The 67118-nt window shown below is 40.2% G+C and overlaps 1 protein-coding gene and 1 long non-coding RNA gene across 2 annotated transcripts in view; one reads left to right on the top strand and one right to left on the bottom strand.

The window, feature by feature from the left end:
* LOC141574869 (uncharacterized) overlaps positions 1–3655 on the bottom strand; it is a 7368-nt gene extending 3713 nt beyond the window's left edge. The window contains exon 1 of the long non-coding RNA XR_012501997.1: positions 3449–3655. This is a non-coding gene — a long non-coding RNA (uncharacterized LOC141574869). The remainder of the gene's footprint in view (positions 1–3448) is intronic.
* A 4342-nt stretch (positions 3656–7997) lies between these two features.
* LOC141574827 (uncharacterized) lies at positions 7998–36087 on the top strand. Its single transcript, XM_074352099.1, has 13 exons — positions 7998–8029; positions 14457–15544; positions 17019–17104; positions 17389–17504; positions 17610–17691; positions 18992–19057; positions 19863–19926; positions 21297–21364; positions 23328–23459; positions 24804–24911; positions 26794–26897; positions 27278–27340; positions 29570–36087. The coding sequence occupies exons 1-3, from the start codon at positions 7998–8000 to the stop codon at positions 17072–17074; spliced, it is 1176 nt and encodes a 391-aa protein (XP_074208200.1). The 3' UTR covers positions 17075–17104; positions 17389–17504; positions 17610–17691; positions 18992–19057; positions 19863–19926; positions 21297–21364; positions 23328–23459; positions 24804–24911; positions 26794–26897; positions 27278–27340; positions 29570–36087.
* Positions 36088–67118: the final 31031 nt, after the last annotated feature.

The raw sequence follows: 67118 nt of genomic DNA, 5'->3' as shown, positions 1-67118 counted from the left end.
TGGATCAAACATCTACCTTCTTTAAGTGATTTAAAGGACTTTTCAAATATTTCTTCTTCAATGATTTGATGAACTTAACAACCACAAAACAAGTTTTCAGTAATTCCTGTTAATCCACTGAAGAACTTCATTCTAACTCAACTATCCACATATATATGAGTTTTATGTTGTTATTAGCTTGTACTAGCAACCATCACCCATAGCTCAATAAATAATTGTACAACTATTTTGATGTCACAATTTACAATATTCTCACTCTTACATTTGAACCTCAATATAATGTGAGTTAAGGAGGACATGGTATATATTTTTTCAATTTTGCAGATGAGAAAAATGAGCATGGCATCTTGAATCAGATATACTTGATTTCAAATTCTGGCTTTATAACTTACCATCAATTTGCATTCCCATGCATTCTTCAGTATTTTTTAAATAAAATTGTTTTGAACAGTTAAATTAAATAGGGGAGGTAAAGCTGTTAGTACAGTCTAACAGATTAAGAAATGGTAGTTATTTTGTTTTAATTTAAAGCGAACATTTTCTCACTCTGTCAAGTTGAATGCTAAATCTCAATCATTGAGGTATTTTAGAATTTTTGTATACTAGACAGTGTATTCATAAATATTCATGCAATTTAACTTTTAAACCCTGAGCTGTATGTTTTGGCACATATTCTATTCCCTATGTAATGACAAAGACATGCGAGTCCCAGTCATTAAGTGGAGTTAGGTGAGGCAGAAAGGAGAAATGACACTGATAAATAATTCCAGGCCATTTCTGTGAACCACAGATGTTTACATCAAGCTGATTAATATTTTCATAATTCACAATAGATTAATTTATTGTGGGTTGCCACCTCCAGCTCTTTTATAAATCAAATTATTAAAATTGTATTTAATAAATCATTTTCATTTTCTAAAAATATGTAAAAAATTTAGCTGTCATATTAACATATATTGTGAGTCCACAAAGGAAGATTTTTTGAACTCTAACTCTCATAATACAGAAAGAGATTTAATATATTGAAATACAGACAGCCTTTGAAAACACTTGAACATCATTAATAGATAATAAGTTTAAGGCAGGTGTCATCTTTTCATCTTTATCAATCGGATCAAGTTTGTCCAAATATTGGTCAAAAGAAGAATCTGAGTCTATAATCTTATTCCTGTCTCCTGCCCTGACAAAGGTTTAGTTTAGTTTCTTTAGAGACCTCTGTTGGAGGTACATATTTCTTGTTAACAACCTTCTTTCATCTCTCTATATATTTTCTTCTCTCACATTTTATGATTATAGTTTTCATATTATCTTTAAATTATAAGCAGATTATTCAGAATGATTTTTTAATCAAGTATGTTAATTATTCATACTTGACCCTAACTAGAAGCAAATCTATAAACTAAAAATGCTATTAAATAATTGATTTCCTGTCTTGTTTTAAGTGCCCTGTTCAAACTGTGATTGTTAATTTTGCTGGAAATTTCAATTTAATCTCTAAGATAGCATGAAGTTATTTTACTAGTTTCTTCTCTCCCCATCATATTTTTAAAACAATTTTCTAAATGTATTATTGATGAACTTTACCTACCTATCTATCCATCTATCCCTTCCCTTCCTCAGGATTTAACTCATTTCTCATCTCCACCCTTCTGCTTATCTGTTGTGGACTGAATTGTGTCTTTCTAAAATTCATATGATGTCATATGATGTCCTAACCTCCAATGTGATTGTGGCCATACATAGGACACTTATGAGGTAATTAGTTAAATTAAGTCATTAGGGTAGGACCCTAATCCCACAGGACTTCTGTCTTTATCAAAAGAGGAAAAGATACAGGTTCTCTCTCCATGTACATACAAAAAAGGGGACATATGAAGACACAGAGAGCAGATCATCATCTACAAGGCAGAGAGGTCTCCCAGAGACCAACCTGTTGGCAACTATATATCAGACTGCCAGCCTCCAGAATGGTATGGAAATAAGTGTGCCTGTTGTTTAATCCACCCAGTCTGTGGTATCTTGTTATAGCAGCCTGAGCAGTCTCAAACTAAGCAACCAATTTCTAACACACTTTCAGATTTCTGTGTAAATATTACCTTTTCCAAAGCCCTTTCTATCACATCCATTTTCATCAACACCACATTACTAGACTTGCTGCATTTTTATATGTTCTAGCTAATACTGTTTTGGATTTCTGTCACCTGTGACTGATTTAGAAGCTTCTTCAGTTTAGAGACTGTTTCCCACCAATTTAACATCCTTAAGACCTATCACAGTGAGTGGTGAATGTTAGGCTACAAGAAATATTTGTTGAAGTGCATTTTTGGAGACATATCAGTACCTGGAAGGCTACCTATCATAAAGTTGTCAAACAATTGCACATGTTCAATTTAACTTGAATTGAAATTCTAAAGACCTTTTTTATGTGATAAAATCATGGGTTTCTTCCCTCCACTGAAGTAAAATAGCTACCAACGAGAGTATTAATTATATTATGCTATATCAACTCAATATACATTTAAGTGGCCTCTAAAAATAATGATTATGAACTCTGTGTAGCATTGTGGAAACATTATAATAAAATGTATGTGAATTGCATGTAATATAATAGAAACATTACAATAAAATGGAAAAGACAGGAGGTGAAATTGCTCATGAACTATGATTCCAAGTGTTAACAGATTGAAACATGAGAATATTTAGAGAATAATAGTTATAACATTGTTTCAATATGAATATTTTCTCCATTTTCCAAATTTCTGTGTTGTTTTCTATTTTCACCATTAAAATATTAAATTTACTTAAAAACGCAAGGAAACATGTGAGTAGCATAGATAATACGTATTAGAAGAATATGTGTTAAAAAGGTGAATTAGCATGGCAGCTGTACTCGTGGGCATGGGCAAACTGGATGGGGTTAAATCTCATATTTAATGCTTACTAGCTTGATGATCTTGAAGAAGTGATTTGCATGCTCTGAGACTTCATCTCCTTGTCCTTTGAATGAGAAATGATATTAACATAATGCCCACCAAAGAACTAAGACTGCTGGAATATCAGGAGTGCTCTTAAACGCCAGCTAATAATTTCCAATACAGTGTAAACTCTGTGAGGCTAGGGACCTGTGAATTCACTACTATAGATTAGTGCCTGGCATTTGGTAATTTTATAATACAACTTTACTTATAGATAAATGAATAAAAGGGTGAATGTAATGAAGCTAATAGAAAAGACTTCATAGAAAGTCTAGGAATTTTGAAGAAAAGAAGAGCAGGACTTTATATACATATACGTGCATATATATCTATAATTTCATTATATGCCTGATGTCTAAGCAGATAACTAAATAAACAAACACTTTTTGCTTCCTGAAGAGAATTAATCCAATTTTCCTTTAAGTTGTTTCCTGAGTAAGATAGTTTTTTTCATAAACTGCTTTAACCCATACCTTGTGATAATTTACTGTGTCTCTGTTCAGAATGATTTTCTTGTGATAGGTTAACTCAGGTTCTAGTAGAATCAGCCATGGTAAATATGTAAAATAAAATTACTGTAAGAAAGATGAATAACATTGGTAAGATCATTTAATATTTTTGGAAGAGAAAAAAAGCAGAAACTGCCTAAAACTTAGAATGCCCCTAGGAACAAGCTGCATTCCCTGCTTTCAAAATCCTTCTTGCTACTTCTGCTCAGTGAGGCACTGAAATTCACTGATGCCTCTGCACACAGTTTTCTTTTTTCAACTTCAGGTCATATCACATTTACAGTTTACTGTCTTAAAAACACATCTGGAATGCACCCAGTGTATTGATTATCTCTCATATTTAAATTGAAAAATATAATGGACTTGGAAGGGAATAAACCAAGTGGTGGCCAGCTTTCTCTATCACTTTTTCTGTGTGTAGCACAGCAGATATATCTAAACATTTTCAGGATAAAAGGAGATTCAAGTGAGCCACTCAGTGTTGTCATAATAAACTTCCTCCCCACGCACACATAGGAGTGTAACACTGACTTACATGTGTTCCAGGAGATAAACCACTCACCCATTCTTTAGGAAATAATTATGAATGGAGTAAGTCAAAGTGTGTCTCCCTGTCCCCTCTTCAGCCCTTATTAATATATTCATACATCTATTGATTCAAAAGGTTAGTCATTCAAATATATATACTATGTATTCATCACACATTTTCTCTATACTAAAGGCTTGTGGAATTTTTGCATTCCAAGAACTTACATTCTAACTGGGAGAGAGACACTGTAAATGAAAAAAAAATAAGTAAAGTAATTTCAGAATGCAAAAAATAAAAATGTAAAGAAGAAATAAGGGGGCAGAGGTATAGAGTGAGGATGTTTTCATGGCTATTTTAGAGCTAGTGTTCTGAATGTCTTCTCTTAGGGAGTTACATTTCAAGCTGGGGTGTGACAAGTGGACACTCAGCCACAACATGATATTGGGAGAAGAGAATGTCAGGCTTAATTTCCAAGGAGGATAGTGGCTTGAGGTTTCCAAAGAATTGAAGAAGAAAGGGAAGTTAGGAAGAGGGAGAGAGAGAGAGAAAGAGAGAAAAAGATGAGAAAATGTTAGTGGGATTGAAGAAAACCATGACAAGTTTTATGGGGTGGATGTGAAGCAATAATATGGGCTCAATTTGGCCATGAAAAAGTCTTAGGTATTCTTCTAATTTCAATTGATCTTCAGTGGAGCATTTTCTCTAAGGCAGTGATATTATCTATTAGATAATTTCTTAAAAAATTTACACACACACACACACACACACACACAAACTCACTAGTCCAACATCTTTTGTCTTATGAAAAAGTTGTCTAGACACAGAGATAGGACACCATGTACTGAAAGATGTCCAAAGGAATCAATGTGAGAACTGAATTGTGAAAGCTTTGAGTTCCAGTCCAGATGAACAAGAGGAAAAAAGCACTTTTTAAGTATTTAAGTATTGGTGAATCAACTTTACACTAACATTTTTTAAACCCTTGATTTTGTCAAAAAACATAAATATCAGCAAGATGCAACTGAAATTTTTTGACATCCCTAAAATTTTAAACAGTCTAGACGTGTTTGCTTAAAGGTTGAGCAAAGGTTGAGAGGTTGACTTCTCAAGTATCTGCATATATTTTATTTACTACAAATATAAAAATTTCTTGTATAACAGAAACAGAATAGAAAGTGGTTCCTCAAAAATATGTTGGTGTATATTTGTAAAATATCTACCATTTATTGGACTATTACACTGTTCTGCACATATTTTAATTTTTCAAGAATTCAGATTTGAGGAGGAAGTTAGAGTTCAGTGGTAGAGTGCATGCCTAGCATGCACGAGGTCCTACGTTCAATCCCGGACCTCCACTATACAAACAAACAAACAGACCAAATTACCTTGGCCCCCACTCACCTCAAAAAAAGATTGTGTTAAAAAAAATTCAAAATTTACATTGACACTAACAGGGAACTATTATCATGTTCAATTTCCTGTTGAAGAAAATGAGTTTCAGGGAGGCTTCCCCAGCTCATTTCAGATGGCAAATGTCAGGGTAGGACTAGATCTGAGCTCAGGTCCACCGAATTATTCTGCTGTCCCACACAGTTTAAACCATGGCTTCTTTCAAAGCATGCTTGAGTATTCAGCAGTAGAATGTGGGTTTCTTTTACTGTGTGGCTTACTCTGAAAACAGTAAAAGCACATAAAATTATGAAAAAGAGGAAAGAAAACATATACATTGCTTTTTTGTAATTTTTTTAAACTACTCTATATCATTCTCCTCCTCATCCTCTTTTCTATTGTCCTTTCTTACTTAATGGCTTCAAACTTTCTTATGTCCCTTCTTCATGTCCTTCTTTGTACTGTGCTTTCTTTGTGGCATAAGCCTTTATTCTTAGATCTACAGTCTTATAGTACATTTGTGAATATATCTTATCTTTTTAAGAGAAAAATATTTAATATATATATGATCATAGAATAGCAAACTTTATAGGACTCCTAAATCTATAATTTTATACAAATATTTTTGTCATTTTTAAGCTTATAAGCAAAATCTCCATGTGAATAGTATGTTTGCAAATACACAGACACCAAATATAAAATGATATAATTTGGAATTTTTATATATTAAAAGCTATGGAAATAAGCCAGAAGCAAAGTGCTTATAATTGTTGTCATGGCAGAGAGAAAGTTACGTAGTTTACATAGCCTCAGAGCATCTGTTATCTGAATATGAACCAAAAACACCCTTTAAAAGATCCTGGGCACATTAATTGAATCATGATTTCCCCTAAAAGTAAATAAACCTATAGATTAATATTACAGGAAACTGTGTAAGAGGATATAGTAAAATATTTATTCAATGTTATTTAAAAAAATACTACTTCTGTTCTACCACGTGAGGACATCCAAGTATCAAGAATTTGAGTGGAAAGAACAAAGTAAGAAAAAGAAATAAGTAGAAAAAAGGCTTGCAGTCAATTTTCCTAGAAGCAGTATCTTTTTCCTGGGCTTGGCACTTTATAAAATACAATTGTCTATGCCTGCTCTTCAAATAGAATCATTTATAAACATTGTGCAAATCTATATTATAAATTTCATAGCTCCTGCCAAAATTAAGGATATTTTCTTACTTTGAAAAACACCTCATTTAATTGTTTTAACTGCAAAATTAATGAAATTCAGAACATCTAAGAAAAATTACAAAACAAATGACTAACATATTTTATAGCACCTCCTATTCAAGAGATGGAATCTGCATTTCAGTTCTGTGAATCTGGGCTTGTCTATGACTTGCTTTGACCCAGAGAACCTGACAGAAGTAATGGTTATCTTTTTAAGTTGTTAAGTTTCCAGGTGTTTCTTTCATTCAACACAAAATAACTGATACAACACTGACCAACAGGAATTGGACAAAATTATTTCAATAAATTTTCCCTGACAAATTAAATATCAAGTGATATCTAGATATTAAGTTCACTATTCATGCCCCCTGCCAGAATGTGGCTTTCTTCACCTGTCTAGAAATTCTAGAGACCCTGAGCTGTGGTTGCTTCTTTCTTAGAAAGGATGGATGAGAGTGGACTAGCCTGCTTATTGGCCTTGTCCTCTGTCAGCCACATCTGAAGGTAGCTGCTCATCTAAAGGTGGGATTCTGCACTGTTCCTATTTATTATTTTCTCCAGAGCAGAAACTGTGGACCTATGGTTACATGTGATCACAATCCATGGAAGGACACATCACCATGGTCTTTTAAATAGATATAAAATGTCAACAGCCCTGGCTTATTAACACATACATGTCCTTAATAAAGGCTTAGGTAAAGATTGATCTTTGAGCTTCAAAAATGAAACAAAGAGCTATTGGAGGTCATCAATGAGAGGATGTGACTTCAGCTGACTCATGAGCTGGACCCACCAATCAGAGGCTCCTCAACCCCTCCCCTGCCCTTGCCATGTACCTTCTGACCACCTTTCCCACAGCTGGAGCTGTTTTCAAGGACACAGCCTTGAGAGAGCAATGTTTGATGCAGACCATCTGGAAAGTACATGTGACTGAATCCAGTAAAGGCCTCCAAATAAACTTTTAAGATTCTGGTGGGCAGGTTCAGAAGTCTATTTGTCTCACAGCCACCCAAGACAAACCTCATATGTAACTTCCCATGCTTATTAAACCTGCCACATACCAGTCTGGAGTGGTTTGCCTCTTTCTTCAGTCTCTCTTTGCACTCTATGTATGGGGTCTGTTTTTGAACCAACAAGAGCAGCTTCATTTCTCTAATGTGGCTATTGGCAGAAACCATAGATTGAATAAAGCACATCTGGTTACTACCTCCATCTACCTTAGAGGGTGGAGGAAGAGGGTAAAGGATAAAGGGCTCCTGACTTGAGTCCATGATGTTTGTAGAGAGGAGATTGCTCACTGCTTGGTAGTGAGTTCTTGAGTGCAGTATCTCAGCTTTACTACTTCAGACAAAGGCAGTGATTTTCGTAGGGAATGGCTGACAGCTGCGGCAATGATTCCACCAGGTATTCAAAGAAGAGAGGCTGAAGGATTATGCTTTTTAGTGGCCAGGTGGGTTGCTCAGAGTTTTTTATTTATTTATTTATTTTTTTAAGCAGTAGGTCTCCACCTGGAGTAATTCTTCCCTGGGACATTTGGTAAGATCTGCAAAGATTTTTGATTGTCATACTAGGAGTGCAATGCTATTGCGATCTCATCTAAGATGCTGCTAAATGTCATAAAATGTACAAGTCAGCATCCCTCCTCACTCCCCCCACCACAGACACACACACAAGCACAATCCCGTCCAAAATGGCAATAATGCCAAAGTCCAGAAACCCTGGTCTAGAGGAGCCAGGCCTTCCTTCCCAGATCAGGAGCACACAGGTAGTTTTTGCTCTCAGTATTTCAAATTGTGTAATTAAATCCCAATGACACTTCTGTAATTGAAACCGAATGGTTGTGCTTAAATTTAAACTACTCTATTATAACGAAATAATGTTATCCTATTTAAAACTTACAGGGAAGAGATTTCAAATGATTTAGGGAAGAATCTGTTATTCAAAGGGAAACAATAGGCCCAGGTCCCCAGTGTGGGATTCCATGAAACAATTTACATAATACATTTACCATTTACTAAATGGTATTATTTATTATTATTATACAATTTTAGTTTTATAAAGAAGCTTTCATGTACCTTGTTATTAACAATAGCCCCAAATCACTGCTTAAAAAACTCATCTGTTACCGAAGTTGTAAATGAATCATTTCCTTGTGATGTCAGGGATCTTGGGGCCCATAAAAGGAATTTTTTTAGTGTCTATCAGAGTACACTACAAAACAGATATCATTAAGCATATGAAAAGCAATATAATGCCCTTGCTTTTTGAGAAGACTTAGAAGAAAACACTTATTTAATGAGATCCTCACACTGAACATTATACAAAGAAATGTGCAGCTTAATTAGGATTAAATTTAAGCCTTGTTTAAGTTGTAATTTAAATTATGCTTTTATGTTAACTTTTTTAAAAATCTGTTTATGTGTATTTCTGAAATTTATTTGGATGGATATTAAGTTATATCATATTTACTCCTCTCATTCTTTCTAAAATAGAATCTAAAATAGATTGAGGGTCGTTTATCATCTGAAAGTTAACACTCAAACTATAGATGATTTTTAGCTCCTTACGCCGTTCATTTTTCCCTCCATTGTGAACTGGCCAAATGCTGTAGTTATTTAGAAGTCTTTTCCATTGTCTCCTGGAGAGAGTGAAAAGAAACAGAAATGGGATAGGAGAAATTAGCCTAATGCATTGACTTTAGAAGAAATAAATGTGAAAGCTGTTATTGTACTGTTTTGCAGTTGGATAACTATTGTATAAAGTGAGAGAAAACCAATTTTTATACAAGTTTTATACCATTAAATGTATACTTAATTTTTTTTGAAATTCTTGTTTTTCCCTTTGTTACTTACAGATCAAAATTTATAATGAGTGCTTTTTGTTATTTTTTCTTCTCCATGAAAGTCATTTTGATAATTAGTCAGTTTATTACTGTGTTCCTTGATTTTAAGTTATTTCTGCTTCTTCATTACCTTGATTACATTATCTTATACAGTGACCCAAAAAACTGCTGTTACCCCTTATATTTACTGATTGATAAGGCAGTGAATATAGTTAGCAGAAATTATGTAAAAACTGAAGTGTGTCATGCGTGTGGAAGAATTTAAATTTATTTTTCTTGAATCTATATCCTGACATTGATGTTGTCATTCAAAACTGCTTTAAGCATTGCTTTCTAAATTCTTACATTTATTCAACAAATATTGAATACATATAACACATCAGAATGTCCTTAGACAAAGGGATATAATGATTAAAACAAAATATGCCTGCCTCCACGAAGCTTGCATTATAGCATCCTCTATCCTTCTGATTATGGTGTTTCTCTTGATTCTTTCTCAATCTATGCATTCATCTTTTTAACAAATATTTTTGGTGTTCTTATGTGCTTGGCTTTGTTCTACATGTTTGGTACATAATGGTGAGATGATTACTATCTTCGTGGTATTTAAATTAGAATGGGGAAATGAATTTTATATAATAAAGGCAGACATGAATACAAAATAATGACATTTTAAGTACTAAGAAAGAGACAAGTGCTTTGTAAGAAAACAATCTGGGTAGCAGATTCTTGTATAGAATATGCAGCCCAATATTGTCCTTAAAGAAGTAAATCAACCTGAGAGCTGAGTGAAGAGAAGGAAATAGCCATGCCCAAGAATTCAAATTCATGTTTTTCTGATAGAATATCATCACATTTAAGTACTGAGATGGGTAAAAGTCACAGTCTTCAGTACACCAGAGTCCAGTGCAACTGAAATTCAGTGAATAAAAGGAGAGAAAGATATTAGAAGATGCTGGGTGGTGGCCCTGATGCTGAAGATCAAGAAGGTGTTTTTTGGAAATATAATTATCAGGAATTGGTGATTTTTTGTATGTGAGGACTAAGGAATACAGAAGTATCAAGGATGGCCCCTAAAATCTGAGCTGAAGCAGCAAAATAGGGGACATAGTTTATGAAAGGAGGGAGATGAGTTTGCAAAATGTGTTAGAGACACCCTTTCTGGCACTAAAGCAGAGATGTCAGGTGGAAAGCTGAGTATAGGTCAAACTTCAGAGGAGGTGATCAGATTGAAGTTAGAAGTATAATGAGAGATATCTTGGGCTGCAATTATAAGTCATAAAAACAGGTTCCCCAAAGAGTGTCTAGAGAAGATACTTCCAGTATAGATTCAATAGTAAGGTTTGAGTAGAGGAATAAAATCTGGGAGCATGCACTAGGAAATGGAGATACAGAAAAAATAGAACAAAGCTTTGACTTCTAGGGGATTAAGGTCAAGCTGAAGAGATATACAAGTATCTGAATAGTTATATGATAAAGGTATGTAATAGGTACTAATGGAGCACAATGGAGGAAACATTTAATTCTACTGAGGTTAGTTCAGAGGAGTTACAGAAGGATAATATGAAGCAATTCTGAAAAATCTTCAAAATAAATAACAAGCTAATAGGACACAGGGAAGAACATTCTGAGCAAAGGATTAGAGATTAAAAAATTCAAAGCATTTGAACAATTGTAAATAGTTCAGCTTAATTACACGGTTATAGCTTGTTTCACAATTCAAGATTTAGGTTAACCTTCACTGATGTACCTTTCCACCTGCATTTTACATGCCTGTAGTAATTAACAAATCATATTGCTTTTGCCCTCTCATTGTCTCCTTTAATATTTTCTCTCCTGGCTTGTCTTTAATCTGCACACTAAAAAGAGGAGCATAATTCCTTTTTATAAGCAAATGCTCATGCAGTTCTATGCAAAGAGCAGATGGTCTACAAATGTATCATTTTCTAAACAACTGTATTCTTGTCCCTTTGTCCTTGGTGGAGATGGAGGTAAAACTTTTAATTAGTGTGAAAACCAAAATAACTGTATCCAAAGTATTACAACATATCATTCTATCCTATCTGTGATGCCCTGATGTAAATAAAACAATTCAGTGATCTGAAATTAACCTGTAATTAAAGTGTTGAGAATCAATCAGTACAATTTAAGTTTCATTAAATTCAAACACACTCAAAATTGAATCAATTTATTAAGCTTACTTATTTCCCAGCCCCCAACAGACACAATAATACCAACATGTAACAAGTTCACATATAAACAGCTTCACTATTCCACTTACAGAAATGAGACTACAACTTCCCAACTAGAATAAGGTACACTCTAAATGCAAATTAAAAGCAAGACAAGACACTCTAAATTGGAGATCTGCTTGCTGTTGGTGAGAATGCCTTGAAGTATTGTTTTTGATCTATATGCAAAAGTATAGGGACACACACTTGTCAAAAGAGAATACAAAGTTCAATGTAACTGATCCATATTGTGTAGATTTTCCCTTCATTCAGTGCAAATTTAAAATGTATAAATTATTTTGATCAGAATTCAGCAATAAAATCTTAACTCAAAAACAGAAACAACAGAAGTTTCTTGTTCACACAATGCCTGTGTGTCTTTGAAAAAAGAAAACTACCTGGAAGCAATCGTCTCTGTACCTCTCTGCCAATTTTGATTAACAGATTCCCTCTTCTTGACTTGGAGCAACTCTCTTAGAATCATAAATTGTGAAAATGAATTGCACATTAAAGGTTCTGGCACCCGAGGACCTTGAGTTTTCCAAATTATGTTTTTCAAGACATTTAACTAAATGCAACTATTGTGTAAGGAGACGGTAGTTGTCAATATGAACACTTCAATAGAGTAGAAGTAGTCATGTTGAATTTTTTGCATTCAATTATTCATTCTATTTTATGTGATAACACATAATCTATGAATTATTTGTTAACTATCACAATTAAATTTGTCAGTTTTTTTTTTTTGGTAAAACCACTACCAAAAACAGCAATGACTAAACATGCTTTTATAAGGATCAATCAACCAATGCAGTTTAACACATGATCCATTAGAACCTCTCTTTTCAAAGCCTGGAGTTCTTTGACAGGTGGAAAAAATGTACATACTGTATACATTACAGAAGAGATCTTACAAAATTCTATCAATAAATATCCACAAAACTATTGCATGTCACTGCTAAAATTCAGTTTCACTATTCTGTTGAAAAAATTCCATTGGTTACATATCTCATTTAAGTGTTGGAAAGAATACTCCATGACTTCTAAGAAATGATGGACAATCTGAATTAAATAGCTAACTAACTTAAAATCAAAACTATAAGTTACATATTTGTTAAAAGTAATATATATGTGTGCTTATCACACTAATATAATGTAGAATAAGATGGCTATAATTGTGGAAGACTAGATCTACAGAGGTAGTAAAATGGTCCTGCTAGCTAGTAAATCTGATTATTAAAATCAGGAAGGAATAAGAAGAAAGTAGGGAAGAGAGGGAGAGAGGAAGATGAGAGGGAGTGAAAGAGAAAAAGGAGGGAAGGAAGGAAGGAAGGATTTGTAGTCAAACTGTTACATATCAGGCCCTAAAATAAATTCTTTCCTTAATTCCATGAATTCACTTATTATACAATATTAACAAATTACTTAAAGAATGAATCAAAACCATATAAGATATTATTTCTCATGTAATGGAAAAAATAATACGATGAAGCAAATTAAGTCTAATAGTGTTAAAATATTCAAAGCCTTTCTAATGTTAAAAACTTTAAATATAAAGTATTCTACTTCAAAAATGCTTTCAGAGATGTTATCAATGGTGAGAGGATGTATATATCATATATAGTTTTCTGTTTATGAATTTGATTATATTATAGCAATGGAACAGTGTAATATTAAATTTAAAAAATGCATATCAATTGAAGATATAAATTAACCTCAAATTTGGGTTGTAAATAATTTTATATTTAGCTTTCAGTTTTCTTTATGTTTTTATATAATTTTAGGAAAATAATTATCATACATAAATGTACAGATCTGAGTCTTTATCTAATATGTCTCAATCTCAAGAGTTCTAAAACCCCTCAATTTCCTTCTTTCCTTTCTTCTTTTCTCCCTTCTTTCCTATTCCTTTATTGGTAATTTGGGGTATAAAAGTTAATTGTTGGCAATATTTTATCAGAACTTATAATGTGAATGAAGGATGAAAAATATATACATATATACACACACACATATAGTGATGATCCAACTTGGAATAAATATTTCCATATTTCTATGAAAAATTGTGAATGAATTTAACGATAGTATGTTATTCCTTAACATTTTTCATAATATACAGTATATGTACTTACAACTTTATACTGTGAACTTAATTGTTTAATATCTACCTTCATGCATGGAAGAGTTTTATGTTATTATAAAGCATACTTTAATAATGTGATAAAGGAGAATGACATGGTGTTAAGAAATTATGTTAATGTAATGGGCTTTATGAATTCACAAATTAGCTGAGCACTGAGAGTGATTGGAATTAGATAGGCAAATCTCTTCAGGGGAGTAGGGCATTGATGTGTAAAAGATTATTTCTGAGAGTGAGAATAGCATGTGTATGGCCCTGTAGCATGAGGGAACATAGTAAGTACGAGGATTGTAAGACATATATCTATGGTAATGATCATGAAGGTGAACAAGGAGTGATTTGAGGCAACTAACAAGGGTAAGGCCAAATATATAACAGTCAGCATATTACAGCAGGCTGTCCGGCGAGCCGGCCCTCCGCCCGCGCTGCGGGGTGGGCTAGCGCCCCGCGGGGGTCTCGGGCTCCCAGCCCACTGCCCCGCCTCCCCGCCACCCGCTAGGCTTCGTCCGGGGACGCCCCTCGCCGAGAGAGACCCTCAATCACAAGTCACACCGCCCTCCCCACCCTCCTCGCCGTGCCACGCAACCCCGCCCCCGAACCGCCCTCCCGATCTCCCTGCAGTACCCCTCGCCCCTCGCCGGGAAGAAGTGACTCCAGCAGCCGTGGCGGCTCTTTGGGCCCAAGGGGCGGGCGCGGCAGCCATTGGCGGAGGCCGCTGCCTCCGGCTGTCAATCCCGCGGCCCGGCCCCGCCCCACCGGCGGAGCGCGGCAGGACGCAGGGCCGCGGGGGCTGTCGGGACGGCTCCAAGATGGCCGCGCGCTTGGGGTCCGCACCTGCTGGCGGCCTCGAGCCCCGTTAACTGCCACCGCTGCTGACCGCAGCCGCCGCCGCCGCCGTCGCCTCAGCCGGTACCGCCGCCGCCTCAGCCCCTTCAGCCGGTACCGCCGCCGCCTCAGCCCCCTCAGCCGGTATCGCAGCCACCGCCGCCTCAGCCGGTACCGACGCGGCCTCAGCCTCCTCATCCGGCACCGCAGCCGCCGCCGCCGCCGCCGCCTCAGCCAGCACCGCAGCCGCCGTCGCCTCAGCCGGCACCGCCGCCGCCGCCGCTTCAGCCCCCTCAGCTGGCATCGCAGCCGCCGCCGCCGCCGCCGCCTCAGCCAGCACCGCAGCCGCCATCGCCTCAGGCGGCACCGCAGCCGCCGCCGCTTCAGCCCCCTCAGCCGGTACCGCCGCCGCTTCAGCCCCCTCAGCCAGCACCGCAGCCGCCGCCGCCGCCGCCGCCTCAGCCGGCACCGCAGCCTCAACTGCCGCCGCCGCCGCCGCCTTAGCCCCCTCAGCCGGCACCGCAGCCGCCGCCGCCTCAGCCGGCACCGCAGCCTCAATCACCGCCGCCGCCGCCGCCTTAGCCCCTCAGCCGGCACCGCAGCCGCCGCCGCCTCAGCCGGCACCGCAGCCTCAACTGCCGCCGCCGCCGCCGCCTTAGCCCCCTCAGCCGGCACCGCAGCCGCCGCCGCCTCAGCCGGCACCGCAGCCTCAACTGCCGCCGCCGCCGCCGCCTTAGCCCCCTCAGCCGGCACCGCAGCCGCCGTCGCCTCAGCCCCCTCAGCCGGTACCGCCGCCGCCGCCGCCTCAGCCCCCTCAGCCGGCACCGCAGCCTCAACCGCCACCGCCGCCCGTCCACCGTGGGTCAGGAGCCGCTGCACAGACGGTGAGTCCCTGCGGGTCCCTCCCCAGCCCTGCGCGGGTCTCCGTCCCTCCCTCGGCCTCCCCCGAAGGCCCCGAGGCGGTCCGGGCCCCAGGCCTCTGCTTTCCCGGCTGCGAAACTCGGGAAGGAACGGGGCTGTGTTGTGATCCGAGGCCGCGCGTCCCGTTCGGCTTCCTCTGGGCCACTCCCCACCCCTCTCCTTCTCCGGGCCAGGTGTAACATTTTGTCTTCCCTTTTCAACTGAGGGTTTAAAACAGTGTTTCAGATAACTGTCAAAATGCTATGCATGCAAAACCCTAGGTTAACTTAAGGGAAGGAGTAGGAGAGAAGAGGGGAAGGAGCGAAGTTCACTGGTCACTTCTGTGGGGGTGGGTTAGATGGTCACAGTGGTGAACGCTTAACTGCTACATGGCCCCATGCGCTTACCAGCATAGTCGTTACTGTTACTAACCACGGACAGCACTGGTGTTAAGGAGGCATGACCACGGACCGTGTGCTCATTGAGCTTAATTTTACACAAACTAAGATTTCCACAGAATCAAGACAGGCAGTAAATGCCAGCTGCAGAGGACAGCTTGTGCAGGGTTGGGGAACAGCATGGCATGATCAGAACTTTAGTTTGACTGGCTTGAAATGTAGAGGGAAAGGGAAACTTCACACTGATGAATCAGAGAGGAGATAGCTGTTTTTATTAAACTAAAATGGTTAAATGAGCCTTGTTGGTTAATGATTTGCCTTAGCAATGTGAATTTGGATTCTGCAAGTATTTTATAAGTTCTGTAAGAAGCTTGTTTTAAAATTTCAAAACTCTTAAGATATTAGAAGTTCAGTTTTATTTTATAAGAATTTTTTAAAAAGTGTTTATTTAACTCAATTAGAACTGAGTTCCTTTAACATAGATTTTATTATCTCATGTATTAATACCCTCTAGAGGTACACAATGAAAAATGTGATTTATAAACAGGCACATACAGACACAAGGAAAACAGAGTATTTAGCTTCAGTAACAGTTTAAGAGAAAAGTCAGAAACAAATTTTCCCTGGTCAAAATATCAAAAAAAGCACCTGGGGCTTATATCCTTTAATTGATTTGAGCTCTAAATGGACAAATACACAATTTTTTTTTTAAATTGCTAAGAACAAGATTCTTTTTCACGTTGAATAATGATTTTGAAGTTTAAATAAATACCAACAATAGAGTTATGAGGGAGGAAAAATATAAAATACTGATTTTTTTTTTTAATCTCACCGTAAGGTGCATTCTTAAACACATAGGAGAGAACTGTCATGATTTGCGCAACTCGCTTGCAAATAGTTCAACAGTATTAACGATTGAATTTAGATGGTGGGCATATGGGAATTTATCATCCTATTAAACAGTTTTTTGTACTTCTGAGACTTAGAATAAAACATTGGAAGGAACCTGTTAGACATAATGCTCTATGTGAAGTAATTTGTTCCCTTTGTGAAATTCTAGGAAGGTTAAAATGCATGTTCATAACATCAAGAAAATCACAAGCATTTACGATGTAATCAGAACTACCTGAGGATCTGTGAAACTTGGTGATTTGGTGGATTTTTTAAAATGTCTTAAAACATTTTGTTTTTACAAAGATTACAGGAGTAAGAGAAGATAAATTTTAATCAACTCTTAATATTTTTTTCCTGGTTGATGTGATATAATTAAATGTGGAGAAAAAAGGTAAATTCTAAAAGGAGACACTACCTTGATGGTTTTCTATGGAGGAAACTCAAGCAGGAGGAAGTTTAATTTAAAAACATGAATTACTGCTCTTTATAATACATTCTAAGTTGTCATTCTTTTGAATGCCTTCCTTTCCAAACAGGTGTGTTATTCTGGGAGATCATCAGGACTTCTGGGTATTTGGAGGTACTGACCTAACCAGTGGAACTGCTGATTTATAAGAAGTTGTCCAGAATTTTGGAAAACTGATTAGTAGAGGTAAATAATGTTTCCTTGGCAAGTGATGACAGAAAGTGACTTGAGTGAATTTTCCTTTGTTTTTAGGCAGATGTACCTAACCATGTATGTTAACAATGATTACAGGCTGGAGACCGAGAAGAACTACCATTTTTGCCAGCTGGGATGCAGAAAAAATTGGACTTCTGGGTTCCACAAATGGGCTGAGGTAACTAAGACAGAAAACGTATCTTCTTGGTCAACATGTATCTCAGGGTAATCACAGATGTGTTCCATTACCTGATATTGTTTTAATTTGGATAAATACTCAAGAAAATTTAAGAAATAGAGTTTGCTTTTGCTTTTACATCAGTTTGGTAAAACAGAACAACCTCTTAATTACTAAGTACAAATCAAGTTTTTCATTATTTTTAAAATATTTTAGTTTCTATTTGTATTTGTTTTGTGATAAGTAAGTAAAATCTGTAAGCTCAGAAAATAGTCAAACCTAGGAAGCTGCTTCTGACAAGTGAATTAGCTTATTGAAAATCTGATATAGATCCTTGGCATTAATTTTCAAGTCTTTACAGTTTCCTTGGATTTCTTCTATCTAGGAAAACAACATGCTCTTTTAAGATGACTATACTCTGATTATAGTCTCTCCTTTATGGATTCCGTACTAAATTGTAACCATAGGTATATTTTACCATTTACAAAAGTGCCTGAATGGGAAGTATAATACAATGATTTTGTAAATTGAATTACTCTAAAATTTCAAGGATTTATTTTTAATTCAATTTTGATTAATTTTCATTTGTCACTGGCTCTTAATGCTTTATTTTAAAGTGTCTTTCATAGGCCCCCTTCTTTCATCTTCTTCCCTTAGGCTCTCTGTCCAGTAACTCTAAGTTCTTACATGTTCATGGTAGGCTTGTGTGTTTTTTTTAAAGGCAGGTGCACCAAAAAGCACTTTCCTGTGACTATCCTCTCTTTTGTTCATCATTTATGAGTCCAAATTTTATAGAATTGATTTGAAGAATGTCATATCTTTCTTATCATTGTGTCTGGTTTTTAAAATGCTTTCCTTCTGACTCATTTCTGCATACTTTAAAATAATAATATGAATCAAATAAGTATGGGAATAAAATCACAGTTACTTGTATCACATTTGATTCCATGTATATTGCAAAGTCTTATTATTATTTTGGTGTTATGAACATGCATTTCATAATACACTTATTTAGATGAATCAGATCTTATTCATTAAGGTCATTTACTTTTAGAAATATGTAATTTCTTGTGAATACATGTATATAGAAATACATGTGTCTTTTTATAATTTAAGCAGCTTAGAATACAGATAAAATAAATCCAAGATACAAGATAATATGCCTTACATTAATTTAAATTCATGTGAGTTAAAAGACAATTTGAATATTGTTTCCCATTTTCTACTAGCTTCTTGATCATATTCAGCAGCACATTTACCTTTACATATATTTAAGGAATCTTTTTTATTTCTACTGTAGCTCTGTCATAATGGAAACTCTGCAGCAGAATCAGCTGTCATCTATCCCGTGTGGCCAAGTGCAGAGGTGAGAATTCTCATTTGTGGGATGACCACACACAGCTTTAAATGTTTTTACTGTAACTGCTCTTATAAGGTAGCAAGCTAGAGAGAGAGAGAGAGAGAAACAGAGAGAAGAAAAGAGTTCTCTCTGCATATTCCCATGTGTGTGATGGCATTAGTCTTCTTCTGCTGTATTTTTCTAGAATGTGTGTGCGTGTGTGCATGTATGTGTGAGAGAGAAATGTCTTGTCTTTGTCCTAATAGCCACTCTTCTCTCCCTCTAGTTTTTTCTCTATCCTCCCCTCCTTTCTTTTTCTTTTTCATCAATATCTTCTCTTTCAGAAAATTCTTGATAAATAAAATTTCCAACTTCCTCACTTTTAATATGGTAAAGTTACTTGGATCCCCAACGTCAAGGGATCTCATACTTTAATGTCTGTAAGGATTGCCAGGGACACCTTTTAAAAGTACAGATTTCCAGGCCTTACTTTGAGCAGTTCTCTTCCAGTAGATCCAGGGTGAGGCTGAGCATCTCTGAGCCTTCCCCCTTCATATTATGGTGCAGGGGATCAGGGGCAGCTTTCCTCTGGGTCTCCGTGCTGTTGCTATGAAAAGTGGCTACAGCATCACTAGTATTTTTCTTTCTTGTTTTAATTGCATTAATATTATCAAGCAGTTAATAGCATTTTCTTAAAATTATGGTCAAAGGCATAGGCATTTGATTTATAATGGTATCTGCAAACCACTCTTTTACTGAATTAATTTGTTTTGCTTGTATTTCCACAATTGTAAATGCCGTGAGTTAAGTGACTGCTTTGCTTCAACTACAGGAGAATGTGAAAACACTCCAGGAGAGAGAGGTTGCATATATCAATGCAGACTCATACACAGAAGGTAAATTTTATTTCAGATTGTCATTAAATAGTATACCAGTATTTAAGTCTGTCAACTCCAACTCATAAACTAGGATTATCCTCTTTCTATGAGATGCCTCAATAATACCTCCATTTCTCCATTTTACCAGAGAGAACATTATTATGATTCAAATGAATCAATATGATTCATAATTAAGCTATTGATCCTAATTTCTTTAGTATATTTACCATTGGCCTATCTTGGATTACTACTTAAAACTTTAGTACTTTTGACATTCTTCCTGTGGAGCTATTTTTAAAAGTTGGGCTAAAGTATTTCATACAGAAATAGTTCCTGTATGTATTGGAACAACTCTGAAATAAGCACCCACTACAGACTTCCTTTTGACCCTGACATGTGGCATGTGCATCTGTAGGCTTTCATCGTGTTATGGTTATTTCTAGGTAAGTGTCAAAGGACACATGTTAGTTACTGACACGCTCTAGTCTAACGTCTTGATATTGAATTGAATGAATGAATAAAAACGTGAACATTATGGCCTTACCACTTCCTTTGCCAAAGACCCCTAGGTACTGCTGCCATAATGAGCAATGGCCCTTACTGTTACTGCAGGAGCTGCAGCCTTAGCAGCAGAGTCTGCCTCTGCAGTCTCCTATCCTGAGTGTGTGCTGCAGCCTCTCTGGCTCTTGAAGAGTTATTTCCACCTTGTGTTTTAGTTTTAGCCAGACTGTCTGTCTGTCTATTTATCTACCTACCTATCTATCTATTCTAAAATTTTATTTATTTGTTTTTACTGAAGTACATTTGATTTGTAATATTAGTTTCAGGTGTACAGCGAAGTTACACAGTTATATACATATACATATACATATACATATACATATACATATACATATACATATACATATACATATACATTGTTTTTAGATTCTTTTCCATTATAGGTTATTAAAATATACTGAATATAATTCCCTGTGCTATACAGTAGGTCCTTGTTGTTTATCTGTTTCATATATAATAGTGTATATCTGTTAGTCCTGAACTCCTAACATCTCTCTTCCCTTCCCCCTTTCCCCTTGGGTAACCATAGTTTCTTTTCTATGTCGTGAATGTATTTCTGGTTTGTAAATAAGTTCATTTGTATCATTTTTTTGTTTGTTTACATTCCACATATAAGTGATATAATTTGATATTTGCCTTTCTCTGTCTGACATACTTCACTGAATATAATAATCTGTAGGGTCCACCCTATTTTTAATTCTCCAGGAATGATGACTTCAATTTGAAATCTGTTATATCTTGTTTATAATTAGAAAATAATGTTAGAATTAAATACAGGTTTGAAGTCCATTTGGAGGTATTAAAATACTCTCTATTTTATTTTGCAGGCAATTATACTCTCAGAGTTGACTGTACACCCCTTCTTTTCCAGTTGGTATATAAACTGACAAAAGAGGTATGTAAGTAGATCTGTCATAATGTTTTTTGATGAGTGGATAAATCAATAACTTTTGTTTTCTAAATTACTAATATTTAAACTGGTGACAGACATAGCTGATTTGTATAAATAACAAATCAGAATGAGCTTTAATACACTACTTATGTGACATAACTATGAGAACAGTAGTGCTAGTCTCTGTTCTAATAATAGTTCCTAATAATTGTATACATTTGTTAAAATGTGCAGGGTCTATTGTTTCATGGGGCAGAGTCTCTTTGATATAACAGAAAGAATACTGAGCTGGGATGGGGAAGCCTTGGCTGTGAAGATTGCCTTGGCTATTCATTCATTCATTCATTCATTCATTCAGCAAGTATTTATTGTGTGGTTACTATGTATCAGGTCCTATGAAATGAATTCTAGCAGCTACAGTGATAAAAGCACAAGGTTTCTGAATCCAAATACTTTATAATCTAGAGAGGTCACAGACCTGTAAATGAGGACTCATACTTCACTTGAATATTGGATACTATATACAGTGGAGGACAGTTGTGGAAGAGAGAAGTTAAAACCCTGGGGTAGCTGGTGAGGTTGGAAAGCACTAGAAGGTGTTCACAGAAGGATTAGTGGTTAGGCTGTAAAATGGAAGGATGTGAAAGTGGGGAGAAGGTTTCTCCTCAGAGGACACAGGACCTAATAAAGACATGGATGTGTGAAAGAACATTTCCCGACCTCTGGGTAATGCAATATAACCTAAATGTAAGGTGTTGGTGAAAAAGCTGGCAAGAAACGGGGCCTGACACATAGGCCTAAGTGTTCATAAATCTGGTGATGGAGAAATTAAAGAATCTTTAACAAGGTTGTATATTATCATTTTTATTCATTAGAAAAATTACTCTGTATCAGTGCATTGAATAGGTTAAGCTGTAGTAAGTCTAAAAGCAAAATGGAAATAATTCCACATAATCATTTAGCGCACAGGAATTTATAAATACTAGTTATTGATGTAAAAAGTACACTGAAAATGCTAATGCACTCTGAATCTCTAAAAATTATGTGATCTACTCATTGAGTATATGTGTGCTTCATTTAAATAACCCCCCATTATAGAATTTAACTGTAAAAATATTTCTTTCAAGTAGGTATCACTTAGATGACAGTGGGAAGTAGATGTCACATCTCTGTGGTCCTGTTTCCCAATCGCCCTTCATCTTGCCCTGTCCTTTTCACTGTTAGTGTCTTTAACATCTCATCCTCCCAAGTGAGCATCCTCCCATGCCCATCACAACTCCCACCATACTGGGAAGCTTAGGTCCTTGATCCTTTTATTGAAATGTCCCATAAAAACATCTTATCTAAAAGCACGCTGTAAAGACAGCCCTTGTTGGGGAATCCTTCTCAGGAGATACATTTACACTCTGTCCTACAGAGGAGGCTCCTGCCTTTATAGGAGGGGTAGTAAGAATTTTAGGGCCAAGAAGGAGAAGCTTAGGTCTATCCCCTTTGTACATTTATTTAATAAGTATTAAATGTGTAAATGGTTACCATAGTGACAGGATAACTCAAACATAGATTCTGCTATTAGTGTGTTACCTGTGTAGCCAGGAGAGACTATGATCAGGAATTTTCAAATCCAAGATAGAGATTAAAATCACCAAAGTGAATACAGATAAAAGTGTGGGAAGCAAAAAATAAATATCTTAGTTTATTATTTTACATGTTGGAATTAAACAGCCTGCTTAAAGGGAAATTGCAAGTTTTTTTCCCATTTTAAAGCCTCTTTTATGTTAATTTGAATTTAATTTTCATGCCACTTTATATACAATATATTTGTCTTTCAGAGTTTTTGTTTTAGGTAGTTTTTTAACAGTGTAACTGGGAAATTAAAATGTATCTTTAGAAGTTACATTATCAGGATGAACTAATTAATTGTCCAGAAGAGAAGAGTGAGATTTTATAATCTTGTTTGATTTGTTAGTGGAAGAATCAGACATCATTCATCTGGAGAAATGCTATTGGTTGCTGAGGGCTCAATCCTGAACTGGATGACTTGATTTAGAGACATTTGGCCCATTGGCTTCACCACCAATTTGTCCATCTCTGAGTGAAGGTGGGAATCCTATTTTCTACAAATGTTCTTTGCTAAAAACGTGAGCCTTGTTCCACCTTTGGAGCCTTGTGTAAGTCGGTTTACCTTTCTGCACCTGAATATTCTCATATATAAAATCGGTTTGACCAAGAAAATCATTATGAAACTGTGCTCCAGTGCGGTGCCTGAGCATCTGGTGCAAGGTCAGGGTGGTGGACACTGAATAGGCAAAGCTCTAGCTTCCACACATGACCCCACCTCTTCCTCAGCTGAGTAATGTCTATTGTATTTCTTTTATATAGAAGAAGGTTCCACTGCTGTATCCTTCCCCCACCCTTAAAAAATTAAGGAACCACTGGACTAGACCATCTCTAAGGTCCCCACTTAGCTCTAAACTTTTCACTACTATATATATATATAATTAAATGAGGTTTACAAGGAGTAGTTGTGGGTGATAATCACAAAAACTGTATTTGAAATCTGAAAGCTTGGGTTCTGCTTCTGATTCAGACCTTTTTAAAAAAAATTTCTTACTTTCAGCAAGTCATTTAACTACTTCTTAGCTTCAATTTTCTGCTCTTTGAGGGCACAGAATTAGATTCTTGAAATAGTCTGTATTCTTCAGGTTTCTAGTGTGTTTTAGAAATACTTGTTAGGGGAGCTAGAACAGACAGGGCTTCCACTTCAGCAGTGCTGTTATGTTTTTACCTTTTTAGAATTAGAGATTGAGAAATCATTTCATTTGAAAACAAAATGATTCCATTTATTTTTTATGAAAAGTTTAAAATCCACAGGATTAGATTATAAATTGCCCTTTATTTCTGAAATTTAATATATTTATGTATACAGATTAAGTGGTACAATGAAGACTGCAGTACAGAATTTCTTTCTCTTATAATATAGTGTGTTAGTTTTCTTTGCTTCATGAAGGAGCTGTATGAAGCTTGTTAATAACAACATAGTATATCTTTTATAGAGTTCAACTTTTCTTCTTCTTTTTTCCTTTTTCTTCTTAGTCTTTCCAAATTAGGATAATTGTGGTCTCTGACTTTTTTCCAGTTACATTTTTAAAATATACTTTTATTTTTTACATTCTACAATCACTTTAGACTTTTGGAATTAATATAAGATAGAGACAGGTAGGCAGACAAAACCAAACACTAAATGATAGTATTTTCTTCTAGGAAGTTAAATTTTGGTTATAATTATGCCAGGGGGGAAAAAAAAACTTCCTAAGGCAGTGGAAACTACTGATAACTTTTAAAAACTAAGTCAGTTTGTGCGAGTCATGCCTCCTTTCATAAGCATGTCATTATTAACAGGAAGTTTGTTGGCTGTGATTTATTCTGTGTTCCTATTTTACAGGTTTATTTAACGCTTTTGGTGAAAATCATGACAGCCACATAGATTTTAAGGAGATATCCTGTGGGTTATCAGCTTGTTGCAGAGGACCTCTGGCTGAAAGACAGAAATGTAAGTGTGTTAAACATCAAAAAATTTGGAAGCTATACAGAGAAAAAAATTAGCATCCATTCATGTAAAAAATCATCTGATTAAAGCTTGAATTTTCATCCCTTTGGCAAATAGCAATCTCTTGCTGAGGTTTTACTGAGGTCAGTGTAAAGGTTCAATCATCTGTTCTTCTTTACTGTGGAGTAATTTAAGATCTTTGTTATTAATAATGGTTGATTTTCCAGATGAATGTACAATTCATGGTAAATGAACTACATCATGATGTGTTTGAAAATGTTAAGCATATAGAAAATATTTTCTGGTAGTCTATATAGAAAATTTGTCTTGCTTAACTTGAATTCCAACTTATTTTCTAGCACTGTGTATATTGATATTTTATTAGCAAAATTAAATTTATGATAAAACAATTTTATTAAATACTAAATTTATCTTTTAAACCTAGCTAAAATATTATAGCGTAATTTATAAGCATATTACATTAATAAATCTTAACCATATTTGGTTAGGAAAATGCAGCAGTTTACATTTAATTGGAACCTAATTCTTATATATTCACTAGGGTCATTATCTCTGCATATTTCTAAAATACAGCTTCACAAATACTGCGTATTTTGGGTATGATACTTATTAGTTCAATATTCTTTAGTAATGTTGTACTGTGATGTACTCAGTTAATTTCATAGCATAATTAATACATAATTATTACACACAAGGGTGTGTGAAGTAGATAATTATTTAATCTTAAAAATTTAGATTTCTTTTATCTTCCCTGATAGTATACCATTACTCTAACCTGGCTTTGTGATAGATTATTTGTTCACATTAAAGTTCTGGTATTAAAGAGGCTGAAGTCTTTGTTTCTCAATTGAGGTTAATTATTGTCTTAAATTTTTTTTTTAATTTATTTTTTGCCAGTGGACTAGTGGAAGTTAACCAACTAGACTAACTAGCAATTTTGCTGATATTGATGTTAATTAGCAAAGTGCTGATATTTCGGATTTTTAGCTTGTTGTATATAAACTTCATTGAAGATTTGAGATTGTTCTTAGGCAAAAATATTGGGTGCACATTAATTACACTGGAGAGGCAAAATCTTTATACAGTCATCTCTCATTATCTGCTGAGGATTGGTTCTGAGACCCTCTCAGGTACCAAATCCATGGATGCTCAAGTCCTTATGTAAAATGGCATAGTATTTGCATATAACCTATGCACATCCTCCTGTATACTTTCAATCATTTCTAGGTTACTTGTAATACATAATACAATGTAATTATTTGTAAATACAATGTAAATGATATGTAAATAGTTGTCAGTGAATAGCAAATTCAAGTTTTGCTTTTGAGAACTTTCTGGGAAAATTTATATATATATATATATATAATTTTTGATCTATTGTTTATACCTGTGAATGCAGAACCAATGGATACAGGGGGCTGACTGTACCAGCTTTTTGTTGATTCTTAATGTAGATGGAATATTTTGAACATTGTAAGAATCAACTCTGAAGTGATCAGTTTTAAATATTAGAAATTAATTTAAAAGCTTGAATTACCTTCTCAAAATCTGTGAGATATTGTATAGTAACTTGGCCCTTCTTTTTCAGTTTACAAGAAATTTAACTTTAGATTTAGGTGAAGGATAGAGTTCTCTAAGCTGGCTAATGATATAAGGAGAGAGACTTGTGAAGTGTACAGGAATTCCTACAAGTTCAAAGGACTTTAATGACACAATCTCCTCCAAATAAGAACTTAATCCAGAATGTAATTGTTTGAGGAACTAAGTAATTTTACTAGGGCAGCTTGTAATAAAATGTATTATACTTCAGAATATGAAAGTAATTTCCCTCCATAAGAGTTTCTTTCCTTTAATTTGCTTCAAGGTATTTGATGTTGATGGTGATGGAGTTCTCTCTAGGGTTGAACTGAGAGACACGTGGTTGCACATTTAGAGGCCTGGAAGGACAACTGCACCGATCATACCCTGGTAAAGTCTGATTGTATACATCTTCTTGAATGTAAACTTCCAACAGGAACATAGAGTGAAGAATTTTTTAAAACAGGTTGAGAAAAAGATTTCTTACTACTTCTAGGTTCTATATTATGCTACTCAAAATATTCATAGCCAAAGATGCAAAATTGGGAAGAGAATTTGCCTTAGAAAATTTAATAAGCTGAATGTATTATATTAAAAAAATGAAACCACTGGAAAATTGTCATAAATTTTTAAGGCAAACAAACAATCTATTTCTGTAATTAAAAAAAGAAAAAAAAAGTTGACCGAAAATACTTTATACTTCAGCTACTGGCTAATAAAAATGATACCTTCTCTATCCTAACTACTGATTTGGGTTTCTGGTTTTAAAGGAATTACATGTGGATGTATCCAACATTGTAGAAGACACATAGAATGCACATGACACCACAAAGGTGAGTCTAGCAGAGACTAATTTATTCTTTTCTAAAAATACATTATATTCTGAATTGGTATACATACCTTACGTATACATACTTGAATCTCTTCTACATCATCCCTGCTAAATGCTTATTTGGACCTGTCGTTACAATACCTCCGAGTTGTCCCTAAGGAAAGCCCATTCCACCTTTAAACAACTCCATTAAGTGTTATTTACATAAAAACATTATATTTTATAAGCTAGGCATTTTATAAAAATTAAGTAGAGACAGCCCTTGACATCTGTAGTTTATAATCTTTACTTCTCCCATTTTAATACATTATGGTAAGACAAAGCTTATATTGAGCAAAAGAAGCCACAGAATAAAAGAACACATTGTACAATTCAATTTATATGAAGTTCTAGAACAGAGACAACTCATGTTAATAATTGTTACAATAGTGATTTTGGAGATGGGTCATTTAACTGGGAAGGACCATAGGATATCTGGGATGATGGAAATTATTTTTTGTCTCAATCTGGGTGGTGTATATAGTTTTAAAAATTTTTTTTTCAATAATATTGGTGAGGGTCTGTTCTAAGTTTTTTAATAGCAGCCAGAATAAGTGTATAATAGCAGAAACAAGCATGTACTTTACAAAGAATAAAGCCTTGAATTTTTTTAGTTTCACAACATTTATTAAAGATATTATAATAGGTTTGCCTTAATGTCTATGTATCCCTGTGAAACTGAAGATAATCCATATATGTGAGACACATATGAGTTAATTTGACCCTTTCTATTCAAATGTTGACATGTACCAAGTAGCAGATGGTAGGATGTAGACCATAGTGGTCTTCTACAGGCTTAGAAAAATAAGTAACTTTTTTTTTCAATCACAAATCCAGAAGAAATCATCATAGTCTTATTAACTGACACTCAATAGAAATAAATAATAGAAATGAATTTTTCAGGGCTTGATCTTTGTTTGGCAACTCAGATAACAGTCTTCATTTACTTTTCTGCCCAAAACTAAGGTAGCCATTTCTATTTGGTATATATGAAAACAGAAACATAGGAAAGTTTCTGTTAGGAAATACCTTATGTAGAGATACAATTTCCATTGCCTTTTTTCTGGGTGTTTGATAAGTATGGAGGTTATCATCGCTGTCTATTTTTATGTAAGACCGTGTTTCTTCTTATGGCTGTACTTTTGAACATTAAAAAAAAAAGATCATTTAGCTGCTCCATCTCCGTGTAACCATAATAATGAAATGGTAAAAATTTAGAATAGAATTTGGACCTTTCAACCAAACCTATTACCCATATTCACTGGTGACTAGACTGTGACAATATTACCCATTATTTTGTACCATTACATTGGTATTAATATACTTTTATGGAAGTTGCATCATGAAAGCCAATAATTACCATCATAGTGCTTTAAAATCTTTTCTTATAATACATGGTATTATATATTGAATGAATACATGAATATCATTAATAATAAATATTAAATATCATTAAATAATAAATCATTAGATAATAAAAATATAATTAAGTAATAAAAGCTAAGAACATTATTATTCATCTAGGATTGTTAAGGTGATTGTTCAAAACATGAAGTAAGAAGCATTTGGTTATATTTTTGCCTGCCAAGAAATATTGTCTACTGTATATAAATGTAATTTTTGGTACACTTTGACACCAAAAAAAAAAATACTGCTTTATTCAACTTGTGAAAGTAATGTTAAATTTTATTTTGAGGAAATGTTAATATAGATACTCATTTATTATATATATTTAGTTTTTTTAAATCTCTTAAGAAGTCTAATAATATTGCCAGATGTTTTAAAGAAGATCTTAGAAAATTGTTAGGGTCAAAGGGCATAATCCAGAGAGTTTGGAAAGATGCTTTCAAAGTTAGTAAATAGTCCTTTTTCTCTAACCAGAACCTTTTGTGGGTTCTGTTAGTAAACTTCACCTTGAACCAGAAGATACTGTGAGTTATTTCCCAGGTCTTACTGGAGGAAGAAGATTTTTGGTGATAAATTGCCCACGTTGTGACTGACTACTTCAGAGTTTGGTTACTTTTGAACTTATTCTTGCTGGCCTACTTTCAGATGAACACATAGCATCTACGTTAAATCATTAGTTTTCTTTCAGACAAATGACCGTTGCAAGTTTAATAAAACAGATTTTATTCAAATAATATAAGAACATGAAGATTTAAGATATTCTTAAATATTGTTTCTCTTTCAGAATGGCCATCTTAACTCTAGAGAAATATCATATCTGGAGTGTGAAAAATGTTCTTGCCAATGAGTTTTTGAATCTACTTTTCCAGGTATGTTTAAGGTAAATGACAGAGACCGAGGGCAGTGGTACCAGTAGTTCTACATCTTTTCCATTATGTAGTAGTTAGACAACTAGACTACAAAACCATATATTGTCAAAAGAACTGCATTAACCTGTACACCACCTGCAGATGGTAAGTTAGAGCGTGAGTGCTTCTCAGAGTCACAATGTGCATGATAGGAAAGTAGAGTATAGCTGATAATGTTTATCTTAATAACTCATGATAGAGCAGATTGTAGACACATAGAAAAGAATTTAAAATGTAAAAGCCATTATAATTTGCTATTTTTCTTTACCTTTTTTTTTTTTTAAGACCCTTCTTAACAAGTAAGGCAGTGTGGACAGAGACATAGATCATAAGTCGGCAGCTGTAAATTTTTCACAAAGTATACAATCTTTCCAGTTAGGAGGTTATTTTAGATGCAAATCTGTTTCTTAATTTTCTTTTATTCTTTCTTTCTTTCTTTTTTTTTTTTTAATTTAATTCTTTAGAAGGTCCAAAAAAGATTGAAGGAGAAAGGAGGAAAAAAAGCTGCCAGGGGTGAACATGAAATCATAAAACTTGCCAGATTTTAACTATTTTCCAGTTAAAGTAGTTCTCTTTGCTCCAATTTAAAGAAACAACTTATAGTTTCCCATTTTTCATAGTTCTTCATAAATATATATTGATTTAATAGTATTTTACAGGGTGTGAGTAGGGACAGACTGGAAGTTCAAGATTTGTAAATACTGACAGGTATCTATAGAATAGATAAACAAGTTTATACTGTATAGCACAGGGAAATATATTCAAAATTTTGTAGTAGCTCATGGGGAAAAAATATGAAAACAAATATACGTATATTCGTAAAGTACTGAAAAATTGTGCTGTACACCAGAAATTGACACAACATTTTAAACGGACTATAACTCAGTAAAAAAATAAAAATAAGATAAAACTGTTAGAACACTATAAAAAAGTAGTATTTTAGATTTTTCTTATTTTATTCTCCTTTTCTTATAAAAGCACCCCTATGAAGATCAGTAAGACTTGATATCTTTATATCTATCATGATTCTCCATTGTAAATACAGAGTAACCTGCCTGTGACACAGCTATTTTAGAATAAATGAAAATTGAACTCTTCCTGACAGCTAATAATTAATGTATATTTAAAGCATATGAAATCTGATAAGTCTATGATACCCATTTAAATCAATCAGTTGCTCCACTGTCAGTTATCAGCCAGGATCTAAGTTGATGTCTTTATAAAATATAAATACATATAAAAATAATATAAACCTACTATAAACAGAAATGACTTGCTTAGTAATATGAAAATTGAGCAGCTATTTTTATCTCATTTAAAATGATGTCCTCAGTTACTTTAAGTTATCATTAATTATATAAACATTTTGACCACTTAAGTTTGTGTCTGAGTCACCTTGCAGCTCTTACATAGCAAAGCATTTTGAACTTTTATATTGCCTTTCCTATTTTCTCATGTTTATCAGGGACTTGCATAGGCACTATTTTTTCTAGGACTCTATAAACAGATGTATGCCTGAGATTTTCTTTTGTGTCTGTGTTTCTAGCATTATATTACTGACAGATTTTTTTGTTGGTTATCAATCTAATTTTTTTTCTTGGTATATATAGTCCTTTCAGCCCTTTCAAATATATATATATGTAGTCAGTTTACAATGTGTCAATTTCTGGTGTACAGCACAATGCTTCAGTCATACATGAACATACATATATTACTTTTCATACTCTTTTTCACCATAAGTTACTACAAAACAGTATTGGATATAGTTCCTTGTGCTATACAGTATGAACTTGTTTATAAATTGGGAGTTTGAGATTTGCAGGTACTAAATATTAACATTACATTTTATGATGCTTACTTTATCCCATATTCAGACATGCTTTTAAAACTTAATTTTCACTTAATATATAAGTAATCAGACTTACTCTAAATTGTTTTATTTTCTGTCTGTTTCTAAAATAGAATTAGCTAGTAAATTCAGTGATAAAAGCTTGAATTATACTTTTATTTTATTTGCCAAGATCCCACTCCTGGCTGACCATTTTGGGTATTTAAGTATAAAGTAAGTAAATGTCAGTAGAATTAGGAAACCATTCCTGTGGTAATATTATTTTCAGTCCTTTCAAATAAACTCAGTGCCCAATATTTTGCAGAGGAAGCATTCTAAACATGATCAGGATCTTCTATCTTGTATGTTTGTCAGAAAGCGTCAAATGTTAAACAGTTTGATAAACAGAATAGTGCACCACACTGACCCCTACCTATATCCATGCTCTAATCCTGAAATCTGTGAATATGTTATTTTACATGGCAAAGGGGATTTTGCAGATGTATCAGGTTAAGGACTCTGAGACAGGGAGATTAGCCTGGATTATCTACATGGGCCTAGTCTAACAATAGGAGTCCTTAAAAATTGAAAATCTTTCCCAGCTGTGGTCAGAAAGATATGACTTTGGAAGAAGGATTAGAAAGCTGTAAAGCTGTTAGCTTTGAAGATAGATGAAGGGCCATGGGTAAAGAAATGTGGGTGAACTCTAGAAGCTGGAAAAGACAAGGAAATATATTCTTCCTTTGACCTACAGAAGGGCATACAGCCCTGCTGACATCTTGATTTTTAGCCAAATGATACCTGTTCCTGACTTGACCTACAGAACCATAAAATAGTAAGTTTGTGTTGCTTTAAGCTACAAAATTTGTGATAATTTGTTACAGCAGTGATAAAAATAAATATAGGGGAGGTAATCCAACTTTATGGATTGGAGGGCTCAGCATTTTAAAGATGTCAGTTCCCCTTCAACTGATTCAAAGATTTATATGTGCACATCAAAATCCCCAGCAGTTAATTGTTGTTACTGTTTTTTTGTAGAACTTGACAAGCTGATACTAAATACATAGAGAAGCGTGAAGGGCCAACAATAGCCAAGATGATATTAAAGAACAATGTTAAAGGACTTATAAAACAATATTAAGTCTATGTGATAACTACCTAAAGTTAGACATATAGACCAATGGAACAGCATTGAATTAAACCCTGTACCATACATGAACAGTAACTTTAGATAGATTATAAATCTAATATATTTGAAACATAAAGCAAAGCATCTGGGGGAGGGTAAAGCTTAGGTGGAATGTGTGCTTAGCATGCATAAGGTCTTGGGTTCAACTCCCAGTACCTCCATTAAAATAAATAACCTAATCCCCCACCAAAATAAAGCATCTAGAAAATAGTGTAGGAGATATTTTAATGACTTTGAAGTGGCAAAAAGTTCTTAAACCAGACAAAGCATGAAACATAAGAGTTTTAAGTTGGACTTCAGTAAAATTAAGAATTATTTTTATCAAGAGATACCATTAAGAAAGTGAAAAGCTAAGCCACACGGTGGGAAAATATATTTGCTATACCTATATCCAACAAAAGACTTGTATCTAGGGCATATAAAGAACAAAAACCAGTGGAGAAAAAGGCAGAACCTCAATATTAAAATATGCAAAATAACTGAACAGGTGCTTCACACACACACAAAAAAATCCACATAAGCTATGAAAAGGGGCTGACCTCTTTAGTAATAATGGAAATACGTACTAAAACCACACTTGGAACACCATTAGACATCCACTAGGATAGTTAGTTGTTAAGTGATATGAAGCATTGGTGAGGGCAACAAGCAATGGGGACTCTTACACATGGCCAGTGGGAATATAAATTCTTACAAATACTTTGGAAATAGGCTTTTTGAATGAAAGTTATATATGTGTGTGTGTGTGTGTATATATGTACACACACACACATACACATACACACACACCCACACCCTATTACCAAGGGTAAGCCATGTGTGTACCCTTCTACATCTGAGCACCAAAGGACATCCAGAAAATTCTCATAATCACTATTTGTTATACCCCCAAATAGAAAATGACCCAAACACTTGTCAACAATAAATACATAACCATAATTGGTGGCACATGCATACAAGTTGTATACTTTAAAGCAATAAAAAATATACTAGTTTACAGAAAACACTAGTGGATGAATCTTACATAATGTTGAGTGGAAAGTACGGGACCAAAAATTTCAAAAGCAAAAAAACCAATCCATGGTGGCTGAATTTAGGATGGTGAGTCCATCAAAGGGGTGCCGTAGTAACTGGGAAGAAACCCAAAGTGGAACAGCAATGTCCTGTTTCTTGACTGGATGAAGGTTACATAGATGTGTTTACTTTGTGAAAAATCACTGAGCTGTATACTTAAGATGTGTTCACATTTAAGCATGTATACTATATTTGCATTTTTAAAAAAAAAGTTTGCTTGCAAAAAAAGATATCCAAAGCCCAAGTATTTATCAGTAGGAGAATGGATAAAACAAATGATAGTATATTCAAACAATGGAATACTACTCAACAATAAAAAAGAACCAACTACTGATACAAGGATGAACCTCAAAAGACTAATTTATACATTTCATTGTCAGGTAAATTTTAACTCAGAAGGTAAACAAAACTGTAAACAGGCATGTGCCCTGGGGGGAGGGGTGCTGTAGCCTTTGTCTCCTCAGACCTGTGCCATTACTGGCACATCTCGCAAGAAGAGAGGCAGGGCTCAGCCACAGCTACCATCTCCTCCTGTGCATAGTGCCTGGGTGGGGGCGGGGCTGAGGCCTGAATCTGCACGTGGGGGCTCCACAACCTCCTAGGCAGGACTGAGACTTGTTTATAGCCCGAGGCAGAGAGGATCTTTCTACCCTGACACCTCAGAGAACTTGTGCTGCCAAGAGAAACAAGGAGCTCAGATTTGGCACAGAGCATAGGTGGGGCTGTTCCGCAGTCTTCCCCGAGCCCACCTACAGACCGCCTACCCGAGGCAGAGCAGGCAGCTGCACAGAGCAGCAGAGTGACCAGCACGAGGAGAGAGCAGGTGGGCAGCCACCCACCTTCTTAGCAGGAACACAGCACCTGACCACGGTGCTGGGACGGGGTGTGATCTGCCCACCTGCCTCCCCCTGATCACAGCATCTGACTGTGGCATCAGGAGGGGGAGTGACCTGCCCGCCCACCTGGTAAGAGCTCAGCTCCTGACCTAGTGTTAGGAGGGGACACAATCTGCTAGCTAACAGCCACTGAGAGCAGCACAGATGAGGGCGCCAACAGAAGGCCTATGAAACAGCAAGCTGAGTTCGCGAAGCAGGGTGAAGATACAAAGACCTCTTGATCAAATCATTAAGGGCACACCATCTCCAGGTTAAGTAGGTAACTGATACTCCTTAAGCCACGGTGCCAGAGAGATAGGAGCAATGTGAAGAAGCAGAGAAACCACTCCCAATTAAAAGATCAAGAGAAATCCCCTGAAAGCATGATCAAGGAAAAAGACATTGATGGCCTACTAGATCAAGGTTTCAAAAAAAAAGTGATCAAAGTACTGAAGGAACTAAAAAAAATAGTGTTTAGGTATATAAAATATGTCAAAAATGAAATAGAAACTATAAAGAAGAACCAAGTAGAATTAGTAAACTCATTGTCTGAGATGAGAGCTGACCTAAAGGCTGTGCAAAGCAGACTAGAAAATACAGAAGAACAAATATGTGATCTAGAAGACAGGACAACAGGAAGCACCCAATCAGAACAGCTGAGAGAAAAACAAATAAAAAACAATGAAAACAATATACGGGACCTATGGGGTAATATAAAGTGTGCCAATCTATGCATAATAGGAGTTCCAGAAGGGGAAAAAGAACAAAGGGGATTGAAAAGGTTTGGGAAGGACTCATGACTGAAAACTTCCCAGACCTATAGAAGGAATCATATCCAAGCACAGGAGGCTCAGAGGGTCCCAAACAGGAAGAACCCAAACATACCCACACCAAGGCATATCCTAATCAAGATAGCCAGAGTCAAGGATAAAGAAATGATCCTAAAGGAAGTGAGAGAAAAACAAAGAGTGAGTTACAAGGGAACCCCCATAAGGTTTTCAGCTGATTTCTCTACACTATTTACAACAGCTAAGACATGGAAGCAGCCTAAAATGTCCATCAACAGATGACTGGATAAAGATGTGGGGTATTTATATGATGGGATAGTATTAGCCACAAAAAAAGACAACATAACGCCATTTGCAGAGACATGGATGCTCCTGGAGAATATTATTCTAGGTGGAGCAGAACATAAGAAAGAGGAATACCATATGAGATCACTCATGTGTGGAATCTTAAATATATGCAAGATCTTGTGGTAACTCACAGCAAAAAAATAAAGTGACAATGAATGTATGTACGTTCATGTATAACTGAAAAATTGTGCTCTACACTGGAATTTGTCATAACATTGTAAAATGACTATTACTCAATAAAAAATGTTTAAAAATAAGTAAAATAAAATATAACCTTTAAAATACTGTATAATGAGAGGTGTGATGTTCTAGTATCTGTTCTAAGAAGTACGTTAGACACACATAAGAATAACCAATGGTCAGAAAGATCACATGTTACCAGCTACCACCCCATGCAAATTAATGGCATTTAGGAGATATTCATATATGTGTGTACATATGTAAAATATGTATTAGTATATATGTAAATCAAATAAAATATTATAATCTAATGTAAAATCATATCAGCAAAAGCACTGTGCTGACATAAGTATCTTGGTGTAAATAGATTACAATTTTTTATTGAGTTGTCATAATGGGAATATTGTGAACCAAGTGGAAGTTGTAAAAAAAAGTCATCCAAAAAAAAAAAAAAATCCTGACTACATGAAAAGATGCACAGTTACTATAAGGCCTCTCCCCTTATTTACTACCAGTGTGAGAAAGTCTCTTGGAATAAGTTAGGAGAATTAAAAACTCTTAACAAGACACAAAAATGCACTCTCTGTTAAAGAAAATAAACCAAAAGAAAAAAACAAATGAATGGACAATTAAGATCCTACAGATAAAAATACCAATTTTTATGGGAAATATAGCCTTAAAATAAAAAATGAGATTATATTCTAATTTCACCTTTTGAATAAAGATATAAAAAATTTAGCTGAATACCTTCGTATTTTGCACTTACGAAGAAAAAATATATTTGCAAATTATCCTGCCTTTTGAGTATTCTAAAGTTTTAGGTTTGAATATATTTCATCTTAAATGGTCTTAAGCACTATGCAGTGGTTGGTGTTTTAAAAATACCACTGTGTGTGGAAATTCTAAAAGTGATTCAAAAAATTTATATTTTTGTAATAATTTAGTAATGGCCTGGATATTATTTTTAACAAGACTACTCACCATGGAATGGTGCAAGATTTTTTCGATGAGTTTATATTCACACATGTTGAAGATTGTCACTATATTATGAGAAAATGTCAACCATGGCAGTATTTTGACTTGAAAACGAGATAAGCTGAGAAGCATATTTTAAGTATAAAATAAATGATTGCATGCCTTTAAAGACAAGAAAGTAAAAGCACGATAAACTCTGACTTTGACACACTTAAAATATAAAAATTAACATAATGTGATTTACACACTTCTCTTTAACTCTTTCAGTACTTTCTCAGCCCCTTTCCCATTACACCTGCGTCCCCGCTCCTGACCCGCGGTGTACACACCCCCGATCACACGGGGGAGCGGGGACCCGGGCAGTGAGGACCAGGGACGCGGACACTCACCCGCTCCCTGCGGGCGAGGAGAATAGTCGAAGCGGGCCCGCCAGCGCACCCGTCCCCTCCTGCCCATCCGACCGGGGCCCCAGCTCGGTCAGGTCCACACACACCCCGGCAGGAAGCGGGCGCAGGCAGTGGGAAACCGGCGTAACTTCAGACAGCGGGCGGGGAGCGTCCTCCTCCCGCGGACACGCAGGCAGCGCTGTCCTGGAGCCTCCATGGCGCCGCCCGCTCAGTCCTGAGGAAAACAAGCTCCGCCCCCAGGGAAGATGCTGGCTGCTGACGCGGACTGCGCATGCGCACCGCCACCTAAGACACGCTGGCTTCGAGCGCCCCCTGCAGGTCCTCGAGGGCGGTGAAGTATGCTCAGAACTCACTGTAGAACACATGACCCCTCCCAGCCAGGATGCTAAATCACTGGAAATCTCAGTGCCCTGGCCTCTTTGTTGATGGCACTGGCGATGCGCTCATCCAGCCATGCCTGCTCTCTTGCCTGGCACATGCCTCAGTCTTTGGAATCCCGCCTGAATCAGATTCTGTTCTGGAGGAAGGACAGGTGCAGAAGAATCTCAAAATTCTAGACTTAGAAGATGATCAGGAACCCAAACTCCACTCTGTCAATTCCCTGGGGTCCCCTGAGGAGTGTGGTTTTCTCAGAACCATCTGCCCTGTGTCAGGAGCAGACCAAGCCTCAGGTAGCTTAGAGAGGCTATCATGCAGCACATGCTTTGGACGGTTCTCAGTTCTGACCTGCATGATCTTGAGACCCTTTTGTAACTCCTAACACTGTTTTCTCATACCTACAGTGAGGGTTATTGACGACTGAGTTAATCCTCTTACAATGCTGAGGTGCTATTGTTACTTGGAAAACAATATTTTGAAGGGACCAACTGTTTATCACTTCCCCCTAATTAAGTATGTTTTTAAAATTAGAAATGTTTCAGGGGGCACTCAGGTCCTCCTCTTGCACCAGTTCCTGGTGTTGGCAGTTTCTGCTCTGAGTTCCAGATCCTGATCCAGCCGGTGGTCAATGGTGATGCCAGTGTGTGCACGCTCTTCCTTGTGCACCGGTGTGGAAAGGAGACAGCCCTTCCCCTACATGAGGCTGCAACATTCTGACACTCAAAGCAGGCACAATGAAGAATCAGCTAGAGCCCCCGGTACCAGCTGTCCCAAGTAGAAACATCACCTTCACCACAGTGTTCCTGTGCTCCTATCAGGCCTTCACTACTCCCAGCAGGCCATGCATGAGCAGTGTGACAGATGACTGCCTGTCCCAGCACAGCATGGTGGTGATGATCCCACCTTATCTGTTTGTCTTTGGAGTGTCCCCACACCTCTCTGAGCTTCACTTTGCTCTTCTCACAGGCAGGGTTGTACAGGCATGAACCTCACAGTGTTATGATAGGTAGTCATGGTAGCTGCTCACCCAGTGGCAGGCTTTGCAGAGAGGGCTGCTGGGAGTGCTGTGTGTCTTCACACTTGTCCTTCACTCTCCCCAATGAAAACACTCTTGGCCTTATCCTTCCCTGGCCTGTGACCTTTCTGTGTTTGCAAAAGAACATGGAAACAATCTGTTTGCAAAGAAGTTTTGAGGTTCTGTCCATCTGGTCCAGGAAATGCTGACTCTGCTAGATGTGCTGTTGGGTGGGCTCTCATGGGAGAGGCTTGGGCAGGACTTCCCTTGGCAATAAGCTGCCCCACCCAGGCCTTTCCATGATCCAGACTCCTGGGACCAGGGTGCAAATCCCCAGCTCCCCACTTGTCAACAATGTGACCTGGGCAACTTTCTCAAACCCAAGCTTTGTCCACCCAAGGTCATCAGAGATGGGGGATAACAGGATGTCCTGCACAGAATGTCTGTGCAGATTAAGTGAGGTAGAACAGACAGAACAGTGGTGGGGCCTGGCCCATTGGTTGGCAGAAGGGAGCTCACCATGTGCAGCAATTTCCGCGGGTCACCCAGCAATCTGCCCAGAGGCTTAGCCACTCCATCACTATCATGTGTCTGAAGTCCACTTAACCACATGGGAGAGAAACAAACACATATTCTGAGTGTTGCTGCCACAGGGAAAAGTGTATCTGAGCGGGGAGTAATACCAGAGGGTGATCAGGATGGTGGAAGATGCCCCCTGAGGTTGAGCAGAGTGGAGCTGCCCTCCAGAGCCTGGGGTTAGTGAGGATGGGCTTGCAGAAATGCCTCTCTCCTTTAACCATCAATGCTAGGTCCTGCGGGTACTGAGTCCCACAATCGGTGTGCTGCTAGTGCCCTCAGCACAGAGAAAACCCCAGGGGTTCCCACAAGGCTTCTGCCATGTCCTCTGCTTCCTGAACTCCCATTCTGGTGACCCCACCTGGGATGCAGAGATGAGGTGAGGCAGGGGCTTGCGCTGTCAACACCACTGCTCTACCCTGGGAATCTGACACACAGTAGGTGCTCGGTAAGTCATTGTTGAATGAACAGTAATACTGGGCCAAGTTTCTGTGGGTGTCTGTGCCCCCAGATCAGGGACCCCTCAGGGCCCACCTCACAAGTGACATGAAAATAATAATGCCACCAGGAGCAATAACAGTTCCTCAGAATAAGTGGGCTTTTCCAAGCACTCTCCACCTGTTGCAAAGGCCTCCCAGCAGGGAAGGGGGCTGTCAGGGGCAACACTGCACTCTCCACTGTAACAAGGAGAAAGCCAAGGGCCACAGAGAGGAGTGCCTTTCCAGTGTCACTGCTCACTTTCCCACCTTTTGGGATACTGGGAGGCTTTTCTACTACATTCTGGCTCTGAAGCCCCAATACTGTTTGGACATGCCTCCCTCCCTGGAGCAGGGAACCACTAAGTGACCTGTCACTTGTCACCAAGCAGACAGGCTCATTTCAGCTCATTGTGCCACCTGCAGGTTGTACTAGTAGCAGGATCCTCTGGGAGACATCACACTCTCCCAACCTGAAAACAGGTGAACAGCACACAGGTTTCCTGGAGAGGATGGTCACATGGCCTTGATCTGGCCAATCAGCATTTTCCATCCTCCCTGGCCACTGTGATTGGCTCAGGGCTGGGCACCAGCCTAATCAGGCTCCACGGAGGTCAGGCCTAGTTACTGGAATCCTGGGAGCAGAGAAGTTCTATTTCAGTTGGGAGTTGAGGGGTGATGATGTCAGCCTGTGGCAGTTGGTGACTATCTTGCTCTCATAAAGGCAGAGCCATGTGAAGATGACACCAGTGGCAGAGCCCAGAGGTGGGGAAGGATGACTTCTGCTGATGTCACTGAGCACCAGGTACAGCCCTGCATGAAGCTATCTCCCTGTGGATGTCTCAGTTAGGTAAGTCATTCTCTCCTGCCCTGTTTGCTTCTTTAAGCCACTTTGGTTTTCTGTCACTGGTTTTAAGAAAAAGTTTGACTATTCCTTCAAGCTGGCTAAATGGAGACCCTGGAACTGCAACAGTGTGGTGACAGGCAACAATGTGGCTAATAGACTTCAGAGGCCTCTGTTCAAACAGGGGATTGTGAATGACAAGGGAGAGTACACATGGCCTCAGTGAACAGATTTGCTAGTGGTAGCTCGCAGTTCCTGGATATTAGAGTGCATGCACTCAGCCAAGTCTCAGCTCTGCTCTCACACCTGCTAACTCATACATCTCCTCTCCCACCTGCCAGGCCTAGGGGGGCTGGACACCCCCGGGCACCTGAAACAGCCCAGGGCTTTGTGTTGTAATTTACACAGGCTGCCCCCACTTCTGAGGGTGAGGGTGACTGGGTTCCAGTTTACAGAGAAAACAGACTAGACGGTCTCACTGGTGAGCTGTGGGGGTGGGACCCCAATCTACCATCTGACCTATGACTTCAGAGTGGACAGCCTCCCCACCCTCAGCCAGGATGCTTGCTAAGCCTAGGGGCTCAGGAGTCCTGCTCCCTCCAGCACCCCTCCTGGAGGTGAGAGTGTGTGGTGGCTCTTCCCTATACAACATTCACCACTGCAGGGGCACACGTGTGACCTCACAGTCTGTCATCCCTTCCTTATGACCTGGACCTCCTTGGCAGGGCATGAGAGGTGCCTTGATGTGTGAGAACTGCAGTTCATGGGTGCATACGTGGGCAGGTGCACCATGACTGAGAGGACAGCACCCCAATTTAAGCCCCCTCCATGCTCAGATGATTACATCCTGGAATTGAGGGGTTCCCAGGGGTCAGGTGGCCAATTCTGGCCTTCGGGGCAAATTCTTATCATCCAGGGGGCTAATTTTTAAATTAAATTACACATTTACAATTCAATAGTCAAGCCCCTTTCTCAGCAGCCTTGTAGCCTCTCAGCTTTTACCCCTCGCTGTGACCATGTTCTTAGCTTCAAATTGAGTGCCATTATGGACATGAACATGTCCCTGTCATGTGTCACCTTCAGAGTAAGGGGCCACCCAAAACTCCCCTCCCTTCCCCTTGTCGATACCTCCACACAGGGAGTAGGGACCTTTTGATGCAGTTGCGCAAATGTGTGAGCTAAGGGTTTAGAATGACCAGGCTAGGAGGGGTCTGCCCCACATAGCAGGGCAGGTGGGCTGGCAGGGGGTAATGGTTCACTTGTAAAACTCAGCTGGTGTCAGGCAGCGACAACAGACTTGCAGCCAAGGGCTCAGCTGGTGCAGAGTAAGCGGATTAAATGTGTTCACCCAGACGCCTCGGGGATGGCAGCCCTAGAGTAAGACTACAAGTGGGGAAGGTGGAGGGTCCCCAGTGCCTGGACCTACACCTTCTAAAAATCAGGACTGAGATGTGGCTTTGAAATCAGAACACTGGAGTTCAAAGCTTCCCCCACCACTTGGTCAATAATTCAAAGCAAATGAGCCTCAGTTTTCTCATGTGTAAAATCGGAACATTGAAGCCTCTCCCTCTGAGGGTGTGGAGGGAAGTAAATGCGGTGACAGCAGAGCACAGGAGCTGTCTGGGCTGAGCCTGCACACAGGCAGGCCGTTGTTGCTGCCATGACCACCGTCTTCCAGGGCAGGGTCTGCACACTCTCCCTGTGAAGGTCCAGACAGTAAACATTCTAGGCTTTGAGGGACCTACAGTCCCTGTCACAACTACCACCCTCTGCTGTTGGAGGGCAAAGGCAGCTCCTGCAGTAGGTAATCCAGGCTCGCACCCCCGCTTCCTGGGATAAATATTCCTGAGATACAATTGTCACATAACATTGTTGGCTTTAGGTATGCAGCATAATGACTTGTTACATGTGCATATTGTGAAATGATCACTGCATTAAGTTTACTTGACGTCTGTCATCACCCATAGTCACACACTATTTTCCTTGTGATCAGAAATTTTAAGAGGTACTCTCTTAACAACTATCAAATGCACAGCGCAGTGTTGTTAACTACAGTCACCTTGCAGTACATTATGTCCCCAGGACTTGTTTATCTTCTAACTGGAAGTTTGTACATTTTGATTATCTTCCCGAATTTCAATCACCCCCTGACTCACCTCTGGCAACCACCAACCTGATCTCTGTTTCTATGGGTTTCGGTTTATTTTGTAGATTCCACATATAAATGAGATCATAGGTATTTGTCTTTCTCTGTCTTATTTATTTCACTTAGCATAATACCCTGAAGGTCCATCCAAGTTGTCACAAATGGCAGGATTTCATTTTTTTAATGTCTGAATAAGATTCCATTATATATACATATATATGCGTCACGTTTTCTGTATCCATTCATCTGTTGATGGACACAGGTTGTTTACATATCTTGGTTATTGTAAATAATGATACAGTGAACGTGAGGGTGCAGTTGTCTCATTGACATAGTGATTTCATTTCCTTTGGATATATTCCCAGCAGTGGACTTGCTGGATCATACGGAAGTTCTAATTTTAAATTTTGGGGGAGTCTTCTTACTCTTTTCCAGAGTGATGGCACCAATTTACATTCCCACCAACATTGCAGAAGTTTCCCTTTTCTTCACACCACCACCATCACTTGTTATCTCTTGTATTTTGATGACACCCACCCTGACAGGTGTGAGGGGATATCTCATTGTGGTTTTGATTTGCATTTCCCTGATGGTGAGTGATGTTGAGCACCTTTTCATGTACCTGTTAGACATCTGTGTGCCTTCTTTGGAAAAATGTCTATTCAGTTCCTCTGCCCACTTTTTAAATCAGATTGCTTGTTTTTTTGCTGTTGAATTGTAAGAGTTATTATATGTTTTGGGTGTTAACCCCTTATCAGATACATAGTATGAAAGTACTTTCTCCCCTTCTGTCTGTTACCCTAACCTCTGCTTTCTGGATGACAGGGGTCCAGGCACTTGGGAATCTCTGCTTCTCACATGTTTCCAATGGTGGGTGGGTGAGGGCTGTGTTCTGATAAAACTGTGCACAACCGTGGGTCACTACCCCTTCTTTTAGAAGGTGGGCTCTGAAGAGTGCAGTGTGGGCAGGGATGTTTCCCTGAAGTCATCATTTGGATGGTCATGTGCCCTGGAACTCACATCTTCTAGCCCGGATGTGATGGGGGAATTTGCAAAGGGAGGACCTTGCAGCTAAGAGACTGACCAGGTGTTTTTGTGTCTTGTTGGAAGCACCTGGAAAAAAAGTTGTGTGGAACAGGGACTCCTCCAGGTCACAAGGCTCAGTTCAAGCTTCTGGGATGCAGAGGCCTGCTCTGAGCCACTCACTGAGGAGGGAAGGGCCTCAGGCAGGAGGGAGGGGTTGCTAGATTTCACTTGCCCTGTTTGTCAAGTATCAGCTCTGGTGATGTGTGGCACATGGGCTTAGCTTTGGGCATGTAAGAGGAGAGGTTCCTGGGGAAGGGCTGCCTTTTTCCTCTGACTGAGGTCCTACTGTGTGCCAAGCACAGCAGTCCTCTGAGTCAGAGCTGGAAAGCCAGGCACAGAGAGGTCAGGGAGTTTCCAGGTCACACAACATTAGGGGCATCATTAGGGTCTGATGCAGACCTGACGCCCAGCCTACATTCTCTCTCCTTTCCCAGGACCATCATGATCCCACATGTCAGCATCACCCAGAGAGGCCCAGGTATGGGCACTGGGACCTTTCCTGCCTAACATGCCAGGAGCCTTAAGAGGGAGGACAAGACACTTCCTGAGTCCATGATGCCCAGAAGCTGCTCTCAGCAAGAGGCCCAGCACACACTCTTGGATGAATGCTAGCTCTGTCCTGAGTCACTCTGTCCTCCCTGCCTCAGTCCTTCTGCCCACATGGTGCTGGAATTAGCAGCCACTTCACAAAGGTCTAAGGAAACTCCAGGATCCTGGAAGCAGCGCCCTCACACAGGGAGCATGGTGGGGTCAGCCTCCATTGTCTCCTTAACTTTTCCTCACCTCTTTGCTGGATGAGGAGTCCTAGCGGGGCCCTGGCTTGTCCCAATTCTCACCCCAGATCAGGGTCCAGCAGGGGGTGGTTTCCAGGCTGGACTCTGTCCTCTGCCCCTTCTGGGCACCCTCATTCCCTACACCTTGGCTGCCTGGACACTGTCTTCCAGGGGCCACTCTGTGCCTCCCACACCTACCTAGCATCCACCCACCCTGGGTTACTTCACCGCCCTCTGGCGCGTGGACACACACCTACTCCGTGTTGAGTGGAAATGAGGTGACAGACATGCTGGGCCTCCTGGACAGTCTGGGGGAGCCCGATATCCCCATCCTGCCCACCGCCCCAAGAGCCAAATTTGGGGAGAGGGTGTGCCTCCATTCATACTCTGATTTGCTCAGATTCTCAGCACCTACTTTGCTGGGTGGATATGGGGGCAGAGGGATGATGTAAAAGCAGGAGACCTGGACAGCAGAGCATGAGAAGGGGGCTAGCCCAGGCTGGTCTCATAACCCCCTTAGCCTTGGCTTTCTCATCTTTAAAGTGGGACAGACTATTGTGAGGTGAGCAGGATCCTGACCCATAGACAGGCACTGTCCTACACGCATAAGAGATCACTGACTCCTCATGAAAATCTGTGGGGCAGGGACAAGCGTTATCAACCATTTCTGCAGAAGAAGTAACTGAGGCACAGAGAGAACAGGGGAGGTGACCACCCCAGATTACAGAGCCCAGGACATCTGGTTCCAGTGTCCAGGCTCATGGTCAGTGCCCACTCTGGGTTTCCTTCCTCCCTTCACCCTCCACTAGGACCCATGGCTGCAGCCTCATCTCAGTGTGATTGTTCATGGGGAGCAGGATGGGGGCACTGAGGGCCCGTTTCTCTGAGCACTGCTTTCCCAGAAGGCTCAAGGGGTTGACTGTATTCACTATTGGACACCCAGGCCTGGGCCCAGGCCAGCCACACTGCAAGGCCTGAATCAATGATTGTTGAGTGAATACCTGGACCTCTGCATATACCTGCATGTTGCTCCCATTTCCTCATCTCCACAGCTGGCTACCCGGCCAACACCTTATGTCATCAGGCCTCTGCCAGGGACAGTCAAGGGGACCAGAGCTGCTCATCTGGGGACAGGGAGCCTCAGGGGCCCTGTGTCTGTCCCAAGCATCTCCTGGGCCAATTCACAGGAAGCCCATCCAGCTTCCAGGAACAGCAATCAGGTCCCAATCCCAGGGGTGTAGAGTAGGTTTTGAGGGGTGTTTCCTGAGACTGACTTTGTGTATGAAGGGGTCCTGGGGGTCAGGCTGCTTTCAACCTCCATTCCAGGCCCATACCCCTGCTGGCAGCATGGAGCTAGTCATAAAGGACACAGGCTGTGGGGTCAAGACTATAGCAGGGCTCTGCTCCCTCTCTGTGGCATAGTGTCCTCATTTGTAACAGAGAACTAGTAACAGGGCAATGGGAGGGCTCACTGAGACCCTCCTCTGTGGCTTTGGTTGGACACTGCCCTCACTCTGCTCAGTGCCCTTCTCTGTAATAGAGAACTAGTAACATTTTTCTTAGCCCCTTTTGGCCCCATTTTTCTGAGTCTCTTTCCACATTGAGCCCAGGGCTTTCACAGAGATCACAGACTTGGGAGGTAATCAGAGTGTGGTCTCAGCCCTAGTGGTCCCAACTGAGGCCAGAGGAACTTCAGGAGGGGTGAGAATCCAGAAGTGCTTCATGGAGGAGGTGAGATCTGAGCTGTGTCCCCAAGGATGAGCTGTCATCCAGCTGAGGCCTGGCACTGAGCAGGACCCATGTACATGGTGAATGAGGGTGTGAATGAATGAATGGGCACCCCTCTAACAGAGAGTGAGGGGGGAAGTCCCCCAGGCCAAAGCAGGAAACACAGGGCACCCTGGGGGAACAGAGGGCGGGGCTGCAGTGTGATGCATGCCTCACCCTTTATGGGTGTCTTGCCCCCACTTTAGCCTGTGTTCTGGTGGATTGGGAGCCCTTGCCTCTCCTCTGCTCCAGGATCCTGCTCTTCATTCCCAGCAACACCCACCTGTGTCAACTCAGTGTCCCCAAGTGGACCTGGACCTGTCTTGTGGGAGATTGTGAAGAGGGATTTGGTGTGCAGCCCGACTGAAGTGGGAGGGAGAGGATAATAGGGACCTCCAGAGGGGATCATGGGCTGGGGGAAATCAGAGGGGTGGGGAAGGCAGAGAATCAGGGCTGAAGGATCCTGCTAGTGGTGGCTCCTTCTCAAGGGGCTTCACAGGGAGGAAGCATTCATGGGGTAAAGGCAGAGCTCAGTTTGGGGCTCGCTGACATGGAACATCTCATCACAGAGACGTCCAGAGGAGCTGGATATGGGGAACAAAGGTGCCACTGATGTCAGTGTCAGAGGCTGAGACCCAGATGAGGTGGGGCGGTGGTGCAGGGTAAGGGGCTTGAGGATGTCAAGATGTTAATTCATTGGGGTCCTCAGGGTGGGGACCTTCATGTTCATTTCACATGGTGCCTGACAGAGCTAGACTTAGGTAGCTCACTGAGTAGACACGTGCTGACAACCTAGAGTCTCCTGTTTCCACATAAAGTCCCTGGTGTGAAACCAGCTGGCACTCTTTAGAGTCATACACCCTCACACCTGGGCTCTCTGTGTGCCTAGAGCCCAGTGACACCTTACCTCCCACTCCCCACTGCAGGACCCTTTGCACACCTGCATTTCCACAAGCTATAAAACATCTTCTCTTGCTGTGTGTTTACCCTATGAAAACTCATTGCCCTAGGAAGAGAGGCCTCATAACCTGCCCTTATTAAAGTGGTAAAGACTGTTGTTCAGAGAAGCCCCTGTCAGATCTCACAACCAACCAGGTACCTGTGCAAGAATTGATCATGCATCCCCCTCCTCCTTGTGTGCACAGCACCCCCCCAATAACAGACCCCACAAACTCAACCTTGGCCCTCGTGTAGGCACCTCTTGCCTGTGTGGCCTGATGTTGCCTATAGCAGTGTCCCTATTAAACTTTCCTAAACCCTTCTCAGATGCTGGTAATTCTTTACCAACCCAAGTAAATAGCCCGCCACTGTGCCCACAACACTTTAAACAGAATTGGCTAAATTATGCAGATTGATGATGCAGGTTAATTTGCTATAAAGGTGAAATCAATTGTTTACAAATAAAAGCAACATACATACTCACGGCAGGACTAAGAACTCACACGGATAACTAAGACCCTCCACGCGCATCCCACTGTGGCCTCAGGGCCTTTGCGCTGGCTGCTCTTTCAGCCAGGATCTCTCTCTGCCTGCTTCTTAAACACCTCCAAGAATCTGCTCAATTTTCCTCCCTGACCTTATTTTTCTCCATGGAACATATCACCTCCGGACACTGTGCATATTTTACTTAATTTTCTCTGTGTCCCCCACCAGGCTGTCTGCTGCATGAGAATGGAGACCTGCCTGCTTCACTACCTGCTGTGCCCGGTGTCTGGAACCCGCCCAACACACAGTAGGACGTCAGCGAATGTGTGACGGGTGTGTGATCACTGTAGGCCAAAGACAAAAGTCTTCCCAGCAGTGATGATAAGAGTCATTCATTCTCTACTTACTGAGCCCTACTGTACACTGGATACTGACCTGGGTGGGAGGCATGCAGTGGATGAGACACAGTGAGCACACACAGCATGTTAGGAGGGACACGTGCTCTGGAGAGCACACAGGGCTGGGGGAAGTCAGGAGTGCAGGAGTGGAGGAGAAGAGGGCGAGGTGGAGACAGTGGTGGCAGAAGAGACAGAGAGGTGGGGCCCAGGTCTTGCAGGGCTTGATGGCTCCTGTGAGGGCTTTTCCTCAGGGCAGCGAAACCATGGCTGGGCGTGGAGCAGGGGCCCGGGTCCTGAATGCTATGCAGGAAATGGAGAAGGTGTCTGCTGGGGAGATGTGCGTGGAGGAGGCTGTCCCTGTAGACTGTGCAGGCAGGGAAGGCTCCTCTGAGGGGCTGACATTTGAGCTGAGCCCTTGTATGGACCATGTTTCCACCTTCTGTAGACTGGATGCTTTCGTCTGCCCTGCAGGCCTATGCAGGACACACCCTGTTCTCAGTCACCTGGACTTGGCCTCTTGCCTCCCTTGTGGGCCCTCCCACCCCAGAAGGAGTCCTTCTAGATCTAACGCACTACCTCCTCCACTGGACTTGGACTCACACTGAGCCACTGTCCACCTGCCCAACTCACCCAGAGTCAAGTCCAGACACTTGGGGGAGCCCCTCCACCCTAGAGCCCATGAACTTACTCAAATGGCCAGTCCTCAGCCTGCTCACATGCCTCACCCTCCCCTCCTGCAGAAACCCTGTGACAGATCCTGTCCACAGCACCCTGCTCCTCCAATCCTGACCCCAGGCTTTCCCATGGTGTGTGACCCCGCATGGGGTGCAGTCCCCTCCTCCAGTCTGGTGAGTAGAAACTACCTTTTCTTTTTTCTTTTGTTAATATATTTATTTTTTAATTTTTATTTTATTGAGTTAAAGTCAGTTTGCATTGTTGTGTCAATTTCCAGCATTGAGCATAATTTTGTCAATTGTGTTTACCCTTTCAAGAAACCATCTCTTGGCTTGATTTTTTCAAATGTTTCTAATATCTCTATTTTATTTATTTCCTCCCTGATCTTTATTATTTCCTTCCTTCTGCTTACTTTTGTTATTTTTTGCTCTTCTTTTTCTAATTCTTTTAGGTGGTAAGTTTGATTGTTTATTGCAGTTTTTCCTCTTTTTTGAGGTGGACCTGATACTCTTGCTATAAACTTCCCTCTAAGCACTGCCTTTTCTGGATCCCATAGGTTCTGTGTGGTTGTGTTTTCATCATCATTTGTCTCACTGTGTTTTTTTATTTCTTCTTTGATTTCATCATCCACCCATTTTTTTTTAAAGCAGTATGTTGTTTAATCTCCATGCTGTCATTTATTTCTCCTTTATTTTTCTGTAGTTAATTTCTACTTTTATGGTATTGTGTTCAGAAAAAGTTGCTTCAAATATTTTCTATCTTCTTCAAATTGTTAATGCTTCTTTTGTGCCAAAGTATATGATCTATCCTAGAAAATGTGGTACGTGCGCTTGGGAAGAATGTATATTCTATTTTAGGGAAATATAATGTTCTGAAAATATTAACTAAGACAAATTGTTCTATTTTATCATTTAATTTCTATGTTGTCTTATTAAATTTATGTATGGAAGATCTGTCCAGTGATGTTAATGGATAGTTAAAGTCTTCTACCATGACTGTATTCCGATCAAATTTTCCCTTTTTATCTGTTATGTATTTAGGTGCTCCTATGTTGGGTTCATATACGTTAATGAGTGTAATATCTTCATCTATGACTCCTTTAATCATTATAAAATGTCCTTCTTAATCTTTCTTTATAATCTTTGTTTTAAAGTCTATTTTATTTGAAATCACTGTTGATATTCCTGCTTTCTTGTCATTTCCATTTTTGTGGAATATCTTTTTCAATCCTCTCACTTTCAATCTATGTGTGTCCTTCTCCCTAACGTGGGTCTCTTGTATACAGTGTATTGTAGATACTTGCTTTATTATCCACTCTGCACTCTATATCCTTTGATTAAAGCATTTAGTCCATTGACATTTATAATAATTATTGATAGATATGTGTTTATTATATTTTGAACTTTGTTTTGCAGTTGATTTTGTATTTCCTCTTTGTTCCTTTCATTTTCTTTTTGTGGTTTGATAATTTTCCTTTTTATTATCTTGGTGTCTTCTTAGTTTTGTGACTCTATTGTAACTTTTTGGCTTGTGGTTACCCTACTTTGTACATATATTAACCCATTACTATATCTGTTTGTTTTAAACAGATAGTAATATAAGCTCAAACTCATCCTACCAAGAACAAGAGAGAGAGAGAGAGAGAGAGAGAGAGAGAGAGAGAGAGAGAGAAACCTGTATATTTTCTTGTTCGCCTCCCCCACCCTTAATGATTTAGATGTCCTCTTTTATGATTTCATGTTTATTCTATTGTAATTCATTTTAGCAATCACCTTTCCAATCATGGTTTTCTCCTTTTTGTAGCATCCTGCTTCTTTTCTGTTTAGAGTAGGTCTTTCAATATTTCCTTTAGCATAGGTTTAGTGTTGCTAAATTCTTTTAGTTTTTGCTTGTCTGTGAAGTTCTTTATCTCTCCTTCTATTCTAAATGATAGCCTTGCTGGATAAAGTATCGTAGGCTGCATTATTTTTTCATTCAGGACTTTGAATATTCCTTGCCCCTCTCTTCTGGCATGTACTGTTTGTGTAGAGAAATCAGCTGAAAATCTTATGGGGGTTCCCTTGTATCTCATTCTTTGTTTTTCTCTTGCTGCCTTTAGAATCATTTCCTATTCTCAACCCTGGTCATCCTAATTGTAATATGTCTTGGTGTGGGTCTGTTTGGGACCTCCTTGTTTGGGACGCTCTGTGCTTCCTGTACTTGGATATCTGATTCCTTCTTTAGGTTTGGGAAGTTTTCAGTCATGATTTCTTCAAATACCTTTTCAATCCCCTTTGTTCTTTCTTCTCCTTCTGGGACCCCCATTATGAGTAGGTTGGCATGCTTTATGTTATTCCATAGATCCCTTATATTGCTTTCATTGGTTTTTATTTGTTTTCTCTCAGCTGTTCTGTTGTCCTGTCTTCTAAGTCACATATTCATTCCTCTCAATTATCTAGCCTACATTTTACAGCCTTTAGCTCAACTCTCATCTCAGCAAATAAGTTTTCCAATTTTCACTGGCTCCTCTTTAGAGTTTCAATTTCGTTTTTTGACATATTCTCTGTCTCTATAGACAATGTCTTTTAGTTTCTTCAGTACTTTGATCACTCCTTTCTTGAAATCATCTAGTAGACTATCAATGTCTATTTCATTGATTGTTCTTTCAGGGGATTTATCTTGTTCTTTTAATTGAGAGAGGTGGCTCTGCTTCATCTTGCTTATATCTCTCTGGCACTTTGGCTTATGGAGTATCAGTTATCTACTGTCGTCCTTTAGGAGTTTATTTATTTATATAAAGTGGATGCAGAAATAAAACTAAGCACAAAGAAATTAGTTTTAAAAGCAGTATAATCAATAACAGAAGAACATATTGAAACAAGTTAACAATTGAGTTGCGATGAATTTTTAAAACATTAAAGGAAGAAAAATATTTGAGAACAGAGTATAATCATAACAGAAGAACAAAACAAAGATAAAAATGAAATTGGACAAATTGAAAGATAATAATATTAGTATTTTAAAAGAAACTTTTAAAAGGGATTAAAAATAGAAATATAAAAATTATTTAAGAAGTAACATTTAAAAAGTAAAAGAAAATGGAACAGAAAAAGAAGAGAGGATGTTCCCGTGGAGATTGTGTGCCCTTAATAATTTTATCAAGATGTCTTTCTTAAATAAGTGTGGTTGCCAAGTCTTACTTCTGTGCCTTTTGTCTGTTATCCCTTTGGTTACGGATGTGGCCGTTAACCTGTTTACCAGAGCCTACCCTGGCTATTGAATGGGGACTCCTATTTGTTTTGTGGTTGTCACTGCTCCTGCCCCTGCCTTGTTTCATGAACTCAGCTCATTGGTTCCAGAGACCCTCTGGTCACACCCTTGGTCTGTGCTGCTCCCAGTGCCTGTAGGTAGACATGTCACATCTCCTCCCAATGCTGCATCTTGGTGCTGCTCTCCTGCATGTTAGGTGGGCAGGGTGTGCCCCTTCCCAATGCCGTGTCCAGGTGCAGCAGTCCTGCACAGTAGTTGGGTTGGTTGCTCCCCTGTTCAGTGCTACTCCCCACTCCACATCTGTTCCACACTCTGTAGGTGGGCTTGAGGCAAATGGCCACACCAGCCCTAGTCCCTGCTCTTTGCCAGAACTCTGCTCCTTGTTCATTTGTCTTAGAGGTGCGAGTTCATAGACGCACCAGGACAGAACCTTCCCATATGTCTGGGGATGTAAACAAGTCTCAGTCCCACCTATGAGGCTGCAGAACTGCCAGGTACATATTCAGGTTTCAACCCTGCTTCTGCCTGGGTGGGTATGATGGCTGTGGCTGAGCCTCATCTCTCTTCTTCTGAGAAATCACCAGTTATGTTGCTGTGGGTCAGCAGAGACAAACGACAAAACTCCCCTTCCCTCAGGCAAGCCAGCAGTGTTGCTTTGCTTTATTTTTTTTTCTTATTTTATGGGGGGCCCAGGCTGTTCTGATCTGTATACAATCCAAGCAGTTGTCCACAGCACACTGTAGTCCCCCAGGGTTACCTCTGTACAGTCAACCAGAGTCTGCCTGGATCCAGCAGCCTGTCCCTTCCCATCCCTGATTCACTTCTAGGTTTGGGGGTTGTTAACAAACTTTGTGCCCATATAACTTGATTCTGTCAGTCAAGGGCGTTTCTGTACACATCTGAGCCTCAGAGGTTCTCTGTCCATCCTGCTGACCTCTCCGTTGGAAAGGGGGAGACCCAGTCAACCAGCACTATCCCTCCTTTGCTGCTCCCTCTTCAAAGGACCAACCCCAAGCCATTTTGCATTTCTTCCTTCTTTTTTCCGTTTCTCCTACCAGATTGGTGGCACATTTTGTCTTTTGAAGATGGCAATGTTTTATCAAAGTTCAGCAGATGTTCTGAGTGGATGGGTGTGTCTGTGAAAGTCAGTCTTGGTGTATTTATTGGAGAGGATAAGATACAAGTATCCTTCTACTCCACTATCTTGGACTTTCTCCAAGAATATGCACTCTTAATAATTTTGTCATAAGGTTGTTTTTAATTATGGGTGGTTGCCAAGTCTTCCTTCCATGCCTTTTGCCTGTTATCCCCTTTGTTGGTGGTGTGGCTGGTGTTCTGGTGGCCTGAGTCTGCCCTGGCTATTGAGCAGGAGCTCCTTTTTTTCCTGTGGTTGTCACACTCCTGCCCATATCCTGCTGTGAAAACTCCACTTGCTGGTTCCAGGGGCCCTCCAGTCATGCTCCTGGTCTGTGTTCCAGCATCAGTTTGTTGGTGGTCTGCACCCCCACCAGATGCCTGGTCCCAGCACCACAGTTGTGCTAGATAGTTGGCAGGTAGCTCCCCTTCCGCATTAGGTCCATGCTTCATAGGTGGACTCAGAGAAAACAGCTGCACTAGCCCTCACCCCTGCTCTGTTCCAGAACACTGCTTCTTGTCCATTTGTCTTAGAAAAGCCAATTCAGAGAGGCATCGGTGTGTAATGGTCCCCTCTGCTTGGGACTGTAAACAAATCTCAGTCCTACCTATGAGGTTGCGGAGCCCCTAGTTAGGGATTCGGCTTTTGAACCCTAATTCACCTGGGAACCATGAACCAGAAAATATGGTGGCTATGGCTGAGCCTTGACACTCTTCTCCCAAGAAGTCTCCAATAATGGCACTGTGGGTCTGTGGACACAAAGGCTACGGATCCCCTTCCCCCCAGGGCACACCAGCAGTGTTGCTTTGCCTTTTTTTTTTTTTTTGGATTTTATGGGGGACCCAGGCTGTTCTAATCTGTATACTCTCCCAGCCATGGCACACAGAACATTGCAGTCCCCCAAGGTTTCCTCTGTACAGTCAGCCCGAATCCTCTGCTCGACTCAGACAGCCTGTCCCATCCCTCCTCTGCTGGTTCACGTCTAGGGCTGGGGATCATTGGGACTCTTTGTGCCCAATTAACTTAGTTCTGTCAGTCAAAGGCTATTCTGTACAGATCCGAGCCGCAGATGTTCCCTCTCCATCTTGCTGAACTCGCCATTGGAGTTGGGTAGACCCAGTGTATTAATGCTATTACTCTTTTGCAGCTCCCTCCTCATTGGAATGGTCCTGAACTATTTTCCTTTTTCTTCTTTTCTCTTACCAGATTTGTGGAAAATTTTATCTTTTGAAGAAGGCAATATTCTGTCAAAGTTCAGCAGGTGTTCTGGGTGGTGGGTGTGTCTGTGGATGTCACTCTTGCTGAATTTGTGGGAGAGGGTGAGCTCTGAGCATCTTTTTTACTCCACCATCTTTCCTCCTCCTTCACTTTTTCTTTTGATTGGAACACTTAGTCCATTGACATTTATAGTAGTTATTTTATAGATGTGGTTTTGTTGCCATTTTGAAATTTGTTTTCCAGTTGATTTGGTATTTCTTATTTGTTACTTTCTTTTAATTTTTTTTTTCATTTTTGTCATATGATAAATTTCTTTTCTATAAGCTTGGTTTCTTTTTGGGTTTTATGACTCTTTATATACTTCTGATTTGTGGTTATCTTGCCTTTCAAGTATGGTAACCCCTTACTTCATCTGTTTGGTTTTAGTTGATAGTCATGTAGGCTCAAGTGCATCCTAAAAAGAAAGAAGACAAAAAGAAAGAAGAAAAAAAAGGGAACAAAATCTATATTCTCTTGCTCTCCTCTTTCACCTTTTATGATTTTGCTATTCTTTCTTTCTTTCTTGCTTTCTTTATTGACTTACTGACTTATTTATATCTTCATGTTTTCCCTTGCAATTCACTGTATTTATTGCATTTCCAATTATGGTTTCCTAATTTCTATAGCTTCCTGTTTATGTTTTATTTAGATTAGAACTTTTAATTTTTTTTTTAGCATAGATTTAGTACTGCTGAATTCTTTTAGTTTTGCTTGTCTGTGAAATTCTTTCTCTCTCTTTCTGTTCTAAAGGAGAGTCTTTCTAGATAGAATATCCTAGTTTGCAGCCTTTTCTCATTCAGGACTTTGAATATATCTTGCCACTCCCTTCTGGCCAGAAGTTTTTATGTAGAGAAATCTGCTGAATGCTTATGGGGCTCCCTTGTAACTAACATTTTGTTTTTCTCTCACTGCCTTTAGAATATTTTCTTTATCTTTAACTTTAACCATTTTAATTATAATATGTCTTGGTGTAGGTCTGATTGGTTTCTTCTTGTTTGGGACCCTCTGTGCCTCTTGTACTTGGATAATTCTTTCCTTCTTAAGGTTTGGAAAGTTTTCAGTCATGATTTCTTTAACTATCTTTTCAATCCCCTTTTCTCTTTCTTCTCCTTCTGGGACCCACTATTATACATAGGCTGGCGCACTTTATATTATCTTGCTTTAATTGGTTTTTATTGGCTTTTATGTCTGCTGTATTGGGTTATTTCTTTTATCTTGTCTCCTATGTCATTTATTCATTCCTCTGCATTATCTAGTCTGTTTTTGATTGCCTGTAGTTGAATTTTCTATTTTTAACTAGCTCTTCTTTATAGTTTAAATTTTCTTTTCAAAGTTTTCTGTCTCTATTGATAGTCTCTTTTAGTTCTTTCAGTGTGTTGATCATTCCCTTTTTGAAGTCTAGTAGACTATCAGTCTATTTTACTGTTTGTTCTTTCAGGGGATTTCTCTTGTTCTTTTAATTGAAAGTGGTTCCTCAGCTTCTTTATTTACTTATATTTCTCTGGCTCTATGTATTTCTTCTAGACCCGTTTCTGAGCTGTGGTGTGTAGTAGGCAGGGTGGGAGCACTTCAGTTGTGAAGAAAAATAGGCAGGAGATTTCCACTGGGGAGTTCCCTCTGTGGTGTTGTCTGTCACTTGTTATGCCGACTTACAAAGTACAATTTGTTGATGTTGGCTTTATCCCTGCTTTAGCTATGGGAATGTCAGCCACCTACTCTGGTGCCCCTCAGGTTCTGAGCCCCAGGAAACATCAGTGCAGATCCAGCAGTGTCAGTCCCTTGGACCTGCCTTAGCAAGTGTGTATTCACACACATGAATTTGTGGTCCACTACAGGTTCAGCTCAAACCCCAATCCTGCATCCACATATGGAACCATACACCACCCTGTTGTAAATACCCTCACTGGCCACCCTTCTTGAGTCAGAACTCCACTCACTGCCTGTAAGTCCCAGAGGTGTGGATCCACAAAGTGACCAGAGAGAGCAAATCCACCCTCTCTGCCTGGGGCAGTAAACAAATCTCAGTCCCGCCTGTGAAGTTGCAATGGCACAGGATATGGATTCAACATTCAGCTCTGCCTTTGTTCAGCAGTGTTGGCTATGACCAAGCCCCATTTCTCTTCTCATGAGAACACACCAACAATGGAGCCAAGTGGAGAAAGTGACTTTGGCACAGCCATGCGTCATTCCTTCCCCATTATACCAACATTGGTGCTTTTTTATGAGAGTTTCAGTCAGTTCTGTTCCACACATACACACACACACACAGCCAGAGCTCACACTGCCCTCTAGTTTCCTGATGCTGCCTCTCTGCAGTGTGACCCAGCCCTCTGCCTGGGCTCTTCACTGACTCCTGTAGCCAGTCCTGGCTCATCCCTGCTAGTTCATGTCTAGGGCTGGTCATAACAGGGACCCTCTGTGTCAGTATTCCCCAGTTCTGCCTGCCATGCAGTTGCCACTGTCTCCTCCAAACTTTGGAAGCTCTGCTTCTTTCCTAGCTGATCTCCCAGCTAGAGAGTTTGTGTCCCAGTGTGAGGGTGCCTTTCTTCCTATGCTACTTTTTCCCTGCAGGATCAGTCCTGCACTGAATTTGTCTTTTTTCTTTTTATTCTTTACCATATTTTGTGAGAATCTTCCTGTATTTCAAAATGAGAGACACTCTGCCAGAGTTCAGGAGGTTTCTGTGCAATTCAATGTTTTTGTAGATGTAATTCTTTGTGTATTTGTGGGAGAGGTCAAGCTGTGAGTCTGTCTACTCTGTCACTTTGGCTCCTTCAAATTTTAAAATAGGGCTAGGTCTTTCTTAATTACTCTCAACAAGCTGTTGTAGTTTCCAGCGTACATGTCTTGTAATTTTTCCTTGCCTCTATTGGATGCTGATTCAGAACATACACAACCTTCTGGAAAAACATGTCCCACCCTGCCATTTGCTGCCAACTAGCTGGCCTGTGTCTGAGTCACCAAAAGGTTTTGTTCTTTATCTGATTCTTAATTCTTTGGAATTTATCATTTTACTCTCATAAATGCTGATTGTACTTGTAACAAATACTTTAAAATAAAAATAATAAACTTTATGCTGTGGATGCAATATGAATGAATCTCAAGTAACATATGCTTTAAATACCTTAGAATTAGTAATGCAATATAGATACATTATGAACACTTGAAATGTTGCCTAAAGGAAAAGTGCAGAGATTTGCAAATCCCACCCCCAGAAGTGACCGTCATGAATGGCTTGGTGAACATCTCTCAGTCTCTATCTCTCTTATTCTCTCTGCCTCTGTCTCTCACACACCACAAGATTCATTCAGATCTATGATGATTTGACACATATGTGGTCATAGATGGCATCTGGGATGTAGATGATGGATTAACAAGCATCCAAACTGAGGGCTTCCTTGACATCAGGTAAAGACCTTGCACTCATTTTTCCACCTGAACAACAATCATTCCTCCATGTGAACCAGAACTGATGAATCCCACCCTGTCTCCATGAACATTAGTGTTGCTTCCAATCTCCTACTAGTTAAACCAGAACTGTGATGAACATCCTTGAAAAGACGTCTTTGAAAAATTGTGCAAGAATTTTAGTATGATCAACACTAAGCATCAGCACTACTCGGAAAGGGGTGAACTTGTGGAACTGTAATTCATCCTGCATAATGTTCTCCCAGAGAGGAGTGTCTGCTCACTCTTCCCTCCAGGGGATCTACTGTGGCCTCTGCCTCCTCATGTTGTCACTAGAGCTGGTTGTCACCAGGCTAAAGTCCTGCCAGTGTGATGGTGACCAATGCTGTCTCCAAAGTGTGTACATCTGTGTGCATCCTCACTTGAGAGGTCAAGCACCTCTAATATACACTGGCCACCTGCATTGCCTCTTGTTGGAATTGCATGTGTTTGTTCTGTTTCTGTTTAGAACACAGTGTTTCAAGAAGTTTTTGGACCACAGGGATGTGAAACCTTTCTCTGACTTTAGGTTATGAAAAATGATTTTTCCAGGTTGTGGTTTGTCTTTCATGGCTTTTGAATATTATTATTTTTTATTTTGTAGGTTATGTTTTGCCACAGGAAGAGCTAAGCATCTCCCTTCTGGCTCTGGTTTCACACATAGAATAGCAGTGCCTATCTCGAGATTATGCACATAGTTACTAAAAATTTTCATTTTGTACATCTCATGTTTAATCCACCTGGGTTTCCCTTTCAAATAACCAAAATGCTACTTCAAGTAAAAAAAAAACCAAAAAACCAGTCCCTTGTTAAAATATGAGAGCAGACACAAACAGCCACCTTTTGTATGATTTCATTGATAGGGAACATCCAGGGTAGGGAAAGACACACAGAAAGAAATAGGATTAGGGCTTGTCAGGGGCTGGGGGAGGGAGAAAAGAGAATGTGTGCTTTGGATACAGGGTTTTATTATGAGGAAAGAAACAGTCTGAAACTAGACAGTGATGATGGTTACACAGCATTGTGAATGCACTTAATGCTCCTGAATTGCACAATTTAAAATGGAAAAACATCTAAATTTTATTATTGTAAACTTAAAACATAAAAACAGATGATACTCTAAATGACATGAAAGAAAACAAGGAAATTACAGAAAAAACAAACAAAAATGATGCCAGGAGAAGGGAAGTAAAGTTTGGGTCTGGGAGTGGGTTGATTCTGAGAAATAGATGACAGTGTTGGTGTTTGCAGGGGCATCTCAGCCCGTAGGGGTGGTGATGCCTGAATTGCCTCTGGGTCTCATAGAAGTGTGTGTGTAGGTGCAGGAGGAGCTACAAGATCAGGCTCAGGGTCTCCCTGCAGGACTGGTAAAGTAACCTGTCTCTAGGTCTCCTGTAGTGCTAGTCTTACAGTCTCCCTGCAGAGCTGGTGGGATGTGACACGGTTCTGTGTTTTTTGCAGGTGCAGGTTCGGGTTCCCCTGCAGGGTTGGTAGAATGGGACCCAGTCCTGTGTCTCATGCAGGATCCAGCTCAGGATCTCATGCAAGACCAGGCTCAGGGTCTCCTTGTAAGGCTTGTGGAATGAGACCCCATCCTTTTTCTCCTGCAGCAGCAGATTCATGGTGTCCCTGCAAGGTTTTGCAATTTCACCCTACTCTGTATCACCTGCAGGAGCAGGCTCAGACTGTCCCTGCTGGGTTGATGGCATATGACCCATCTCTGATTCTCTTGCAGAAGCAGGCTCAGGGTCCCTCTACAGGGCTAGTCAATTTTGTTCCAGTCCTAGGTCCCTTGCAGGTGCAGGATTGGAGTCTTCTTTCAGGGCTGGTGAAATGTGACTCAGCTGTTGGTCTCCTGCAGAAACAGGCAGAGTTTCTCCCTGCAAGCCTTGTGGAATGAGACCCAGTGCTGGGTCTCCTACAGGAGCATGCTCGGGGTCTCTATGCAGGGCTAGTGGAATTGGACCTGGCTAATGGTCTCCCTGCAGTGCTGTTGGAATTGGTCCAATTCTTGGGTGTCTTGAAGGTGCAGGCTCTAAATCTCCCTGCATTGCTGGTGAAATGTGAGCCAGTTGTGGTTCTACTGAAGGAACAGTCTCAGGGTTTCCCTGCAGGGCTGGTGGATGGGACATAGTCCTGGGTCTCCTGGAGAAGCAGGCTCTGTGTCATTTTAGAGCTGTTGCTATATGACCAATCTCAGGTTCTCCTGCAGGAGTAGGCTCGGGGCCTTCCTGCAGGGCTAGTGGAATTGGACACGGCTCATGGTCTCCCTGCAGTGCCATTGGAATTGGTCCAATTCTTGGGTCTTTTGAAGGTGTAGGTTCTAAGTCTCCCTGCATTGCTCATGGAATGTGACCTGGCTCTGGGTCTTCTGCAGGAGCAGGCTGATAAATTACCTGTAGGGCTGGTGGAATGTGACATGGCTCTTAGTCTCCTGCCAGAGCTGATTCAGGGTCTTTCCACAGGGCTGGTAGAATTGGCCCCAGGCCTGGGTCTCCTGCATGTGCAGGCTCAGGTATCCCTGCAGGGCTTGTGGAATGTGACTGGGTTTCTGTTTCCTTCAGGAACAGTCTCAGGCTCTCCTTGCAGTGTTGCTGGAATGGCACATGGCTCTGAGTTTCCTGTAACAGCAGTCTTATGTTCTTCCTACAGGGCTAGTGGAATATGACTCAGACCTTGGTCACTTGCAGGAGCAGGCTAGTTTTCTCCCTGCTGGGATGGTGGAATCAGACCCTGTCCTGGGTCTTCTGCAGAAGCAGGCTCCAGGTCTTCCTGCAGGGCTGTTGGAACATGACCCCATCACTTGTTCTGCTTCAGGAATAGGCACAGGGTCTCCTTGCAAGGATAGTGTAATTGGACCCAGCTCAGGGGTCACTACAGGGCTGATGGAATGTGACCTGGCTCTGTGGTTCCTGCAAGTGTAGGTTCTGTGTCTCCCTTCAGGGTTGGTTTAATGGGACCCATTCCTGGGTCTCCTGTAGAAGTAGGCTCAGAGTCTCCCTGCAGGGCTGATGGAATGGGACCCATCTCTGGGTCACCTGCCAGAACAGATTTGGACTCTACCTTCAGGCTGGAGGAATTGGGCCTGTTCTTGCATTTCCTGCAGGAACAGGCCTTGGGTCTTCCTGGAAGAATACTGTAATATGACCCATCTCTGGTTCTCTTGCAGGAGAGGCTCATGGTCTCCCTAGAAGGTTAGCAGAATTTGTCCCATTCCTTGGTCCAAGGCTCAGGGTATCCCTGCAAGTTTGGTGGAATGGGACCTAGTCCTGTGTCTCCTGCAGCAGCAGGTTCTGTTCTCTTTGCAGGGCTGGTGGAATGTGACTCCACTCTGTAGTATTTTTTGCAGATGCAGGCTTAGGGACCCCACCAGAACTGATGGCTCTTAGTCTCCTATGGGAGCAGGTGAGGGATTCCCTGCAGAGCTGGTGGAATTCGTCCCAGTCCTCGGTCTCTTGCAATTGCAGACTCAGTGTCTCCCTGCAGGATTTGTGGAATATGACTTGGCTGTGTGTATCCTGCAGGAGCAAGCTCAGTGTTTCCGTGCAGGGTTGGTGGAATGAGATCTAGTTCTGGCTCTCCTACAAGAGGAAGCTGGGGTTCTCCCTGGAAAGGCTGATGGAATTGGACTGGGATGTCTGTCTCCTGCAGGAGCAAGCCTAGGGAATACCTGCAGAGCTGGTAGAATGTCACTCAACTCTTGTTCTTCTGCAGGAGCTGGCTCATGTTCTCTGTGAAGGGCTTGGTCTACCCCAGGAGCAGGTTTGTAGTCTCACTACAGGGCTGGTGTTATGTGACCCGCTCTGTGTTTTCTGCAGATGCAGTCTCAGTGTTTGACTGCAGGTTTGGTGGAATGGGATGAAGTCCTGGGTTTCCTGGAGTAGCAGGCTCACAGTCTCCCTTCTGGGGTATTGGAACGTGACCCAGTCATGTGTTTCCTGCTGAAGTGGCCTCAGGATATCCCTGCAGGGCTGTTGGAATTGTACCTTGCTCTGTATCACCTGCAGAATCAGCTTTGTGCTCTCCCAGCAAGGCTGGTGGATTTGGACCTATTCCTGGGTCTCCTGCAGGAGCAGGTTTTCAGTCTTCCTGCAGGGCTTCTGGAATATGACATATCTCTAATTTTCCTGCAGGATCAGGCTTGTGGGTCACCCAGCAAGGCTAGTGGAATTGGACCCACTTCAAGGTCTTAGTGCATGGTTGATGGAATGGGACCCAGTCCTGGGTCTCCTGCAGGAATTGACTCAGAGTCTCCCTGCAGGACTGGTGAAATTGGACCCATTCCTGAGTCTCCTGCAGGAGGAGGCCCTGCATCTTCCTGGAGGGATGGTGGAATATGACAGAGATCTGGTTCTCCTGCAGGAATAGGCTCAAGGTCTCCCTACAAGGCTAGTGGAATTGGACACATTCCTGGATCCATTGCAAGTGAAGGCTTGGGGGTCTTCCTACACAGCTGGTGGAATGTGATTTGGCTCTGAGTCTCCTGCAGGAATAGGCTCAGGGTCTCCTTGAAAGATTGGTGAAATGGGACACAGTGCTGTGTCTCTTGCAGTAGCAGGCTCAGGTTCTCCCTACAGTGTTGGTAAAATTGGACCTGGCTCTAATTCAACTGCAGTAGCAGACTGAGGGTATACCTGCATGGCTGGTTTAGTGTGAAGGAACAGCAAGTCTTAATACGTTGGCCCACTACTGGGAAAAGTATAAACAGGGCTTGGTGCATGGTCTCTTGTATTGTCTGAAAAAGCCCCTTGAGATGTGTTGATTCTGATGACCTCTTCCAAGAACTTGAACACTTTTAGAATCTCTGCCAACTCATCTTGTTTAGACTGAAGGAATCTGCCTTTCATCAGTTCTTGGAATAGAGATCAACACAAAATGAAAGAGGGAAGAAAAAATTAGGAATCTATCTATTGAGAAATCAGCTGAAGACATAAGAAAGTTCTCTTGCAATGCACTTGTTTCTATTTTGGTGCATTTAGAATCATTTCTTTATTATCAACTTTGGCCATATAAATTAGAATATATAGTGTTGTAGGCCTACTGGGGTTCATTATGCTTGGACCCTCTGTGCTTCCTGTGTTGAGATAGCTGGTTCTATCTTTGGTTTAAGAAAATTTCAGTCTGATTTCTTCAAATATCTTTTCAAACCATTTGTCTTTCTTCTTTTCCATGTGGGATCCCTATGAGTCATAGACTGGTATGTTTTCCCTTATCCCAGGTTTCAGTTGCATTGCTTACATTGGTTTTCACTTGCTTTTCTATGTCATGTTCTGACTGAGTGATTGCGGTTATCCTGCTTTCGAAGTCAGTTATTTGTTCCTCTGCATTATCTAGTCTGATTTGGACTGTCTTTAGCTTAGCTATTCTCACCGTTGAGTTTTCTGATTCTATTTGGCTCATCTAAAGTGTTTCTCTTTCCATTTATACTAGCCTGCATTTGTATTCATAGACTCAAGATTTCCTTCAGTGTTTTTATGTCCTCCCTTTTCAAGTCATATTGTAGTAAATTTTGGTGGTCTAATACATTGGATGTTCTTTCAGGAGACTCCTGTCTTTTGAAAATTTGGAATGGTTCTTTTAACTTTATTATATCTCTCTATCGCTATGGGTTAAGGATTATCAGTTATCTATTATAGACTTGAACAGCTATTGTAAGTGAAATCATTTCTGTGCACATTTAGTATTAATGCTGTGAGGATTGTTTTTGGTATGTAATGATGCCATGCATTCCTTCTGTGTCTGTTGCCTGTTATATCTATGATTGCTAGTGTGGTTTTTGTTGTGGTGAATACAACCTATTTTATTAAAGTTAGCAGAGTGTCATTTTGGTTAAATTCTTATCATAGCTCTGACAGTGCTGGGACTAGTAATTTTTGCTGGAATAGAGGCTTCCAAATGGTTTCTGGGCTGCCGGCTGGATATGTGGATAGGGAATGTTTCCAATACACACTCATGAAAGTGCATTCATCCTTACTATTGCCACGGAAAAGTCAAAATTTTATAATGGGTTCCCTCAGGTTCTCTGCAAACAAAAACAAAAGTGGAAACAAATCTAATGATGTCACACATTAGAACCTGTTGGAGCATGCAGTGCCACAGTTGGGTCCTTAGTGTAGTACTGGGTCAGCACCACAACTATTGTTGCATTAGCATGTGGTAGTCAGGGCTGATGGAAAGGCTTCAAATTCACCTATTGTTCAGCAGATCTCTGCACCAAGAACTCTTGCAATAAGGCATTGGAACTCAAAGGCAAGCATGAGGCATTTCAAAAACCTCTGCTTTGGACAATAAGAAATTTCAATCCTGCCTATGAAACTTGCAGATCCTTGGGCTATAGAATCTGATTTCAACAATAAATTGCCCTGGATTCTAGAAACTAGATGAAGATGGCTCTGAATGAGAACCATTTCTCCTTTATGGAGAAAATGTACAATTATACCGTGGATGCGGAAAGACTGTGACTAAGGCCCTGGGTTACTAATCTAATCCACAACACATATGCCAGCAGATTTAATATTAAGAGAGGACCCAGGCAGATGTGTTCTCTAGATAGTACCAACCACAGCCCAGAACAATCTCCAAACCCCTGGGAATAAATTTGTGACATCAGCCAAAGCACTAACACACAGATTCCACAGGCAATACTAGCTCAAAATTAACAGGTTGAGTATTGGTCTGGGAATGAATTGCAGAGAAATTTTGTGATTATTGCTTTCAGATATGTCAACCAAACGTCCAATATGCAATCTTTTAACCCTCAGCATATTGTCTTCAATCTAAAATGACCTGTCCACTTTAGAGTGTGCATTCCAGTAAAACACAGTTTCCCCTTTATTTTAGCAGATCTTAAAGTTTTAATACTGATTTCAAACCCAAGGGCCACTGAATCCCTCAGACCAGATGCACGGCTTCTCTAGTTGAGACCCACACGTGCTCTATTGGCAAAATGCCAAATTGATCCTGGGCATGCAAAATGAAGTGGATGTGGCCATGGAACATATCGAAAAACTAAACCACACACGCCAATGTGGTTGCTTTCTTACTGGGGTAACAGGTGGGTTTGCTCTCTTGATAGAACCAACCACAACCCACAACGCAGTCCAGATCCCTGAGACTCAGCGTGTGCCATTATCTGTAGCTCTATACCTCATTTTCCGCTGCCTCTGCTAGCTCAAGTTTGGCAGATCGGATCTTGGTCTCAGAATCAATTGTGGGGATATTTTGTGCTGATTTCTATGAGTTATGTCAGCCAAGCATCTGCTGTGCACTCTTCTAACACTCAGCGCATTACCTACAGTCCCATGTGTGCTGTCCGCTAAAGAGTGTGCGTCCACTTAAAACAGAGTTTCACCTTTGCTGCTCCAACAGCAGAGGTCAGATCCTGCACAGATTTCCATTCTCTACTTTGCCTTCTCCTGCTTCCAGGTTTTCTGAAGCCTCAGCCTGTCTTTGGAAGTAACAGACCACTCTTCGGAAAGTGTCCTGTGCCAAGGGCAGGGTGAGTGGATGTTTACATTGCTGTGTACATGGGAGTGAGTGAGCGCAGGTTGCACTGGTTCTCTGCCAACTAGGCATCGATAAATCAACACTTTCCAGATGTAATTCACAGAAATGTGATGTTTGATTAGCTCTGATTTCAATAAAGCCATGGTTGGAGGGATTGTCCGAAGACTCCAATTTTGAAATTGTGTTGATAACACAGTTGCAGATTTTAAGAAGGTCAATAGGATTGATTTACATGTTTTGGGATTTATATGAAAATGAAGTTAGTGATTGAAACGTACTAAATTTACCTAGAAGAGAGACTTCTCAATTTTTTAACATTATGTCAGCTCTAAGAAAAATGTAGACACATAGAAAGTAAAATCGCAGTCCAAAATGTTGAAGGGGACATGTCAACTCTTTACTTTTGAAGCCTCCAACACAAACAGGAACCATGAAGTACCTATTGAAATCATGAAATTACCGAGAACATGGGTTTCAGTTGTGCATGAAGTGCCCTATATTCCCAATGACACATACTGGCCAATGTTGGCATTTCAAGGGTTAACATTCTTCTCTAGGAAAGTACAAGAAAAACCAAACAAAATATATATATTTAGGCTTGATTCCAAAAGCACATACAGGCATTTTAGCTATGAGATCCCTGCTGCAGCTATGCTAGGCTACTGAAAAGCAGGTGTTCTTCTATCAGTGATGAGAACGCTTAATCATCCGATCATGTTGGGTAAAGCAATTTAACACAACCAAGTCTGCACCCCCAATATATCATGCACCCAGTGCTTGACTGAAGAAAAAGACAGTCCACCAAATCTGTGTCTTTAAATGCTTTCACAACTTTTACAGTTCAGGTCACTATCTGACATAATGTTTACATATACTGTCTTGAAAAACTGAGGCCTAGTACATATTCAAGTTCAAAGATTCCTCTCAATTACCACACTCCCTTCACCCCACAAAAGACATAAACCCAGCATTTGCTGAATCTAGGGGAAGGTCATCATTTCTTTGTGTGAGCTAAGTATTCAATTCTCAACTATATTAGGCGAGAGTATTTGACCTTTCAGGAATCCACTGTTGTTCACAGAGGGTGAAGTTGGAGGAACTCTGATTCTAGGAGGGGCTTGCTCTTCTCCTACTGGCTTCATTGCAGCTCAGGTTCTGATCCTTTAAAATGGATGCCTGAGTGGAGGGGAGGGAAGAGCATGTGCTTGATAGCAAGGCCCAAACCTGGGAAAAGGCTTACCTGGGCTTGGTGCATTTTGGTCTGAATGATTTGTAAATGCCCTTTGGGACCTGTGGATTCTCATGACCTCTTCCAAGAACATGAGCGCTTTTATCATCTCTGCCATCTCTTCTCTTTTAGACGTCAGGAATCTTGGAGCCGTTCTTGGATCAGAGAATTGAGTGACATTCTCAAGTGCACGTTGACACTCCAAATGTTTCTGCGAGTATCACAGAGGTTCAGTAGGTCTCATGAATGTCTTTCGAGCCTGGTATTCTCTAGAGATGTCTCCATGCCGGTATTCTCCATTGTAGCGGAACAACTCACATCAGTATGTTCGCATCTCTCCTCAATCCGTGCAGCCAGCTTTTCTGCCAGCTTCTCTTCGT

The sequence above is a fragment of the Camelus bactrianus genome, chromosome 23 (genome assembly GCF_048773025.1).
Source record: "Camelus bactrianus isolate YW-2024 breed Bactrian camel chromosome 23, ASM4877302v1, whole genome shotgun sequence".
NCBI classification, from domain to species: Eukaryota; Metazoa; Chordata; class Mammalia; order Artiodactyla; family Camelidae; genus Camelus; species Camelus bactrianus.
Note: the sequence above shows the minus strand (reverse complement) of the source record. Positions and strands in the feature narration are given on the sequence as shown.

Coding starts and splice junctions, on each gene's coding strand:
- LOC141574827 (XM_074352099.1), top strand. CDS start 7,998: ATGGCTGACAGCTGCGGCAATGATTCCACCAG. Junction 8,030..14,456: donor TGCGGCAATGATTCCACCAG/GTATTCAAAGAA, acceptor ATCTCCCTGCAG/TACCCCTCGCCCCTCGCCGG. Junction 15,545..17,018: donor CAGGAGCCGCTGCACAGACG/GTGAGTCCCTGC, acceptor GTGAAATTCTAG/GAAGGTTAAAATGCATGTTC.